The sequence below is a fragment of the Taudactylus pleione genome, unplaced genomic scaffold, assembly GCF_031769625.1.
Source record: "Taudactylus pleione unplaced genomic scaffold, aTauple2 ptg000352l, whole genome shotgun sequence".
In the NCBI taxonomy this organism is placed as follows: domain Eukaryota; kingdom Metazoa; phylum Chordata; class Amphibia; order Anura; family Myobatrachidae; genus Taudactylus; species Taudactylus pleione.
In genome coordinates, this window is record NW_028284753.1 from 11,234,609 (window position 1) to 11,306,697 (window position 72,089).

Genomic DNA, 72,089 nt, shown 5'->3' on the forward strand with positions numbered 1-72,089 from the left:
CAACTACTCCACTTCTAAAAACCCACACTTTAGTAAATATACCCCTAAAGGGCTCCATACACGGTGCGATGATAAGTTGGTAAGATGTGTAGTACGATTTCCCTTGAAGTTCTTCCCTTGAAATTCTTCATTCTTCATGGTCAAATGCTGTACGATTGATCGTTACAATCTTCCAATACTATGCATAGAAGTGTATAAAAATTGTACTCCAGATCATAGATCTTACTGTTTTGCAGTAAGATCTATGATCCAACTAGAAGAGTTCGGGGTTGCGCATCGGCATTAGGGGTGTGCACCGGCCACTTTTCGTGTTTTGGTTTTGGATCTGGATCTTTCTTCGTGTTTTGGATCTGGCTTGGTTTTGCCAAAACCACCCTTCCGTGTTTTGGGTTCTGGGTTTGTGTTTTGGATCTGTATTTTTTTGAAAAAAAGCATAAAAACAGCTAAAATCACAGAATTTGTGGGTTTTTCTGCTCCTATGCTATTATTAATCTCAATAACCTTAATTTCCACTCATTTCCAGTCTATTCTGAACACCTCACACCTCACAATAGTGTTTTTATGTCCAAAAGGTTGCACCGAGGTAGCTGGATGGCTATGCTAAGCGACACGAGTGGGCGGCACAAACACGTGGCCCATCTAGGAGTGACACTGCAGTGGCAGACAGGATGGCAGTTTGACTAGGTCCCAAACAGTACATAATGCAAAGAAAAAAAGAGGTGCAAGATGGAATTGTCCTTGGGCCCTCCCACCCACGCTTAGGTTATATAAACAGGACATGCACACTTTAACAAACCAATCATTTCAGCACCAGGGTTTGCCACACGACTGTGGCTGAAATGATTGGTTCGTTTGGGCCCCCACAAAACAAGCTGGCAAATTAATCTGTCCCTGCACAAACTGGCTCTACGGAGGCAAGATGTCGTCCTCATCCTCCTCATCCACCGATTCCTCACCCTCTTCAGTGTTGTGTACATCCTCATCCTCACAGAGTATTAATTCGTCCCCGATGGAATCCACCATCACAGGTCCCTCTGTACGTTCTGGAGGCTGGTCTCCTTGGAAGAGTTGATAATTCATTTTTATGAACATCATCTTCTCCACATTTTGTGGAAGCAACCTCCTACGCCTTTCGCTGACAAGGTTACCGGCTGCACTAAACACTCTTTCGGAGTACACACTGGAGGGGGGGTAACTCAGGTAAAATAGAGCCAGTTTGTACAAGGGCCTCCAAATTGCCGTTTTTTCTTGCCAGTACAGGTATGGACTGTCTGACATGCCTACTTGGATGCTGTCACCGATGTAATCCTCCATTCTGTCAATGGTGACAGTATCATATGCAGTGACAGTATACATGTCAGAAATTGTTGACAGGTCCTTCAGTCCGGACCATATGTCCAAACTTGGTCCTGCCTGCCCTGCATCACCACCAGCGGGTTGCTTAGGATACCTAAGTTGTTACCTGGCAGCCCCAGTTGCAGGAGAAAATGAAGGAGCTGTTGATGTGTCACGTTCCGCTTCAGCTGACAGTGTTTTCACCAGCAGGTCTATGCACCTCTGTAGGCTTGTGTCGGCCGGAAAGAGAGACACCTAGGATCGAGCACGGTGCCCAAAATGTAGTGGTCTGATTTCAACAGATTGACCACCCTGGAATCCTGGCAAAGCGAATGAAGGGCTTCATCCACAAGTCTCACATGCCGAGCGGAATCGCTCCGTCTTAGCTCCTCCTTCACTTTCTCCAGCTGCTTCTGCAAAAGCCTGATGAGGGGAATGACCTGACTTAAGCTGGCAGTGTCTGAACTGACTTCACGTGTGGCAAGTTCGAAGGGCTAGAGAATCTCGCACAACACAGAAATCATTCTCCACTGTGCTTGAGTCAGGTGCACACCCCCTCCTTTGCCTATGTCATAGGTGGATGTATAGGCTTGAATGGCCTTTTGCTGCTCCTCTATCCTCTTAAGCATATAGAGGGTTGAGTTCCACCACGTCACAACCTCTTGCTACAGGTGATGGCGGGGCAGGTTCAAGAGTCTTTGCTGGCACTCCAGTCTTCGGCACGCAGTCGCTAAATGGCGAAAGTGGCCTGAAATTTTTCGGCCCACTCAAAGCGTCTCCTGCACGCCCCTGTCGCTTTTCAGAAAATTCTGCACCACCAAATTTATTGTGTGAGCAAAACATGGGATGTGCTGGAATTTGCCTAGATGTAATGCTCACACAATATTGGTGGCGTTGTCAGATATCACAAATCCCCAGGAGAGTCTAAGTGGGGTAAGCCACTGAGTGATGATTTCCCTCAGTTTCTCTAAGAGGTTGTCGGTGGTGTGCCTCTTACTGAAACCGGTGATACACCTGCCTTTGAACGAGCTGGCTTTTCTGAGATGCTTCTACTGGTGACACTGCTGTTGTTGCTGCATAAGGTGATACATCTACCCAGTGGGCTGTCACAGTTATATAGTCCTTAGTCTGCCCTTTTCCACTTGTCCACATGTCCGTGGTTAAGTGGACAATGGGTACAACCGCATTTTTCAGGACACTAAGGACACTTTTTCTGACGTTTCTGTACAGTCTCGGTATCGCCTGCCTAGTGAAGTGGAATCTACACGGGATTTGGAACCAGGGACACACTACATCCATCAATTGTCTAAATCCCACTGCATGTCTAAATCCCACTGCACTAATGGCGGATACTGGACGCACGTCTAACACTAACATAGCAGTCAAGGCCTCAGTTATATGTTTTGCTTCAGGCTGACTGCTGTCGTACTTCATCCTCCTCGCTAAGAACTGTTGGAGGGTCAATTGTTTAGTAAAAGTAGTGGTGTTCCTACTTCCTCTCTGGGATGATGAACGACTCCCAGCAGCAACAGCAGCAGTGGCAGCAGTAGGCGTAGCAATGCAGGATCCTCTGGAGGAATCCCGGATAGGAGAGTCAGTCATGCCAGTGACATGGCCTGCAGGACTACTTCCGATCCTGACTAAGGAGGAAATTGACGAGGAGGGAGTTGACTGTGTGGTTTGCAGGCGCTTGGATACAACAGGACAAAGGAATTTAGGTGTCCCTGGACTGCTTACAGTCTTAGCCAAAGTTTCTGAACTTGACAGTAACTTTTTATAAATGCGCTGCAGGTGACGTATAAGGGAAGATGTTCCTAGGTGGTTAACGTCCCTACCCCTACTTATTTCACCTTTACATATGGTACATATGGCAAGACAGTTGTTGTCCGGATTTGGATAGAAATATTGCCAGACCAAAGAGGTGGAATGTTTGGTCTTCTGCCCAGGCATGACCGTGATGGGCTTTTTCATCCCACGGACAACAACTGTCTCCCCCGGAGCCTGATTTAAACAAACCACATTACCATTAGAATACTCCTCATCAACTTCCTCCTCAGCGCCAGCTACACCAGTATCATCATCCTGTTGTACTTCAACAGTGACATCTTCAATCTGCATATCAGCAAGTGGACTGTGGGTGCTCCTTTCATCACTTGCAGAGGGCGTGCAAATGGTGGAAAGAGGCACCTCTTCCTGTCCAGTGCTGGGAAGGTCAGGCATCGCAACCGTCACCACACTTGGACTCTCCTTGGGGATTTGTGATATCTACTTAGAACGCATAGAACACACAGTTCTTTGCTGTGCTTTTGCCAGCTTAACTCGTTTGATTTTTGTAGCGGGTGGAGGGCTTCCATCGTCATGTGAAGCTGAACCACTAGTCATGAACATAGGGAAAGACCTTAGCTGTTCCATGCCACTCCATGTCGTAAATGGCATATTGGCAAGTTTACATTTCTCCTCAGATGATTTAAATATTTTTTTTTAAGGTCATTTTCCTAAACTTTGTCATTTGGGATTTTATATGCCCTCTACTATGACATTGGGCATCGACCTTGGCAGATGACGTTGATGGCATTTTATCGTCTATGTCATGACTAGTGGCAGCAGCTTCAGCACTAGGAGGAAGTGGTTCTTGATCTTTCCCCATTTTATTTTTAGGGGACAAAGGGCCTGATTCAGACCTGGTCGCAAGCGCTGAGCGGTCGCAACCGGGTCCATGGTGGCCCAGAGCGCATGCGCACGACAAAGCCGGCTCCGTCGTGGTCATGCGCAAGACCCGGATAGCGACGGACAATCCGTCGCTCCGGGTCTCGTACCAAAGGGGGCGTGCTGTCGATGTTGAGTGACAGCACGTCCCCTTTGGTGGGAGGGCCGGGGGGGTGGCTGCCAGACGGAAGCGTTCCCATGAGAACGCCTACCGCCTGGGGGCGGCCCCACTGACATCACAAGTGATGTCAATGGGAGAGCTTTCGGCTCTGTTTGAGCCGAAAGCTCTCTGGGGCTTGCAGCAACAAGACCCTACCACAAGGGTCTCGTCGCAAGCCCGATGGTCATGATGGTCTTGACCATCGCGACCATCTTCCTGGCTGCTCGCTATAGCTGAGGGTGATCACCCACAGCTATGTGAGCAGCCAGGAAGCTGTTCTAGAAAAAAAAAGACTGACCCTGATTCAGAGCGAGCTCTCTGTCAGAGGGACCGGCTCTGAAACAGGGCCAAAGTTTGGTCCTCCATTTATGTTATATTGATTGATATATACGAGCGGCTAAGGCGCACACAAACACAGAAAAGAAGAATTAAAAAATTTTTTTGGAGTGCACTTTGGGGGTTACAGCACCCTTTAACGGTCAAGCCAGCCGGCCCTTGATTTATGACACAGGCACACACTTGGCGCTACCTTGTTTATGCACGTGCAGGCACAGTGCACACAATTCACAAACACAAAAAATAAGTTTTTATATTTGTTGGAGTGCACTTTGGGGGCTTACACCACCCTTTAAGAGGTGAACCAGCTGGCCCTTTACTTATGGGACACAGTCGGACGCTTGGCGCTGCTCCTTTGTTGATGCACGTGCAACCACAGTGCACACAATTCATAAACACAGAAAATAATTTTTTATTTTGTTTGGAGTGTACTTTGGGGGTTACATCACCCTTTAATGGTTAAGCCAGCCAGCCCTTTACTTATGACACAGGCGCACGCTTGCCGATACTTTGTTGATGCACGTGCGGCGACTGCGCACATAATTCACAATCAGAGAAAAAAAAAATTAAATTTTTTTGGAGTGCACTTTGGGGGTTACAGCACCCTTTAACGGACAAGCCAGCCGGCCCTTGATCTATGACACAGGCACACGCTTGGCGCTACTTTGTTGATGCACGTGCGGCTACTGCACACACAATTCACAAACAGAAAATAATTTTCTTATTTTGTTTGGAGTGCACTTTGGGGGTTACAGCACCCTTTAATGGTCAAGCCAGCTGGCCCTCTACTTATGACACAGGTGCCCGCTTGGCGCTGCTCCTTTGTTGATGCACATGCAGCCACAGTGCACACAATTCACAAACACAGAAAATATATATATATTTTTTTGGAGTACACTTTGGGGGTTACACCACCCTTTAAGAGATGAGCCAGCTGGCCCTTTACTTATGGGACACAGGCGCATGCTTGGCGCTGCTCCTTTGTTGATGCACGTGCAACCACAGTGCACACAATTCACAAACACAGAAAATAATTTTTTTTTGTTGGTGTGGACTTTGGGGGTTACACCACCCTTTAGGAGATGAGCCAGCCGGCCCTTTACTTATGGGACACAGGTGCACGCTTGGCGCTGCTCTTTTGTTGATGCACGTGCAGCCACAGTACACACAATTCACAAACACAGAAAATTGCACTTTGATGGTTACAGCACCCTTTAACGGTCAAGCCAGCCGGCCCTTTACTTATGACACAGGCGCACGCTTGGCACTACTTTGTTGATGTACGTGTGGCTACAGCGCACACAATTCACAAAACAAAAATTTATTTTTTATTTGTTTGGAGTGCACTTTGGGGGCTTACACCACCCTTTAAGAGATGAGCCAGCCGGCCCTTTACTTATGGGACACAGTCGGACGCTTGGCACTGCTCCTTTGTTGATGCACCTGCAACCACAGTGCACACAGGGCCTAATTCAGACCCGCTCGGAAGCGGGTCGATGTCGCCCAAGTGTGCATGCTCGAGACCCGAATAACGATGGGCAAGCCTTCATTATGGGTCTCGCACCAAAGGGGGCGTGCTGTCGATGGTGATTGACAGCACACCTCCTTTGGTGGGCGTGCCGGGGGCGTGGCTGCCCAGAAGGAGGCGTTCACATGGAAACGCCTACCATCTGGGGCCGGCCCCACTGACATCACTAGTGATGTCAGTGGGAGTGCTTTTGGCTCTGATAGAGCCAAAAGCACTCCATGCTTGCGGAAGCGAGACCCTACCGCAAGGGTCTCATCGCAAACCCGATGGTTGCGATGGTCTTGACCATCGCGACCTTCATTTTGGCCGCTCGCTATAGCTGTGGGTGGTCACCCATAGCTATGCGAGTGGCCAGGAGGCCGCTCCAAAAGGTAGGAGGGACTGACCTGATTCAGAGCGAGCGCTCTGTCAGAGCGTCCGGCTCTGAATCAGTGCCACAATTCACAAACACAGAAAATATTTTTTTATATTTGTTGGAGTGCACTTTGAGGGTTACACCACCCTTTAAGAGATGAGCCAGCCGGCCCTTTACTTATGGGACACAGGCGCACGCTTGGCGCTGCTCCTTTGTTGATGCACGTGCAGCCACAGTGCACACAATTCACAAACACAGAAAATAATTTTTTATTTTGTTTGGAGTGCACTTTGGGGGTTACAGCACCCTTTAACAGTCAAGCCAGCCAGCCCTTTACTTATGACACAGGCGCACGCTTGGCGATACTTTGTTTATGCACGTGCGGCTACTGCGCACACAATTCACAAACACAGAAAATAATTTTTTTATTTTTTTGGAGTGCACTTTGGGGGTTACAGCACTCTTTAATGGACAAGCCAGGCGGCCCTTGATTTAAGACACAGGCACACGCTTGGCGCTACTTTGTTGATGCACGTGCAGCCACAGTGCACACAATCCACAAACACAGAAAATAATTTTTTATTTTTGTTGGAGTGCACTTTGGGGGCTTACACCACCCTTTAAGAGATGAGCCAGCTGGCCCTTTACTTATGGGACACAGTCGCATGCTTGACGCTGCTCCTTTGTTGATGCACGTGCAACCACAGTGCTCACAATTCACAAACACAGAAAATATTTTTTTTTTGTTGGAGTGCACTTTGGGGGTTACACCACCCTTTAACAGATAAGCCAGCTGGCCCCTTTACTTATGACACAGGCGCACGCTTGGCGCTACTTTGTTGATGCACGTGCAGCTACTGCGCACACAATTCACAAACACAAAAAAATATATATATTTTTTTGTGAGTGCACTTTGGGGGTTACAGCACCATTTAACTGACAAGCCAGCCGGCCCTCTACTTATGACACAGGCGCACGCTTGGCGCTGCTCCTTTGTTGATGCACGTGCAGCCACAGTGCACACAATTCACAAAAAAATTTAAAAAAATTTTTTTTTTTGTTGGAGTGCACTTTGGGGGTTACACCACCCTTTAAGTGATGAGCCAGCTGGCATTTACTTATGGGACACAGGCGCACGCTTGGCACTGCTCCTTTGTTGATACACGTGCAGCCACAGTACACACAGGGCCTGATTCAGAGCTGAACGCTCTGACCAGAGCGCTCGCTCTGAATCAGGGCCCTCCTACCTGTTTTAGGAGCGTCCTCATGGACGCCGCCATAGCTGTGGGTTACCACCCACAGCTTATGCGAGTGTCCATGATGATGGTCGCGATACCATCGGGCTTGCGACGGAGACCCTGCGGTAGGGTCTCGCTGCCGCAAGCCCTGGAGTGATTTTGGCTCTATCAGAGCCAAAATCACTCCCACTGACATCACTAGTGATGTCAGTGGGGTCGGCTTCAGACGGTAGGCGTTCCCATGGGAACGCCTCCGTCTGGCAGCCACGCCCCCGGCACACCCACCAAAGGGGGCGTGCTGTCAATCAACATCGACAGCACGCCCCCTTTGGTGTGAGACCCGGAGCAACGGAGAGCCCGTCGCTCTCCAGGTCTCACGCATGCGCACGACGGAGCTCCCTCCATCGTGCGCATGCGCAGTGGGGCAACATCGACCCGTCTGCGAGCGTCTCTTGCTCGCGAACGGGTCTGAATGACCCCCACAATTCACAAACACAGAAAATTGCACTTTGGTGGTTACAGCACCCTTTAACGGTCAAGCCAGCCGGCCCTTTACTTATGACACAGGCGCACGCTTGGCGCTGCTTTGTTGATGCACGTGGGGCTACTGCGCACACAATTCACAAACACAAAAATGTATTTTTTTTCTTTTTTGTGAGTGCAGTTTGGGGGTTACAGCACCCTTTAACTGACTCTACTTATGACACAGGCGCACGCTTGGCGCTGCTCCTTTGTTGATGCATGTGCAGCCACAGTGCACACAGGGCCTGATTCAGAGCCGGACACTAGTGATGTCAGTGGGGCCGGACCCAGATGGAAGGCGTTCCCATTGGAACGCCTCCGTCTGGCAGTGGTGTCGATGGTGACTGACAGCACGCCCTCGGCACGCCCACCAAAGGGGGCGTGCTGTCAGTCACCATCGACAGCATGCCCCCTTTGGTGCGAGACCCATAACGACAGCTTGGCTGTCGCTATGCGGGTCTCGCGCATGCGCACGACGGAGCTCCCTCCGTCGTGCACATGCACATTAGGGCACCATCGACCCGCTTGCAAGCGTCCTATGCTCGCGAGCGGCCTGAATTAGGCCCACAATTCACAAACACAAAAAAAAATTTTTATTTTGTTTGGAGTGCGCTTTGGGGGTTACAGCACCCTTTAATGGTCAAGCCAGCCGGCCCTTTACTTATGACACAGGTGCACGCTTGGCGCTACTTTGTTGATACACGTGCAGCTACAGCGCACACAATTCACAAACACAGAAAAAAAAATTGGGGGGGGGGGGGAGTGCACTTTTGGGGTTACAGCACTCTTTAACAGACAAGCCAGCCAGCCCTTGATTTATGAAACAGGCGCACGCTTGGCACTACTTTGTTGATGCACGTGCGGGTACTGCGCAAAAAATTCACAAACACAGAAATAAAAATTTTAATTTTTTTTGGAGTGCACTTCGGGGGAGCAGCCCTGATGAACAGATCACCCCCTGGACAACACTACAGCACCCCTTTAGGACTACAGCCTTTATGGGACACTGCACAACACAGTCCAGCCAGCCCCTATAGACTTTGGAGTGGACACAGGGCCTGATTCAGACCCTCTCACGAGCACCAGTGCGCATGCACACGATGGATCCGGCTCCATCATGCGCATGCGCGAGACCCAGATAGCGACGGGCAAACCGTCGCTCCAGGTCTCGTACCAAAGGGGGCGTGCTGTCGATGTTGAGTGACAGCACGCCCCCTTTGGTGGGCAGGCCGGGGGTGTGGCTGCCGATGGAAGCGTTACCATGGGAACGCCTACCGTCTGGGGCCGGCTTTCGGCTCTGGTCTCGTCACAAGCCCGATGGTCGTGATGGTCTAGACCATCGCGACCATCTTCCTGGCCGCTCGCTATAGCTGTGGGTGGCCAAGAGGCCGCTCTAAAAACACAGAAAGCTGGTCCTGATTCAGAGCGAGCGCTCTGTCAGAGCGTCCGGCTCTGAATCAGGCCCACAGCCCCTATGGACAACTGACTGCACAACACAGCCCAGCCAGCCAGCCCCTATGACAGCAGCACTACACAGCCCAGCCAGCCCCTATGGACAGCAGCACTACACAGCCCAGTGAGCCCCTATGGACTGAGTGGACACAGCCCCTATGGACAACAGCAGCACAACACAGCCCAGCCAGCCCTAGCTCCCACCCTCCCTCTTCACTGTCCACAGCCAGAGTGAGAAATGGCGCAGACGCGGGTACCTTTTATAGAATCCAAAACCCGCGAGATCCGGAAGGCGGGATGATGACGTTTTGCCTCGATATCAGTGGAATCGGTGGATGAGGACGACATCTTGCCTCCGTAGAGCCAGTTTGTTCAGGGACAGATTAATTGCCAGCTTGTTTTGTGGGGGCGCAAACGAACCAATCATTTCAGCCCCAGTCGTGTGGCAGACACTGGCGCTGAAATGATTGGTTTGTTAAAGTCTGCATGTCCTGTTTATACAACATAAGGGTGGGTGGGAGGCCCCTGTCTGCCACTGCAGTGTCACTCCTAGATGGGCCACGTGTTTGTCCCGCCCACTCGTATCGCTTAGCATAGTCATCCAGCTACCTCGGTGCAACCTTTTGGTCATAAAAACACTATTGTGAGGTGTGAGGTGTTCAGAATAGACTGGAAATGAGTGGAAATTAAGGTTATTGAGGTTAATAATAGCATAGGAGCAGAAAAACCCACAAATTCTTTGATTTTAGCTGTTTTTATGCTTTTTTCCAGAAAAATACAGATCCAAAACACAAAACCCAGAACCCAAAACACGGAAGGGTGGTTTTGGCAAAACCAATCCAGATCCAAAACACGAAGAAAGATCCAGATCCATAACCAAAACACGAAAAGTGGAGGGTGCACACCCCTAGTTTTAACAAACAAGAAGAAATCAAGAAATATTTTTTCTAAAACTATTTAGCAATATTCCTTATAGAGCACATGTGTATGGGCTTAACCGACACTTTTGTGATTGCAGACCATCATTTCACTGCGGCTCTTTCTGACCAGTACTTACAGGGCACTACAGAGTGTAAAGTAGACATTCTCCTATTGTCTTTACATTTACCCCTGCAAGGAAGTTATACTAATTTGCTGGGAGTAATATAAACAGGTGTACGTGTTTCTTTATGCTGGGTACATATTGGCCGATCAATTGATCGGCCAATATATCATGTGTGCGTCAGCACCGGTAGTTTACACATCTTGCCTACTCTCCTGGGATGGTCGAGAGTCTCCCAAAAATCAGATGGCGATCCTGGCCCCCCGGAAGAGTGGGCAAGTCTCCCGGGCGGCGCCACCCACATGCACCACCTTGCCGTTTGCTTCCCCCCCTCCCCCACGCCGTTTGCTCTGCCCTGTGATTGGCCGTCCGGGGGAACAGATGATGCGATTTGTACTGAATCGCATCATCGTGGCGCCGCCCCAGGCTGCAAAATGCCCGGAATGTCTGCATTTTGTAGCGGGGGCTTGGCGACGATGACGTGATCGCACAGTCCCGCCCCCGTCCCCCACCCAAATTCATATCACGCCCCCCTGCTCTGACAATCTTGCTGCCTTCTCCCGAAAGAGGCAGCCAGATTGTTGGCAACCCTGAGTTTACACCATCTTCAGATGGTGTAAACTACTGTAAGCCTATAGGGGCTCCAGGGGCAGGAGAGAGATCTTTTTATCTCTCTTCCTCAGCCCCTGCTGACCAGTTGCGGAAGCTGACACTGTGCGCATGCGCAGTGTCGGCTTCTCCCAGAGAAGTCTTTCACTTCTGTGAAAGACTTCTCCTAATTGCCGGGGATATAACTGCAACCGCTGTCCCTGCGAGTTCCTGGTAGTTCATAGCCGGAATATTTTTATTAAAAATGAAAATATCTCCAGCGAGTTGGAATGTTAATAATCACGGCAGTACTGCGATTATTAATACATAGACCCCTTAAGCTGCATACACACACAACGATTTTGTTACCAACGAATTTATGAACAATGTTATGAACGATTTTCTGTCAGATTATCTGTCAGATTTTTAAAAGTGTAATGAACGATTTTTTGAACTACAAACGATTTTTGTAACTTCCCTTAATGAAAATCGTTCAGTTGGTCAGTCAGATTGAACTACAAACGGGAATGCGCATGAACGATAATCGTTCATCGTTATAACTCAGAGACTGAACGATTTTTTCAACGATTGAACGATAACGACGTCGTTATACTTAAATCGATCAAAAAATTGTTACGTGAGTATGCACCTATAGTCATGTAATGTGAACTGATATTTAAAGTATTAAGGTACATACACACATAACGATGTTAGTAACCAACGATTTTAGTTAACAATTTTCATTCAGATTTTCCCTTGAAAAAGTGAACGAAAATCATTTATAAAAAATCGTTGGTTACTAAATTAATGAACGATTTTGTGAGCGATTTTCATGAACCATGAACGATATTTTAATCATGCATACAGTGAATGGGCATCGTTCATTCTGTACAACATGAACGATTTTCTGAACGAAAATCATTTGTTGGACAGTCAGAATGGACGATGAACTACAAACTACAAACGGGAGCGTGCATGAACGATATTCGTTCATCGTTCACCTTAAAAAGATGAACAATTTTATAAACTATTTAACGATAACGATGTCATTATAGTTAAATCGTTAACAAAATCGTTATGTGTGTACACACCTTTATGGTTTGATGTTGATATTTGATGTTATCACCTAGACAATTATAGTCTACATTGTGTGGTATGTTTCCACATAAATTACATTTAGCTACATATTAATGTGTCCAAATTGGGTACCATGACTGCAGATGTTTTGAAACTACAACTCTCATTTATCTTTAGCTTGCTGGTAGTTGTAGTGCAACATGTTGCACAAGTTTGCTGCATGACATATATGTATAATATGGTTGACGCTTGATGGGATATGACAATGAGTCGCTCTGTTTAAAGAACTGCAATTTGTTTATATGTATAATAATTGTGTCTAAATGGCCTGTTCACGTTATATCTTCAAGAACACTTTTACTGCATTTTAGTTTCAACAATTTTAACAGAAAGGACTTTAAATAAATATATAATTGTCATGTGTGATTGTTCTGGTGCTGAAGGGGTTAAGCAGGTGGTTCCTTTTTAAATTCTCACCAGATGTCTGACTGATTCTATATAAGAGAGGACAAGGCGCTCTCCTTCCACCCTACATCTTTAGCCTCTGTATCCTGACATATAAATAGGGTTGACAGTAGGCAGCTTTCATTTCAGTTTTAAGATTACTGGAAGGATTTGATGTTATACTTGTAAACAAAACAGAGTATCTACAGCTCTTAATATATGTGAACATTGATTACTTGAAATACTCCTCCCATTTTTAAGTAATGGGTGCACCTGGGTGAGAAAATGTTGAAACCATCAAGGTTCAGCACTACCCTTTGTGCTTCTGCTAAGACCTGCTTACTACATGCCCATCCATGAAATGGTCTTCTAGGAGCCTTTGTCTTATGACACCACATGATAGTTTATTGCCATGATGCCTGGACCCTGCCAACATTTGTTGGTCCTCTGGCTACTAATTGTTGTCTTGCCCCCTGCTGTAGGAAGGAATGGGTTAAGTGCACTGATGAGGTCTCATTCTCTGCCACTGATTCAGACCTTGCTGGACCATGGACCTTTGAAGCCGGGCATGGTGGCAAAGCGTGATCTCAGTCTACAGCACCTACGCTTTATGCTAACATTGTACAAGAGGTCAGCAGATGGTGATGGAAGACCGAAGACCAACAGACCAGGGAGATCTGCAGTGAGGCTTGTGAGACCTGTCAATCCGGCATTCTTTATTGCAAGTGAGAACCTGAGAAGTGTTGTGATAGAACTATGTAGACTTTCTGTTTATACTTATGTAAATACAATTTAGCATGTTTTTCCTTCCTTTTTTTTTTTTTAGAATGTATTGAATTTAGAGTTGGCATACTAATAGTAATCTATGTACTTACTAACGTCCTGCTGAGATAATGGCCCTATGATCCTGGTTATGGAAACCTATGCAGCAGCAGCACCTAATCTGAAAGCCTATTATTATTTTGTTTCTTACTTTTAGAGAATTTCACTCTTTTGTACATTGCTTAGTGAAGCGTTTATTTGTAATTTAAATGCAACTCCATAAATAATACAACTTATTAAAGGATAGATGAGATCTAACTGCAACATTTGATGGGCTATTTATCAAGCCCATTTTACATTACATTATGCAGAAACTGGATTTTCTGCATAATTTTATGTATCCCGCAAATCACTAATTAGCGCTGCAAAATGCAGTCCCCATTATTATAATTATCGTTGGTTTATGCCATCGATAGCACAAACCACTTTATGCTTATGGGGGCATTATTGCAGGTGCGGGATCTTACAATCTCTCTCCTGCATGCTCCGCCTGGCTCTGGATACTGACACTGTGTGCATGCAATTAGTAATACATAGGCTGCTTGGTGTGAGAATTTGGTCGTGTATTGCCCTGACAATTCCTTTCCATCCTACCTGAGTTACGTGCATATAGGTATTTATGTGGTTTAGGTGTTCTCATGCATTTGATTTTGAATGCATTTGCCTGGACACCAATTTGTAATGTTTATAAAGGGCTTATTTATCAAAATTAAATCCCTATATGTGGTGAAATGTTTGTCAATAGATCTGGAGATTAGCTATATTTCAATGCCAGCTGGATCTGATGGCTATTCTCTGGTGTTGCTGGTGGTGGCCATCGCAGGGACTATGATGCTAGTTCCTGTATGTTTAAGAGGGACAGCGGTGTTCTCTTCATCGCTGATGGACGCACTCCTATGCTGTTGGCCTGTCGCCATCTCAGCATCATGATAGCAGATGCATTACAGAGAAAAAACAAATGCTTTAATTACATTTTTTTTTTTTTTTATGAATTCATTTCTGGAAAACTGAGACTTAGCTCCAGGTGCAGGGAGCAAACATTGCATTGTACTGTAAGGACCCCCAGTGGGCTGGCTGGTGATACAATAACTATCTATCTTGTGCCACCAGACAGTATTTGTGTTTTATTTTTATTTATTTTTTTTAAATATCCCTAAAAAAATTTTGGATCTAACTTACAAACTGACTACTGGGGGATATTAGTGTTCATTCTAGCACTCTGCACCTGTCACAACCTATTCAGTTCCTCTTTCTTGCATGGGGTGTCACTCTTTGCTCTGGTGCTTCTAGCACACTCTGGTCTGTAGCTCAGCAGTTTGTTGCAGCAGGTCACAGATGCAGGGTGCTAGAATGAACTATATATACATACACACTATCTAGCTATATATATATATCAATATCACACTTGCGCATTTTTTAGACAAAATCCATCATATTGGTCGGCACTTAGGGCACCCCTGTAACCATCTTCATAACCTCTCACAACATATGTGAACCGCTCCCACCAAAGTCATGTACCATATGTACATGACTTTGATGGGAGCGGTTCACATATGTTATGAGCAGTCTTGAAAATGGTCAGCGGTGACCAAAACATCGACCAATATGACTGTCATCTAAAAATTATATTGATGCTGCTTGGATAAGTAATTGACCTCTATGGACATGTATTTTCTGGGTGGTGAATAAATTAAGTATTTTTTCTATTCTACGTGATTACTTTTTGCTTATTGTTGGGGCCACAGTGCTCTGGTTGGGTATGACGCTTTCATGTAGCACCTCTGATAGCTGTTTTTTTTGTTAATTTTACGTGAGTGCATGCAGCTGTGTATATGTGTGTGTGTATGTATGTAGATATATATATATATATATATATATATATATATATATATATAATATTTTTGTGTGTGTGTGTGCACACAAAGATAGCAGCACTCCATGGGGGTTTGGTATGATAACCGGTTCAAATACAGACGGCGGAAGCCTGACTGTTGAAAATCTCAACTGTGGCTGGTAAATACCTTAACCCTCCCCCTATTCCCCTCCCTGGGGGGTGCCTAACCTCCCCCCGGGGGTGCCTAACCATAACCCTCTCGGTGTGGGGGGGGGGGGGTGCATAAACCTAATCTCCTTCCAAGGGTGCCTATAAACCTTACCCCCCCCCCCCCCAATCCCCGGGCTAGCACTAAAAGTAAGCCGGATACTTACCTTCGGGGTGCCGGCGGTCGGGATGCCGACGCCGGCATCTTCATCCTCTTCGGGATGCTGTCGTCTGGATCTTCGTCCTGTTCTTCGGGATTCCGGTGTTGGGATATCGGTGGCCGGTTATGCATTCGAACACTCCTGCACCAATTGGGATGAAACTATAGCAAAGTGTTCCAGTTGGAGCACCTAGGGGGGTTAGGGTCTTGGTCGGACCTCCTGTTGGTGTACGCTGGGCAGAACCTTGACCCAGGGAGCTTGTTCGGAGCCTTCCACTGGATGGATTTGGACGAAAACTTCAGAGTGGTAGCATTGGATCCCAGAAGACATACTAGGGGGTTGAGGTCCCAGTCGGACCTCCTATTGGTGTACACTGGACAGAACTTTGACCCATTGAGCCTCTTCTGGGACTTCCACTGGATGGATTTGGACGACATCACATAATAAAAAGTAATAACTTGAAGATTTAAACAATATATATATATATATATTAGTGTGTATGTTTAAATATTGGTCTTGAAAATATGCCTAAATAGCTGTTTACACATGATTAATATTAGTGTTGGGGCTATTTACCATTAGGGTAAACCAGAAGATATTGCATATATATCCAAGTTTAACCAAATTGCAGCTCAATACCGCAATCCCCCTCAATTTTATATGGGAATGGTGAACTGCAGTAATTTTTACCTAACTCTGAAAAATGTAACTATTCAGAGCCTGGTTCTAGTCGTTTAGCCATTGTATTCCATAGGCTATGTGTTCTGTCACTGAGGGGGAGTCAGCACTTTGGTGTCACCCCTCGGCGTGTGTATAGCCCCGAGAAGAAGCTCCCGGAGATATTCAGTTCATTGCACTGTTTGGTCCGACTAAAGGACTTCTTCTCTCACCCGAGGGTGCAAGGTGAAATCCGACAAATGTGCCGGCCGCGTGGCTGTTTTCCTGCTGAGCGTGGCACTAACAGCGGCGGCCGGCACTTTAGTTGGAGAATGCCAGTTCTCGCTACTAAACACCCATGTTAAGTCGCGAGAACCTGCATTCTCTGACTTAGGTGGCAACTGTCAGACCAAACAGCGTGGTGAATTGAATAGCTCTGGGAGCTTCCCCCCCGGAGCTATACACATGGCAAGGGGTGACGCCAAAGTGCTGACCCCCCCTCAGTGACAGGAGCCAGGTGCTGCACTGTAGCATTACATGCAGCACTCTGCTCCTGACACAGTGAGGGAGCCAGCAATGTACACAGGTTGGTGCCACAGGCAGTCCAGACCCCCAGAGTGACCAAAATGGGGATTTGGGGGCGCGAGGCCACGCCTCCTACCAACGAGACAACGCCCTTTTTATTGGCAGGCGGCAATCCGGCACTGCAAATACACTGGTCCCCTGGGCAGTCCACATCTCTGGGACCACTGGAGAGACTAAAATGGGCGTTTGGGTCACATGACCATGCCCACTACCCGCGAGGCTACACCTTCTTGTTGCGAGACCACACTCTTGCGATTCTCAGCGAAGCCGTGCGCTCTATACTAGTATAGTACTGAGCGCACCGGGTGATACCCAGTGGAGGGACGCCGCTGAGTCAGCCATGTGTAGGTATATTAATGCCATTTATCAGAAACAGTGTAGTTGAGCAAGAACTCGCCAGAATAATCTTTAACTTGCATGTATTACATTGATTGTTTATAGTTACACTGTCTTAGTGTCATTTACAAGTGATTGTTCTAATTGTTTTTATTCACTTCCCGATTTGCCCTTCTATATCTCGGTCTTGTCTGTGTTTTTAAATTAATTTTCAGAGTAACAATCTTCTTTTTTTTTTTTTTTTTTATAGATTTATACTAAAAGCTACATTGTAACATGCACTTACCTCATTGAGTGTGACTACCATACTGGTTACTTTCTCTTCTCCTCATAAGTGTTTCAATTGACCAAGTAGATGGCACCAACCTGGATTTATGGTTAATCGGTGATGACAGGTCCTATCCAATATGTAACTGAGTTATTGAGGTCCAATATTTATATGTATGCAAGGCTATTTTTTAAGTGAAGTAAATAGTGTAAGCTATCACTTTACTATTTACTCTTATCTGAGCCACTGTCTCTGCAAGAGTTTTTTCATAAAAAGCCCTGAAGGACATCACTTATGTCTGCAATATGCAGCGACAATCAATGCATGATGTTGATGTATTAAATTTCCTGAGGTTTCCATAATAAAAGTGATTTTCAAGGGATTGAGGCTGTGCAACACCACATACTGGCTCTATTTACTACAATCCGCATTGGTAATGCAGATTGTAGTGTGATATTACCGAGTGAATTCGCATTGCAAATTCAGGCAATATCACAGGGATTTACTACAATTCCCTTGCAGGGACAGAGCTTGCGATAAAGCTCTGTCCCTGCTAATCCCCTCCGGAGCCTTATCACGGTGATTAAGTGCCCGCGCATGCGCCGACCGGTCGCCGCTGCTACCCCCCTCCGGCGCTAAGCCCCGCCCCCAGCACTAAGCCCCGCCTCCGCGATCGCGGACCTCCCCCCCCCCCCGTGACCCCCCTCTCCCTTACTTACACTTGCCTGCATGCTCCGGGCCTCCGGTGGTGTTCTCCATTCCTCCGGTCAGGTGATCTCCCATACTGCACTGGTGCCCGATCACCTGATGACCGGGCAGCAGTGCACTGTGGGAGACCACCTGACCGGAGGGGAGACATCACCCAAGGCCCGATCACCGGTCCCTGGAGTCAGGTAAGTAATTTTTTTTTTTTTTTTTACTATTTTTTTTTTTTTTACAGTAATCAGCTTGTGGTCTGTTTAGACCACACAGCTGATTACTGGGACCGACTCCCGGCTCTGCTCTCCCCGTTAGAGCAGGGCAGGAGGCCGGTAACCGGGGGAGACCCTGGATAACGCCACCTCCAGGTGGCGTTATTATCACAGGGCTTTCCCCGGTATTTTTTTCACATTTATTTTTAGTAACTATGGTCAGATCACATTTCCCATTACAATTATGGGAAATGCGATCTGCTTTACTAAAAATAAGTGATACTAGGGGTTGGAGTAGAATTTTACGAATTCTACTCCAATTGCCCTGTAATAACTATAGGTGATACTAAAATAATGTGAAAAGGGTGTGAAAACACCCTTTTTCACATTATTTTAGTAAAAATAATGTTGATAAATAGAGCCCATTGTATAAGGTCTGTGTGGTAAACACAGTTAAGATTGGACATTTTGGAAGTACTTAGACTGTATATTGTGACATCGCTGATGTGAAACCATTTTATTATTTTCTTACAGAAGGGCAGTCACAGATGCAGAGCCTTCAGTTCAACCTTCATAATGTGAAAGTAGAAGAGCTGATGAGAGTAACTGTGATGCACCCCCGAGCACTGCGGTTTGGGGATAAATACTACTTTTGCAATGTGGAACTTTTGCCAAGTGCCGGTGACAACTTCAAGATGAGAGTTACCCCAGGAATTCGGATGTGGGCTGAGACAGATATCACACCTCACATCAAACCTCTAGTGAAGAATCCAAACCAAGCTTTACACATTCAACTGATATGTAGGAATATTGGGAAACAAATCAGAGTACCATTGGCTGTTTCAGCCTCTCACATCCCTTTCTTGCTCGTCTATTTCAACCATACTTTTCATAACTGTGCAAAAGAGAAACCAGTAACTGCAGTTCCAGAGAAGAGTGTGCCAGGCGTGCTGATAAGGAAACCACGTCAAGCAGGGACTATTGGCATTAAGCTTCCAAAGATTCCCAATCAAAGTGGACAGGCCAAGAATCATTGCTCTCTACGTCCGTTCTGGGTTAGCTTTCATCAGCTAGGATGGGATCACTGGATCATTGCTCCACATAGGTACAATCCTGGATACTGTAAGGGAGACTGCCCCAGACTGCTTCATTCAGGGTATAACTCTCCCAATCATGCCATTATTCAGAACTTCATTAATCAGGTGGTGGATGGGAATGTCCCACGTCCTTCTTGTGTCCCTTACTCCTACGGTCCAATCAGTGTTCTAATGATAGAACCAGGAGGAAGTATCCTCTATAAAGAATATGAAAATATGATGGCTGAGTCTTGCACATGTCGATAAAGGAAAGGGGATGTTTACCAGTCACCAAACCTGAAAAAAATCAAGCACTTTATAAAGCCACTTTAAATTAATTTAATCTACTTGGAGAAATGTATGTGTATATATGTGTGTTTGTGACATAAGCCAAGTTTATAGATGTGACTTATGAGCAGGTCTTCCATATGGTCATGTAAACTTATTCCTCTCCCACCCCAAACTGAAAATAAATTCTTTTTTCACTTTTTGTAATTCTATGTACAGATTTAAGTGTCTCCAATACACATACTGACCTATCAAGACCAGAGCACCTAATAACTATGTAAATGAGTTTACATAGGAAAAGTATAGTACATGCACTGAGCCTTTTGGTGGTACTCCCAGTAATGGAAGTATAATCACTTATCTAAAGCCTGTACTACTTCAGGATCCAGAGCTATATAGGGTGGGTCTAAAACGAAAAAAAAAAAAGGATTTATTGTAAGAACTATGAAAGTTTAAACTCTGCTTCCAAATCAAAGTAGAGGTAACCATTTGATGTGCTGGACAAGTATTCAGTAGGATCTAGTGCTATCACTCATGTCATGGCACTATTTAGTGAATTAACATGCTAGATTCTAATTACTATACTTCAACAAAATGGTGATCTCTGTGAGTAGTCTCCAAACACACTTTTTAAGTAAAAGATCATTATATTAGATCAGGGATTGGGCCTACACCTGTGCTACACTCCATTCTGTATGCAATCCTACAAATAGGCTATTTCTTGCTCTGATCCATCAGAGGGGCATCCTTAATCCCTAATGTCCTGTTATTCATGACAACTATGGCCATTTCCGGACTAGAAAGCTAAATGCAAAGTGATTCATTGGGAGGGACGAAAGTATGGTGTGTGTATAGGGAAAAGGTTTTCTACTAAATAAAGTGTTATTGAAAATATTTGATTTTCTTAATATGATAATAAATTGGCTAAAATGTAAATCGGATCGAAGTGTTTTACACTGCTCTTTTGAACAGAAGACACTTGTTTTTTCAGAGCATCTCCTTACAGGCAGGATGTACAGGGCAAATACTGACTAAAGTTCTATAACAAGCCAAGTAACCATTAGTTGCCTCAAGAGTCTCATGACAAATGACATAATTACAACAGTAAAACACCAAATTAATGTAAAGTAAGTTTGGTGTTGTCCGGTTAATCATGCCATTTTTTTGTAACTGTGCCAAACTGAGGCAAGGTTCTCAAAGAGGTCATCACCACACAAGCAGGCATCTATCTATACATTTGTGTTAATTCCTGCCTTATACACATACAATGTACTATATTAAAAGTGATATTGCTTATCTAGCTGTGCAGCTCTAATGCAAACTTTTAACCACAGCACTGATCAGTCTTATACAGAGTGTGAGAGTGGCAAATATAGGGCCCGATTCAGCAAGGATTGCAACTGCGATTACGCACACAATCGGCCAATTGTTGCGTACTGTGTATGCATAGCAGTGCGCAAACTTCACTGTGATCGCAGTGGCTACGCAGACCCATTGCAGAGTGATTGACAGGAAGTACCGTTTGGGGCTGGTGACGGGGGAAGTTGACTAAATGCAGGCGTGCTAGTGCGTTTCAACGGCGTACATAAATTATCCACTGCAATGCCATACGCAGCCTGAGCTCTCACTGTGTACCGGAAGGTTAGCAATTTCTGAGTAAGGTCAGAGCTTGTGCAATTGTGCCTGAGGCTACGATGGTACTCGATGTTACGGATGTGTGTAAGGTCAGGTTGGTGTCCTTATGTTGTGCTGCGAGGGCATAGCGATGACAGAGGATTAGCATAGCATCACAGTGAGACTGTGGGCCTGATTCAGACCTGGACGCAAGCGCTGAGCGCTCGCAACCGGGTCGATGATGGCCCAGTGCGCACCCACGAGCCCCGGAGCGAGCGCAAAAAGCACTCGCTCCGGGACTCACTACAAAAGGGGTGGCTGTCAATGTTGATCGACAGCTCGCCCCATTTTGTAGGCGTGGCGGGGGGGTGGCTTCACAAACGGAGGCGTTCCCATGCGAATGCCTGCCGTTTGTGGGTGGCCTCACTGACATCACCAGTGATGTCAGTGGGAGAGCTTCCGGCTCTATTTGAGCCAGAAGCTCTCTGGGGCTTGCGGCCACGAGACCCTACCACAAGGGTCTCGTCGCAAGCCCGATGGTCGCGATGATCTTGACCATCGCGACGATCATCATGGCCGCTCGCTATAGCTGTGAGTGGTCACCCACAGCTATGCGAGCGGCCAGGAGGCCGCTCCTAAAAAAACCCAGCGCCCGCCCTGATTCAGAGCGAGCACTCTTTTTGCGAGTGCCTCTGAATCAGCCCCACAGTGCATAATTGCTATCTGCGATCCTTGCTGAATCAGGCCCATAGTTCTTTACTAACTCTCCTGGGAACACTATTGCTACATGTGAGTCATGCTGTATATCTTCCTATACAACTGACTCAGATACTGTATTTGCAGGTTTGTCACATAATCAACTATAAATGGCACATCTTGGCTTATCCAATGAACTAAAATAATAATGAAGATTTACTGTATACCGTTCCAAACAAATCAAGACTGAACCATAGCCTAACAGTGTAGCCGGCAGCACGACACTGTGCTTGTACTAAGGCAACAAATTAAAATGCATCCATGATCCGTAAGGTCTCACTGCTGTGGGTGACATACCAATATTACAAACAAAACATACATACACTACACACACTTGCTGATATAGATATATATGTAGTAAATGCGGACTGGCACTCCTCTGACCTGCATAGAAACACCCAGGTGCCTTCTGTATAAGTTATTTGAACGACGAAAGAATGACATCGGCACTCAGGGTTTTGGAAAAATATCAAAGTGGTATTTTCAAAAAATTTCACAGCATATGTCCAATTTTTTGAATAGACAGGTTGAGTCTCCCATATCCAAAATGCTCGGGACCAAGGGCATTTTGGATATCGGAATATTCCGTATTTTGGAATAATTGCATACCATATTGAAATGTCTTAAGAATAGGACCCAAATCTAAACACAGGATGCATTTATGTATCATATACACCTTATACACACAGCCTGAAGGTAATTTTATACAATATTTTCAATAATTTTGTGGCTCAAACAAAGTTTGTGTACATACATGAAATTCATATTTGTTTCATATACATCCTATACACACAGCCTATAGGTCATTTTATACTATATTTTTTTATAATTTTGTGTCTTAAACAAAGTTTGTGTACATTAAACCATCAAAAATCAAAGGTTTCACTTTCTCAGTCATGCTAAAAATATTCCGTATTTCGGAATATTTGGATATGGGAGACTCAACCTGCACCACTTTGATATTTTTCTAAGACCCTGAGTGCCGCTGTCATTCTTTCGTCGTGTGTATGTGTGTGTGTGTATATATATATATATATATATATATATATAGAAAAAAAAACAGCCTTAGTATAAATAGATGATGGATCTAGATCAGAGGTTCCCAAACGCATTCCTCAAGGCTCCCCAACAGTTCAGGTTTTAGAAATATCCATGGTTGAGCACAGATGGTTAAATCAAATTGATCAAGGTTCTAATTAAGGAGTCTATTTACTAAGCAGTGTTAGGAGACAGAGTGAAAGGTGATAAGAAAGTGATAAGGTGCCAGCCAATCAGCTCCCAACTGTCATTTTTCAAACCCAGCCTGTGAGATGACAGTTGGGAGCTGATTGGCCGTCACCTTATCACTTTCTTATCACTTTTCACTCTGTCTCCTAACACTGCTTAGTAAATAGACCCCTACGTCACCTGTGCTCAACCATGGATATCTAAAATACCTGATCTGTTGGAGAGCCTTGAGGACCGCGTTTGGGAACCTCTGATCTAGATAAACAGGCCAGTATTCTAGGTGGACGGGCAATAAGCGATCATTGCAAATAGCATCCATAAGTGTAAACAACAATTTTTTTTGTAAGAAAAGAAACCTGTACTATAATAATAATAATGGTATGTGGTTAATATCCCGGGGGTTGGGGTACGGCTCTCAGAATGCCGACAGCAGTCAGAATCCCGGCATCCTGACAGTAAGTATTAGGGTTAGGATGTAGGTTAGGGGACTTACTTGCAGACATCGGGATTCTGTTGGGATGCCGCTGTCAGTATTGTGAAAACAAATACATCTCAATATCACTGTTGGAAATCAAATGCTGTACATAGCAGTCTCACACACACTTGCACAAGCTCTGACCTTACTCAGGAATTGCTAACTTCATCGCATGATATGAGTGCCCAGGCTGCGTAAGCAGGGGCACAGAGAGGGGGTGGGAGCGGGTACAGATTACCGGGGCCCGGGCTTCCTGAGGGGCCCGGCACCGCTCCCCCTCCCTCACAGCAGCAAAGCACACAGCGTGTGCTGAGCTGCAGTGGAGACTGCTCGTGGCTGCTGAGCAGCAGCCACAGCAGTCTCCTAAGCCTGTGGGGGGGAGCGATCACACTGATCGCACCCCCCCCTGGCTTTGAGCAGGGCTGAGGGGGCCCAGAGCGCCCCCCTCCCCAGCGCGCAACGCCACTTCACGGCCGGCGCTGCAAATCTTTTTTTTGTGTGGGGGGAAGGGTGTGTGGCCACGCCTCCCGCAATTAGGCCACGCCCCTATTACCCGGGCTCGCCGCGGCTCTCAGCGGGCCTGTGTGTATGGCATCACAGTGGATAATTTATGCACACCCTTGCAACGGCGTTCAAACACCCTGGCATGCCTGTGTTTTGCCGACACCCCCCCCATCACCACCCACAAATGGCACTCCCTGTCAATCACTCTGCGATGGGTCTGCGTAGTCACTGCGATTGCAGTGGCCTGTTTGATGCATGCGCACTCTGATGCATGCGCAGAACGCAACATTCGACTGATTGAGTGCATAATCGCAGTTCCGAACGTTAATAAATCAGGCCAAGAGTCTACTGCGCTCCTGAAGAGTATGAACCCCGCACGGATTACTGTACATGAGCCTTCTCCTCTCTTAAACAGCCCCTGTTCAGAGGGTTCCCTGGTCATTTTTCAGAGCAGTGGTTTACAGCCAGTGAAGAGGGCATGAACGTGGTGTGTGTGATTACCATGGCATGGGGGTCAAGGCCTACTCTATTGTCCATGTGCATCTTAGCTTCTTCCTAACCTGCCTGGCGCATGTTATGTTACATGGATGGTACAGTGGATTGTACATGGTGAGCTACAGGACAGAGCTGACATGCACTCTAATGTCAATTGTGCTACTGTGTCCTACTATAGTCATAGACAGCAAAGTGTCATACGGAACTTCAGGGCCGTAGCTAGGGTAGTGCGGCCAGTGCCATCGCACAGGGCACCACAGGTCAGGGGGCGCTGTTTGGGCCTGTCAAATTTCTGTTTATTATAATTCTTGCTTGTAGCTTCCTTTTATTTCACCCCAAGCATCTCCTGGCCTCCCCTATCTCTTCCCTGGCCCTTCCCCATGAAGCCATGGCCCTTTTTTTGGCTGCATTATGTCCCTTTGAAAAATGAGGGGGGCGCCAATGCTCTTTCGGGCAAGGGCACCAAAAAGTCTAGTTACGGCTCTGCAGAACTTCATCAAAAACATGTTCGTAAAATAAAAAATAAAGGTCACACACTGTTTCCACTAAGTGTGCAGCAGATCCTCCATACACTCTTTACAGTGCATTTCCTTATAAATGAAAGATGTCCATCTTCATAACTTATTTTTTTTTTTTACTTGTGCATGGTCTCTCGAAAGTTATTTTTTTCTTATTTCTTCATTTTATCCTCTCTGACTTACAGTACTTTTGAGCTTTCCAACAAGTTATTGGCATAATTCATGAAGAGTTGTGTGAGGAGGGCTGTTTGGCATGTGGGGAGTACTGAGTAGATTTACAACACACACTTCACATATAGCTTGATCTATTCCAGAATGTATGCGTTGTGTTTTAAAAGAAGAAAAAAAAATAAACTCCCCCCTCCAAATTCTTCCAGCACTAATGGTCAAGGCTTAGGCTGGCAGTGGCAAAATTAAGGGGACAGTGTGGTGCCCTCCTCCCCCCCAAAAAAGCCTCTACCAGCACTAGGCTTTGAAAAGGGTGGACTGGGGATGCTATAGCAAGCAAACACACAGTATGGGGCCCCTAGGCATAATGTCCTTGCGGATATCCTGCCCTGGTTTCATCACTCAGGGAGCGTGCCCAGCACTCCCGGAAATGCTGCGTTGCCAACAGAGGCTCTCACCACACTGCCAGCTGCTCCTCAGTGATCTGGAGCCGGGCCGTGCAAACTAACATCACAGTTGCAGCGCCCGGTTCCCGGTCATTGAGGAGCCGGCGTTTTGGTGTCACCACCTTAAAGGTTGTCCGCACACCCCTAGTGACTCTGGGGTCTATGTACTAAGCAGTGATAAGTGACAGAGTGAAAAGTGATGTCTGTGATAAGTACCAGCCAATCTGCTTCCAACTGTCATCTCACAGGCTGTGTTTGAAAAATGACAGTTGGGAGCTGATTGGCTGGCACTTATCACAGACTTATCACTTTTCACTCTGTCACTTATCACTGCTTAGTACATAGACCCCTCTGTTCTCTAATCATGCACAAGTGAGTTAATCGATTTTGCTGGGTCAGAAAATATCCCACCTGTTTCCACAGACAAAAATCCTCAAAATAAAACCTGTGGGTGTAAATTTGTGGATTGGGATTAGGAACAACAGCTCTAGGGTAATCGGGCCGTAATATAAAATGCAGGTAACCCCCTGGGAAAAACCAGCCAATGCTGACAGCATTAATTGGGCTTATTCTACACCCTTGAATGGTGACTGTTGAATAATAACAGTGTTAAAAAATAGAAAAAAGGTTTTGGCAGCAAACTTCAGGTCCAAGTAAACACTGTCATGTCATGTATGGCATGCTGACACTGGGTTGGGTATGAAATACCAATAGTCGGGGTGCCTGCTATCAAAATGCTGACAGCGGCATCCCAATGCTCGGTATCTGACAGGGGTCGGGTTAGTATGTTAATTCTTCCTCCTTCTCCCCTTAATCTTTCTTGCACCTTAACCCTCCCCACCCTGCACCCTCCCCGTTAGTGCCTAAACCTAACCGCCCCCCCCCCTTAATGTCTAACCCTACCCCACTGTGGTGCCTAAATCTAACCGTCCCCCTCCCTCGGCTAACAGCATCCAGCCCGCTGGCTTACTCACTACAACCCCTGACACCAACATGCTAATGGCTGCCAAGGCACCATAAAAAAACAAAAAAATACACACCGGCAAAACATTTTATTTAAATAAAAACTCCCACACATTCCCCATTGCTCACCTATGTCCAAATGAGGATACTCTTCAGTCCCTGTAGCAGTCCACTTGAGAACCCTGTGAGATGCCTTCTAGGCTTTTCCCTAAGGCACTTTGATGAACAGAGCCGGGATGTGTGCCGACCCCCGTGTTTTGGATCTGGATTTGGTTTTGCCAAAACCGCCCCTTGCGTGTTTTGGATTTGGATCTGTATTTTTTTTCTCAAAATTGATAAAATCACAATTTTTTTTTCTTTTGTTCCTACAGTATTATTAACCTCAATAACATTAATTCCACACATTTCCAGTCAATTTTGACCACCTCACAGCTCACAATATTGTTTTCATCCAGTTTAGGCCCAAAATTTGCACCAAGCTAGCTGGCTGACTAAGCTAAGCGGCAGCAGTAAGCAGCACACACAAGTGGCAGTTCAACTTCCAACATGGCACATCAGGAAACAAATGTTTTTATTATTCAAGAGGCCCGAGGGAGTTGGAGGGAAAGAAAAATTTAATTAGTAGTAAATTTAATTAAATTTTTTGATTCCAAAGAAAATTTATGAGGGAGGAGGGGAGGCACTGTCAAAGTCAGATAATTGGATGGGATTGTTTATTTACAATTATCTGTCGACACTAATCATCCCTTGTCTAATAGCATGTGACTGGCACGCTACTGGTGCGCTTTTAACACAATTACATGCGAATGCACACACATATAAGCACCCTCACAAACGCACTAATAAAATGGTTACCACACATTATAGTTAATAACCAGAGTTATTTATAGTTATTAATAATGACGATGTAAGATGTATTTAAAACAGTTCTAAGGCTCAGGATACAGTGGACATGTCATGTTTGGTACCAAACTAAATCCCTATTTATTTGCAGAAATCCATTTCTATCGGCAAAGAGATCGCACCGTGTGTACCCAAGTTATAGATGATAGGGAGTTATTGATTAAAATGTTATTTTCTGTATGTAGTGTTGTAGCCAGTTTGAACTCGTTCTTCGGTGGGAGGATACACAATTAAACTGCTGGAGAACTGACCCATACCTCTGATGACATCTTATGAACTGACCAATGACCTGTATCGTACCAGACTGACTTGAAGCCGGAACCAATGAAAACCTGCCAACTTGTCTTCTTTGTTATCTATGTAACCTGAACCGTATATATGCCTGGGTTCTGGCTCCAGCATACAGTCATCTTCTTTGTGATGACAGACTTCAGGACTGAATGACTGTATGCTGGATCCAGTGCGCTTGTGTATGTATCGGCTGTACTTATTGTATATTTTATGCTTTTTACTCTAAATTGTTAAACTTCTATCGTGTTACTTTTTTTTACATAAAATCACTTTTTGTGCTTTGGAACCACATGATAAGATTGGAAAGCAATTATTTTTCATAGCGACTAGACGGCATTAATAGATGGGGGCTCGCAATGGATATCACGATACTGGGAATTACACAAAGCGTACGGATTTCGGTTCCTCAACAAAGGGTGGAAGACGCGTCATATACAGGTAAGAACGCAATGTGTTCAAAGCCTGTTTTTCACTCTATGTTGTGAAACCGAATGTCCGTTTTTGTGTGATTTAAGGAGCGCTGATTAGGACCTAGGGACAAGAGAGAAAATCTGCTTCTTTTATTGTCATTTTGCGATTAAATGTGATTTATTTTGCATAGCGTATGCGTGTTTCCTGTATTTGTTGCCACATGTTTAAGCAATCATTTTGATAGATAGTCTTGTTGTATTTATAGTATGATCACTTGTTAAAACCTCTGTATAGTTATTGTCGAAAGCCGGATAATTGGCTGAGACAAGGATCAGTTTAAAATTAGATCGGAGCGACGCCATCTTGCGAATGGCCACAAGACTCCATCTTGAAAATGAGATCGGCACGACGCCAATTTGCGAATGGCCGCCCAGCGCCATTTTAGCTAAACTCACACTTAAGTACATACGGCGATGCTATTATTAGCATCGTGCGAACGCATATCTCATCAAACCTCATATAAACATTAGCGACTGCATAATACTCCGCGTACGAACGCTGTTTATTAGTTTCATGCATACGCATCTTCCCCAGGTTAAAAGTCCTTACTACATAAATACAGATAGTCACTTACCATGGTGAACTCTAACTAGCGTCCTTTCCCAAACCCCTAACACTTACACACTGCACACTTACATAAAAGGTTCCATAGCTTCAAAGTTTATTCATTTATTACTAATGTTGTGAAATAAAGACTATTTGGTATCTAAGGTTTAGTACATGATAAGCTGACCATGTTTGGTGTTGTACTGATCTACTCTGTCTCAACAGCTTTCCAGTGCCATCGGTGAGAAGATTGCAACATGTATCCGCAACTTATGGATTGTAGAGAGTTAAAACACTAAAATGTACTATGTAATATTAGCACCTTAGATTTGCATGCAGCGGGAAAAAGGAGACAAAAGGCTGTTGGAGGCTGACCTGTGTCCATTTGAATTAACCTGTTAAATGTGCTATAACAGAAGCACCGTGACGGAGAACCAATGGAATCATGCCAAACTTGCCTACTGTATTGCCTATCCCTGTAAAAGTATAAATGTGCAATCTCTGACCTCAATTGGGAGTCTTCTTGCTGATGTTGTTGACGGAGGTTTCTTGTTGATGCCGGTATCTGGTCCCAGAGCGTATGCGTATGTAACAACTGTACCTTGGGTCTGTATGATTTATTTGTGCTAAATTTTCTTTAGATCACAGCATGTAACCTACTGTTTTTATGTTGAATAATAACATTTTGTGCTTTGGAAACACATTTCAAAGTCTGAAGGCATTTATTTACTGTATGACTGCGTATGCAAATAGCGACAATTCTAGAAGGTATAGGCAGGATTTAGGAGGTATAGGCAGGATCGTATAGAGGTTTAAACCCAGTATTGATAGTTGGAGGCTCGCAGTGTTAATCACGCAACCGGTCTGTAACACTCGGTATCGAACTCTCAGCAAAAGGGTGGAGGCGCATGGCAGGAGAACACATTGTGCATTCGGAATCTGTTACTACCGTTGTTGCTGAGAATGCGCTACCTGTTACTGTGACTTTAGGAGTGCTGATTGAGAATCCAGGGACGGGGGAGGAAAAAGTTTGTTTTCCTTCGTCGATAGTTTTTTTTCCGTTTTTGTTTTCTGTTAAAAAAAGGGGAAGTCGCATGATTGCGTTCGCAGCTAAGTTGTAATATAGCATAAGAGTCATAATACGGCTGTGTAGTAGTCGCATTATTGTGTATGCAACTAGTCGCACAATAGCAAATACAGTCAGGTCCATAAATATTGGGACATTGACAGAATTTTCAGATTTTGGCCTCTATTCACCACCACAATGCCTTTGAAATGAAACAAACAAGATGTGATTTAACTGCAGACTTTCAGATTTAATTTGAGGGTAATTACATCCAAATCAGGTGAACGGTGTAGGAATTTCAACGGTTTCTATATGTGCCTCCCACTTTTTAAGGGGCCAAAAGTAATGGGACAAACTAAACAATCCTAAATCTAACTTTCACTTTTTAATACTTTGTTGCAAATCCTTTGCAGGCAATTACAGCCTGAAGTCTGGAACGCATAGACATCACCAGACGCTGGGTTTCATCCCTGGTGATGCTCTGCCAGGCCTCTACTGCAAATGTCTTCAGTTCCTGCTTGTTCTTGGGGCATTTTCCCTTCAGTTTTGTCTTCATCAAGTGAAATGCATGCTCAATCGGATTCAGGTCATGGGATTGACTTGGCCATTGCATAACATTCCACTTTTTAGCCTTAAAAAACTCTTTGGTTGCTTTTGCAGTATGCTTCGGGTCATTGTCCATCTGCACTGTGAAGCGCCGTCCAATGAGTTCTGAAGCATTTGACTGAATATGAGCATATAATATTGCCCGAAACACTTCAGAATTCATTCTGCTGCTTTTGTCAGCAGTCACATCATCAATAAATACAAGGGAACCAGTTCCATTGGCAGCCATACATGCCCACGCCATGACACTACCACCACCATGCTTCACTGATGAGGTGGTATGTTTTGGATCATGAGCAGTTCCTTTCCTTCTCTTCCCATCACTCTGTTATAAGTTGATCTTTGTCTCATCTGTCCATAGGATGTTGTTCCAGAACTGTAATGGCTTTTTTAGATGTTTGGCAAACTCTAATATGGTCTTCCTGTTTTTGTGGCTCACCAATGGTTTGCATCTTGTGGTGAACCCTCTATATTCACTCTTGTGAAGTCTTCTTTTGATTGTTGACTTTGACACATATACATCTACCTCCTGGAGAGTGTTCTTGATTTGGCCAACTGTTGTGAAGGGGTTTTTCTTCACCAGGGAAATAATTATTTTGTCATCCACCACAGTTGTTTTCCGGGTCTTTTGGTGTTGCTGAGCTCTCTGGTGCATTCTTTCTTTTTAAGAATGTTCCAAACAGTTGATTTGGCCACACCTAATGTTTTTGCTAACTCTCTGATGGGTTTGTTTTGATTTTTCAGCCTAATGATGGCTTGCTTCACTGATAGTGACAGCTCTTTGGATCTCATATTGAGAGTTGACAGCAACTGATTCCAAATGCAAATGTCACACCTAGAATCAACTCCAAACCTTTTACCTGCTTAATTGATAATGAAATAACGAGGGAATAGTCCACACCTGTCCAAGAAATAGCTTTTGAGTTGATAGTCCCATTACTTTTGGCCCCTTAAAAAGTGGGAGGCACATATAGAAACCGTTGTAATTCCTACATCGTTCACCCGATTTGGATGTAATTACCCTCAAATTAAATCTGAAAGTCTGCAGTTAAAGCAGATCTTGTTTGTTTCATTTCAAAACCATTGTGGTGGTGAATAGAGGCCAAAATCTGAAAATTCTGTCAATGTCCCAATATTTATGGACCTGACTGTACGTATTTCCGGTCTTGCTGCCACATGTTTTAAACAAAGCCGTTGAGATTACATTATCAATTGCTGCCAATAACTGGGTTAACGTGTATTTTCCTGCGCAGGAAAAAAGTGTGTAACTGTATTTGTTTAGGATGTAACACGGGTCCTAAATGTTAAGGGTATCGCAGGACCCTTAAGTGCTAGGCATAACGAGCGGCCTAGTAACTCGGTAGCAGCTTACCGTTTACTTTATACAAGACAGGTGTATGGGTTGTTATTTTTGTTAGGGTTCGGCTCCCAGTGTGATTACAGTATTCAGTAATCGGTTAGGCTTATTTGAGCACTGTAATTGAACCGCATAGTTTTGGGCAAAACTGTTATTGTGAACTGGTGAGAAGGTGGACGAAATCAACTGGAAAATAAAGGGTATTTATTGCCCCCTAGCGGTTGAAAGTAGTCAAAAAGGGATTTCTGCGTGGGAGCAGCTTTTCTTCCATAGGTGAGTGGAGGTGTCTAGAGGTCTTCCATAGGGTTTGTGGATACACCCTTTTTCAAAGACGTCCACAGGTAAGTGAAAGTATCTTGACGGTCTTTCACTAGTTTAAATTTTTATTGAAAAACGTAGGGGTTGTCCCAGGATGGGAGCCACGCAAACAATAGAGATGTTAGACAATGATGTGCTGCTAATGGAAGCGCTGCTTGGATCAGCACGCCGTATTATGCATACTAAGTACGGTGCTTATGCAATTAGGTACTGTGATGTATGGTTTAAGATGACGATAAAGAGTGTTAGACCGTTTCCCAGAATTGGTATCTTTGATAAGGATGTATTGAACAATGTCCGAGATCACATCAGTCTGGTGCATTCTCGAGTGAAAAAGGTAAAATATAATGAATGCTTAAAATTATGGCAGTATGAAGGGGCTGTGTGGCTTAAAGGTGTGCAAGCGACACAAACTAGCGTTGTGAACACGTTACCAGAAAGTACACCCGCAGCGCTAAATTGCAGTGCGTGCGAGCCGCGAAATGGTGCACACGTGCGGCAAGGTAGCATTGTGGAAGGTATTACCAGTGGTGCACGTGAACCGCCGCCGCCCTATGTTGATGGTGGTGTAGGTACAGTTGTTGGAAAAACCCATAAAAATGTAACAAGTAATTTGTACTCTCTCTTAAGTAACCATAAGGAAAATGTTTATGATGTGGAAGATGAGCCTATTGTTATGTCTGCCATTTCCCATGCTGTACACATGTTAGATGCTCCACCACGACAAACACAAGTGGTGCCGCCACCTCCATCAGTGATAGTACAGGAAGTGTTAACATCCACTGCACCCGTAGAGGAAGTTGTTAACCCTATACGTTGCAGTAACAGACTGGGAATAAGATCAAAAGTAGCAGCGCGGCCGGTCTGCATCCCATAAGGACAATAACTGTTCCGAATGGGAATGCGGATGCGAACGGTGTAGTGCCCACAAGGGAAGTAGCAATGCATTGTCCTTGGACAAGAGCGGAGCTAAATTCCATCATAAATGATTTCCCCGATCCCAAAAAGGAATTAGCCAAATGTCAAAGATTTAAAAAAAAAATTTGGTAAGTTCTCACGAGCCAACCAATAAAGATTGGCGAGTGGTGTTAAGGGCTTGTCTTCCACACAATACCGTTGTGACAAAATTTATCACGGATTGTGTATTGGATGGAGATGTTCCCTTAACAGATTAAATTAACCAAGGTAACATTTCCCGCATTGTAACTCAATTAGGTGTATATTTTCCAGTAGTAGTTAACTGGAGCAAAATTTTCACCATAAAACGAAAAGAGAGTGAATCTGCAGAAGATTATTGTAACCGGGCTCTGCAGGCTATCACCCAGTACACTGGGTTTGAAGATATTCAAGATAGCACTCACCATAGGGGAATGATTGTCACTGTACTCATGGATGGCCTTAAAGAGAACCTAAAGACCCGGGTTCAGACCTCACAGCCTGGCTGGAGGGGAGTCACTGTAGACAGTCCCATAGAATCCACAATTGAACATGACAAAAACATCTCTAAAAAGAGAGAGACCCAGAGCGAGAAACTAATGGCTGTTAGTATCCAAGCTCTAGAAGGAATGACTGTAACATCACAGCCAGCAGACACACCTGCACCTGAACAGTTACACGTCCTCACTAATCCTACACCATCACAAACACAGCCCTACCGCACTTATCACACACAACCACAATTCCCGTACTATCTACAAACCCAATATCTCCCACAATATCCTCTCCCTCAATATCCTTACCCATACCCACCACCTTCCTTCCTGCTCAACCCACACAACAATCCTTTCATCCATCCCACCCACGAAAGTGTTTTAAGTGCAACCAGCCAGGACATGTAAGAACTGTACAGCAAAGAGGTAGGACCCCCGAACCAAGGAGTACCTGGATATCCCAAAAAGGAATATGCACAGAGACCAGCAAATGTCCAACAGGCACCAGCTCCAATTGTGGCCGTTAATGCTTTATTGGAGAGTGGGAGCCAACGCTAGAGGTCAGATCATACCTGTAGTCTACAGATAGTCAGGTTAACGGGAAGTACTAGGGAAGAACCGGTAATGATGGTTGATGTAGCTGGTACTAAATATCCTTTTCTTGTAGATACAGAGGCGACCAGGCAGCAGCAGACCCTACTAACCTACTGGGAAGGGATTTGTTATGTAAAATGGGATGTGTCATATACTGTACCCCTGATGGTGTATTTTTAGATATCCCAGAGAGAGTTGCGCACGAGGTGAGGGATATGTTGGACACTCCCCAAAGGATAATGGGCTTCATTCAGAGGCGGCCGTGCGGTCTACGACCGCACGGCCGCCTCGATGTTTATCCAGTGCGCATGCGCACGAGGGAGCCGGATCCTTCGTGCGCATGCGTGAGACCCCGCTACTACCGACAGCGCCAGTCATAGCGGATCTCTTTCCAAAGGGGGCGAGCTGTCGATGTTGATTGACAGCTCGCCCCGTTTGGAAGGCGGGCCGGGGGGGATGCAGTACGTTAAACCCAGCAACATATTTACCATATGTGCAACATGATGCACAAAGGGTGGAGGGAGACGGGTTGCTGGCGGGAAGTGAGTTCAGCGGACATAGTGATGCACATGATTGTATGGAATATCTGAACCAGGCCTTTACTGCAAGACCTGACATACGTGACACACCTTTAGAGAATGTGGATGTGACATTTTACACGGACAGGAGTTGTCATAGACAAACAGACACAGGGGAGTTGTGTACAGGTTATGCTGTTGTAAATGATGAAGACATCATAGAAGCCAAACCTTTAGGACCACCACACTCGGCACAAGTGGCAGTAATTAAATGTAAATCCCATACATGTGAGGATGATCCGGTGTCACTGGGCAACAACAGGGCAGACGAAGCTACAAAATGGGCAGCAGGATTAAAAATGAATGTACCAATGGAACAAATTATGTCTTTTCAAACAATTGATATGCTGAAATTAATTGAGATGCAAAATTTGTGTTCTATCCAGGAAAAGTCAGTCTGGAAGTCCAAGGGATGTGAGCAAGAGTCCTCTGGGATCTGGAGGGACAGACAAGGTAAGCCAGTAGCTCCCAAAGCATATTACCCCAGCCTGGCTGAGGCAGCACATGGTCTGACTCAACTGGGAAAGCAAGGTATGTGCAAATTGGTGAGAGCATACTGGTTTCTCTTCTCAAGCAGAAAAGAGAGCAATGTCCTGTCTGACCTGCTTGAGGAAAAACATTGGGAAAACAATCCCTACCGAACCATCCCACCGACTGACGGACCTTTCCAGGTGATACAAATTGATTTCATCCAATTACCACCCTGCAGGAATCTCAAGTATGTATTAGTGTGCGCTGCCGTGTTTTCCAGTTGGGTTGAGGCATACCCAGCTGCCACTAATACTGCCGAGTTTACTGCCAAGATAATTGTACAGGAGTTTGTATGCAGATACGGTATCCCTAAAATTATCGAGAGTGATTTGGGTACTCATTTCACAGGTGATGTTTTCCAAAATATGTGTAAGCTGATGGGTATTAATAGTCGACTTCACACCCCCTATCGACCGCAAGCCAGTGCCAAGGTGGAGAGGATGAACGGAACTATTAAAAACAAACTAAGTAAAATCATGGCAGAGACTGGTCCTTGCTACGGCGATGGACTGGTCTGCTGTGTTCATTTTTATATTCTTTTCCAGAGTTTCCATCATCCTGGTTTGTTCGGGGATATCTGGTTTCTGTGACGGGGGACCGATAGAGTTGGGAGATGATGGCAATGCTGATGGAGTGGAGGCAAGAGGAGGAGTACTATGCCAATCAGGGTAGTGTCTGACCAATCTTAGTACTGTAATTGTTAAGAGATCTGCTATTTTGGATACTCGGGGACAGTGTGAAGGTCTATCGTCTGAAGATTATTGTATGTGTGAGTTCTGTGGGTCCGTAATTGATGAGAGATGCATCCAATGTTGTCAACCTAAGTATAATCAGTATTTGTGTGGGTATCCTTTAGAGGATAATCACACCATGGTGGACAAAATTCTGAACCAAACTGACTGTTGGGTGTGCTCTCACGTGCCCCAAGGACAGCATAGTGTAGGATTGGTGCCATTCCCATTAAATATCTCTGAAATTTTAGAATTGCCAAAAGGGAAGACACTGGACGGAAAATTTCTTAATACCAAACCACCTCATTTTAAACTCCACCAGTACCAAGTAGATAAAACACTTTTATGTTTAAACATCACCAACTCCAATGTCCCAGGAAGTTTGGAGGTGACTGGTAATAATCAGACAATGACCTTCTCACAAAGAGCTGACCGTTAGCCTATGAATTATGAACTATTACACAAAATTAGATCAGGAGGAACACACTTCCGGTATAAATATACACTGAGCAACACCAAAGAAATGGTTGGTAGAATACCAGAAGGGTACTGTGCTAAGGTTATACAACCAGAAACATGTATTAGCCAGATGGGAGAACCTGAGATAGGATTATTTGCGTGGGAAATGTGTTTAATGATAATGATGCATACTATTCCTTATGTTCTCCCTGATGATGTATATTTTATATGTGGAAGGAAAGCGTATAAGTGGCTCTCTCCGAGTTCCGAAGGTTTGTGTTACCTGGGAAGAGTAATCCCAGAGGTTATGACCCTCACACATGTTGAAATGCTTGGTATTCACAAAAACACACCATCACCATATCTTCACATGCAGTATGAACACAGAGGCAAAATAAATATACCTGGTGATGTGCATAAAGTCACACAGCTAATTAGTGAGACAACTGGCTTTCAAGTTTTAGTAGCACTGGATCCCACCAGGATCGCTCGGGGTACATTAAATTTTAGATATATCCAAGACCTTGCTAAATTGATTGATAATATCACCGAGATGTATGATGACACATTCAGGTATACAGGTAGGGAGTTGCAAGCGTACAAGAAAGAATTGGTGCAACACAGACTAGTGTTAAATTATTTAACAGCTGTCACTGGAGGGTATTGTGTAACTTTGGCCACCCAATTTGGAATAAAGTGTTGCACTTATGTCACAAATGATACCAGCGACCCCAAGGAGGTGATAGACCGGAAGATGGATTAAATTCTGCAGCTAAAATGGGAATTTCGAAAGAACCATAATGCTTCAGTGGCTGAAGTAGAGGAGAAGGTAGAGGAATGGGTTTCATGGTTGAACCCAGTGAAATGGTTCTCAGGTCTAGGAGACTTGGTCCAGGAAATGATCGTAAACATAGGTAAACTCCTGATCCTCATACTGGTTGTCATCATAGTAATTGGCATATGTGTCAAGTGTGTTCCTACTGTGTTGAAGTGTGGAAAATGTTAAAATAAGGTAAACCAGAAGAACGAAATTATGATGATGGTCAGTAGTGACAATATGAATACTGAGGTGAATGTAGATCTGCATTACAACCCTGAACTAGGAAATACCATCGTATAATGTATTATGTTTAGACATGCATAAAATGTATTTTTACAATTTTATTTTAAAACACCTCAAATAATGTAAATCCCTATCTCCCCCTCAAGACTTCCTTGATAGGATAGGTGCATCCCCACATCTTTCCCATGATCCTCCAGGATCCGCGGTGTGTGTATAAGGGTAGTTTTATGTCACCTCCTAGAGACATATTATTGATGGATTAAGAACCACCTTGTGCCATCCCATAATATAACATTAAAATGATATGTCATAATGTAAGTCTAAATTAATTTTAAGACCAGTGTATGATAGCATGTTGGTTGCAATCAAAGGGTGGACTGTCGAAGCCGGATAATTGGCTGAGACAAGGATCAGTTTAAAATTAGATCGGAGCGACGCCATCTTGCGAATGGCCACAAGACTCCATCTTGAAAATGAGATCTGCACAATGCCATTTTGCAAATGGCTGCCCAGTGCCATTTTAGCTAAACTCACACTTAAGTACATACGACGATGCTATTATTAGCATCGTGCGAACGCATATCTCATCAAACCTCATATAAACATTAGTGACTGCATAATACCCCGCGTACAAACGCTGTTTATTAGTTTCATGCGTACGCATCTTCCCCAGGTTAAAAGTCCTTACTACATAAATACAGATAGTCACTTACCATGGTGAACTCTAACTAGCGTCCTTTCCCAAACCCCTAACACTTACACGATAATTGGCTGAGACAAGATCAGCTTAAAATTAGAAAGAAAAGACGCCATCTTGCGACTGGCTGCAAGACGCCATTTTATAAAATGAGATCGCAAGACGCCATTTTGCGAATGGCCGCCCAAGCGCCATTTTAGGTAAACTTACTCTTAAGTACATATGGCAATATTACTATTAGCATCATGCGATTGCATCTTACACCATTTCTCATACACAAATAAATACGCACAATTGCGCTGTTAACTAGTCGCATATTAGCGAATGCATAAGATCTTGTATGAAAATGCTGTTTATTAGCCTCATGCGCACGCATCTGCCCTAAGTTAACTAGCGTCTTTCTATCAAACCCCACATACTTATACATTAGATATTTACATACAAGGTTCCATAAGCTTTAAAGTATAAGATTCAAGTTTGTTCATTTATTATAATTGCTGTGAAATTAAGGTTATTTAGTAGCTCAGGTTTAATACATGAGAAGTATGCCGTGCTTGGTATTATACTGATCTGCACCCTCTCCACAGCTTCCCGGTATCATCGGTGGGAAGATCCCAACATGCATTTTCCACTTATGGACCGCAGAGACTTAAAGCACCGAAATGTACATTATATGACCAACTGTTAGGATGTGCATGAGGCAGGAAACCAGAGATAACCAGTTGTTCGAGGCTGGACTGTGTCTATTTGAATCAACCTGTTAAATGCTCTGCAACAGATGCATCCTCCTTGGGAACCAATGGCATCAGCAACAAGCCTCTCTATTGTGTTGTCTATTTCTGGGGGGGTATAAATATGCATGCTCTGACCCTGGGTGTCTGAGTCTTCTTGCTGATTGACGGGGGTTTCTTGCTGATGCCTACATCTGGTCCAGAGCACTGCATATGTATAACTGTACTTGGGTCTGTATAATTCTTTGCGCTAAATTGTACTTAGATCATAGCATGTAACTGACTGTACTTTTACTTGAAATATCACTTTGTGCTTTGGAACCACAGGTTCAAGGTCTGGAGTCTTTATTTACTATATGACTGCGTACGCAAAATAGCGTCATCCTTAAAGGTTTATAGGCAGAATATTAGAAGGTATAGACAGGATATTAGAAGGTATAGGCAGGAGTGTATAGAGGTTCTAAGTCAATATCGTTAGTATTTATTACTAATGTTGTGAAATAAAGACTATTTGGTATCTAACGTTTAGTACATGATAAGCGGACCATGTTTGGTGTTGTACTGATCTACTCTGTCTCAACAGCTTTCCGATGCCATCGGTGAGAAGATCGCAACATGCGTCCGCAACTTATGGATTGTAGAGAGTTAAAACACTAAAATGTACTATGTAATATTAGCAGCTTAGATTTGCATGCAGCAGGAAAAAGGAGACAAAAGGCTGTTGGAGGCTGACCTGTGTCCATTTGAATTGACCTATTAAATGACCTATAACAGAAGCATCGCGACGGAGAACCAATGGAATCATGCCAAACTTGCCTATTGTATTGCCTATCCCTGTAAAAGTATAAATGTGCGATCTCTGTCCCCAATTGGGAGTCTTCTTGCTGATGATGTTGAACGGAGGTTTCTTGTTGATGCCAGTATCTGGTCCCAGAGCGCGTGCGTATGTAACAACTGTACCTTGGGTCTGTATGATTTATTTGTGCTAAATTGTCTTTAGATCACAGCGTGTAACCTACTGTTTTTATGTTGAATAATAACCTTTTGTGCATTGGAAACACATTTCAAAGTCTGAAGACATTTCTTACAGTATTATTATCCTTTATTTATATGGCGCCACAACACACCTTACAAAGTAAATAAACAAATAATTTGACAACTGACTTACAGTAAAAAATAGGACAAGGACATGGATAATATACATTGATACATAAGTGACCATAACACCTAGATATGCAACAGAGCGTAAGCAACCAAGTGTTAGGTGCCCTGGTGGGGGGTAAGAAGTAGGTGAAAGTAAAGTAAGGAGAAGCACAAGAGGGTAGAGGCCCTGCTCGTAAGAGCTTACATTCTAAAGGGGAGGGGCAGACAAACAGGTGTGACACAGATGGGGTAAACGGAGGAAGGAGCATGTTGCAGCAAGTTAGGATGGGAGCTGGAAGGCTTTGATGAAGTAGTGGGTCTTGAGAGCCCGTTTGAAGGATTGTAAAGAAGAGGAAAGTCTGATAGGGATACGGAGAGAGTTCCAAAGGTCGGGAGCAGCACGGGCAAAATCTTGGAGGCGGGAGTGGGAGGAAGTAATCAGTTGGCATGAGAGGCGGCGTGCATTGGTTGAGCGAAGGGGGCGGCCAGGAGAGTGGAGGGAGATGAGGTCAGAGATGTAAATGGGAGAGGAATGGGTGAGGGCTTTGTAAGCAAGTGTGAGAACCTTGAATTGGGTTCTAAAAGGGAAGGGGAGGCAGATGTAGAGCGTTTGGAGAGGAAGATGAGTCGAGCAGCAGCATTGAGGACAGACTGGTGAGGAGAGAGATGGGAGTTGGGGAGGCCAGATAGGAGAAGGTTACAGTAGTCCAATCTGGATATGACCAGTGAGTGTATGAGGGTTTTGGTGGCATCCTGGGTGAGAAAGGGTCTGTACTGTATGACTGCGTACGCAAATAGCGACAACTCTAGAAGGTATAGGCAGGATTTAGGAGGTATAGGCAGGATCGTATAGAGGTTTAAATCCAGTATTGATATTATTACAATCATTTGGGAAAGCATTTTACTGCGCAGAAAACAAAGGTGTATATGAATGTGTATGTGTGCTTGTGAAGTGGAAAATTTTATACTATTGAAAACATACAGAGGACCCTGGTTAGGTGTCTGACAAGGCAGGTAGGACTGTCGGGGCAGTATACACAGCAGGTATACTGGGGATGAAAAACGGAGGATTGTTTTTCGTTGCACCCCCAATAGTAATCGCAAAGTTCACTCATAGTATCTCTGGTCTATGTGATCGGACCGCATGGTTGCATAAACCGTGATTGTTACTTTACGGAGTTGTGGGAGGAAATCGCTGGCAAGGTTAAGTGTTAATGGAATGCTTAAATGCTACCAGTTAGAATATACTCAAAGTAGGGAAAGGAAGGCAGAATAATTGCATAGGCGATATTTCTGCTCCTCGTTGCGTATGCTGACAATCACGATTAGCGGTCAGTTGTGCACAGTGGGAGGAAGCGAGTGGACGCAGCTTGTGAATTCGTCCACAGTCGAAATCTCTAGTGTTTGTGGTGTGCTGCGAAGCATGGGAAGAGTCCATTTCCAGATGGGTGCTAAGCAAACATTAGAGGTGGTCGACGATGTGCTGCTTAAGGAAGGGCCGACTGGTTCTGCAAGGTATATAATGTATGCAAAGTATGGTGCGTACGCTACGGCATACTGCGACATATGGGTCAAGATGACCAAAGGATGCATGAGACCATTTCCCAAGATTGGCAGTTTCGATTCAGAGATATTAAGTAATGTTAGAGATAACATATGTTTAATCAAATCGCTGCAAAAGAGGGTTAAGCACAATGACTGTTTAAAACTGTGGCAACACAAGGGGAACACGTGGCACGGTAGCGTATGCACACCAGAAGGTAGCCTTACTACGCAAAAAAAAAGCGCAAGTGCGCGTCCGCCGCCCTATGCGGTTGGGGGTGAATGTACAGCCGATACCAAAAATTTAAAAAAATGAGTAAAGTAATGCATATCCTGTGTTAAGGCATTTTAAAGGTAATGTTTCTGAAGAAGAAAATGAACCAACTGTAATTTCAGCCATTGCCCATACTATTAACATGCAAGAAGTACCATGCAGGCAAGAAAGAGGAGTGGCAGCAGGGGCAGAGTCTGAAATTGGTGAGATTAGTGTAGAATGTAATGGTTTGAAGAAATATTTCAAAATGTATTGAGAACAATTCCGTGAGTTTAATGTGTTGTCAATCAAAATAATTTATCATGGCCATAAAGGGGCAATTGTTAACATTTTAGATATTTAGGTAATTAGTCATAATTTTGGAATGTTAGGATTAAAGGTGATTTTGACTATAGTGGATGTTTTACATACATAATACTTCATAGATAAGAAATAGAGTAAACAGTTTTTAATGTACTGTATGTTAAATGTATGCAGCTTTAGTCATTGTGCTTTTCAGGAAAATCAGGTGTCTTTGTTTATAGTAAGTATTGAGATTGGAAACTCAAGTCAGAATAGTAACTATATGTAATGGGGGCATCCACTAGACGATTTTATCCCTGTCCAACCTCTTAACGATTTTCCCTTGAAGTTTCCCTTGAAATATGATCTTCCACTCTGAACAATATGCAAAAAATTTGCAAAAGATTTGCAAAAGATCTAACAATAAACTATGTTGTTTTAATCTGTGATTGAGAGCTTTCAGCTATAGTGGGCAGACAGTGGTTCATCGTTTGATCGTTCAGCGTGAACGATGTGTAAACGATTTGTAAGCAATCAAGTGAAATTGACCTGCATGTTCAGTCGATGGAGGAGACGATCAAACGACCAGCGGGAGCGCGCATCGTACATCGTTAGAAACAATTACTGCACGATTTGCAAATGATGTTCAAACGATGTTTGAACGATTATCAAACGATTTTATCATTATCGTTCAACTTTATCGTCTAGTGGATACCCCCCTTTAATAAGAACAGGTTTTTCTTTGGTCTACTTGGAGGTTTAGACAATAGATTAATTTGTTGTTTACAAGAGGTTCACTTTGATCAAGTATTGACCAAAATTAGGATTCTAGATTACCATAGATGGTTATAAGGTGGTGTCTCAATAGAATGGCAAATCCAGCAATGAATTCTCACAGTACTAGTTAAAAAACTTGCTTGTGTTCATTTTTGAATGGTTGCACAAGATATTTAAGTTTTCTTTCCAAAAAGATTATTTTTACAGGACTGAAGTCACACTGAACAGTAGGCTCTATTGTTGAAGAAATTGTGGCTCCTGGTTATTCAAGGTACCCTGTATTAACCCTTTCTGTGCTGCCTATATCATATCTGCAATAACACACTACATAACCATAAAAAAAATAAAAATAAAACACACTCACACTTGGTAAAATAGATCTCTTTATACCGTCATGGCTGCATTGCCATGAGGCCCACCATCCCATTCAAAACAACACAAAATCACACAACCCACACATGCACATACATACACAAATAATTATTTTCTTTGATAGATTGCTTTCCACATTTTATCTCTAGACTAGTAGTCGGGCCAGAGGTGCAGGTGAAAAATTAACATTTCCTTAAAGATACATACAGTATATCATATATCCCCCCATGCACACACACATGTACACTTCTCACACATATATTCACAGTATATCACTCCATTTATTCTGTTTAATTCACCCTGCAGCATATCTGCAGTGAAACTTGTGCATTAAGGTTACATATTACACATTGGCACCTGTACAGTGCATGTTTTAAAGTACTAGAGAATTCATAATCGCAGCAGACCCAAATATGAATCATGAATTGCAATTATTACCTTCTGTTGTTCTCAATGTCTGATTGTGAGCAAAAGGGGGGGGCTTACACACAATCTCGGAAAACAGGGATCTGTGTCATATAGACACATGGCTGCAATACAGGAGTATTGAGGTTCATTTGTGCTATACACATGATCTTGGTTTTCTGTGTGGAGTTTGTATGTGCCACATATGAGTTTTCTGTGTATAGTTTGTATGTACGCATCTGTGTGCAGTTTGTAAAATGTTCTGTGTGGAGTTTGTATGTGCTAATTTGTGTGCAGTTTGTATGTGCTTCATATGAACATTTTATCTGTATAGTTTTTATGTACTCATCTGTGTGCAGTTTATATGAACATTTTCTGTGTGTAGTTTGTATGTACTTCTGAAAAATCCTTGCAATACAGCAGTTAAGAAATTCAATTCTGAGTAAGTTATAACATGTGGTGTTATACTGTATTATCTGTGTATTGGATCGCATGTAAACCACATATAATATTGCAGTTATAACTGAGTATGATTTGAAGGTTTGCGTGATATGCATAATACATTGTTTAAGATAATCAGGGACTTGATGTGTTTTGTCAAGGAATATTAGGGCAATATTAGCCCTGCGAAAGCTGGCATGTTTAGCTCACATGAAGCTTCGGTCGCTATACATATATAGAATAGCGATGATGACCCGGTGTCTGGGGTCTGTAGTGATACAGACCAGAAAAAGTAATACACCAGCAGTGCCAGAATGGAACAGTGGGGAAAACCGGAGGTTTCTTGTACCTCTATGGCTCAGTCTGACCCTGTATATTAGTCATAACTCAGATAGATATGGATTTCCATAAATAGATTAAGGAACTCGAAAAGGGAGGTATGCATTTAACCCATTTATTACAATTCTGTAACAGTTATATAGGTAACACTGGGGTGAAGCTTAGAATCAGGTGATGTATTGCTAAGCAGGGTTTGATTAATTGGATCATATAGCAGGTTCGCAATGAGTAGTGCAATAATACTGGTAAGCAGAATGGTTGAAAAAGACTGAATTGCAGATTGGTGAAGTCTGTAATAAATGTAAAAATGGATCATTTCATTTAAGATGCCACAGATGGTAGGATGTCTGAATAATTGTTTTCCTTTAGGTAAACAGGTCATGTGTTAAGTATATATGACTGCAGGAAATATGATCTTTAGACAGCGATATACATTACATTATAGATATTAAGAACAATGTGATATGTGTAATACTCAGAACGTTGGTCATGAGATATTCCTTAGAAGTAGGGATATCATATGATATGAAACCTATATCAGTTTCCCAAGCCAACTCATGGGGCTCCTTTAAAGGCTGATTGTGTGATAGAAGAATTTGAAAGAAAGTACAGATTAGGCCTTTGGTGGTGTGGTGATGTTGGCATAACGATTCTAAAGGAGTTTTACTAATAGGGGAAGCTGATTTTTTGAGTGATTGGCAAAAGTGGCGGATTTGTAAAGATTGATAGAATACTTTGTGTAGGAGGGAGTAGCGGGTTTGTATATCAGAAAATTCGGGAAAATAGCATAAGGGAGCTATATCAAATGGTTTCGTCCAATGCTGAAATGGTTGATGATTTAAACCTGGGGCGAAGTCTGGATTATTCCATAATGGAATTATTCCATCAGATTAAGAATATTAGTCTGATAAATGTATTTATATTCAAGAAGATCTATGAAGAACCACTCTTGGCCCATAGGATTAAAACACACCTAATATATTGTAGTATGATATTTGAACTCTGTCACGGTCAAACAAACTCGTGAATCATCATAGGATATTTAAGATATTTTTTCTCTATACACCACAACATCCATTATAATCCGCTAATTTTAGAACGCACTTGAAGGAAGATTAAGACATCTCCCTTTATTATATTTATTATATGGATTTTTTTGATTTAATCATGCCACTCGATGGATGATTATTGCATCAGCGGGTGTTTTTCTAATCTAGACACCTGTGTATGAGGTGATTTAGCTACGGAATTATTAGGAGTAAACCTATGGATGTTTAAATAGTGGAAGTCTATAACTACCATATACATGATCATTCAAATGCTGAGGGATTCACGATAACCATGATTATGAAGGTATATGATATTCATGGACCCATGAGACATTATCTTATTTGTCATGAAGAGTAGTGAATAATGGTTATGTCCCCGTAAGTTACAGACACCTAGATATACGACCATTTAGAGGTAATACAATAAGTATAAATACGCAATACAATTTGGTTACAACACAATTTTATTTATTTTGTTTGTGTATATAATATTTCGCGAACTACTTTTTATTTATTAATAATACAAATAAAAGTTGTTTTAATAATTACATGACAATTCCACAATTCAACTAATGTTATTTATATAGATTGATATAACTTTTGAGTCCGTGAGTGCCCCACAAAGGAATTATCTTTATATCTCTTTTTCCTTGGTATAGCTAGTTTATTCCATAATGGGACCAGAAACGGATGGAAGGAGCAAAGTTGGTATAGACGTGCACACAGTTCCCATATAGAGAGTGTAAACCCGGACTGTGGGGTGGAATGAGACAGTGTTCGGGTGATTAGAAGGAGTGCACCATAAGAGGAAATAAGGGAATAAATCCGAAGGACATGGGCTTCAATACCTGTCCAAATTTTTCGGTCAGGGGTGCATGCCATAAATACATGTCGATAGTTGAGTCACTCTAAAATATTTTATCAAATCAGGAACACCTAAGCCTCCTTGCGAACCAATAACAGTATCGTGAATCACCAGTGGAAGATCCCGGTGGATCATAATGGCCATAACCCTACGTTTGGTTGACATATTGGAGTAATAAATTTGGTGATAAAGTTTACATGTAACAGGGGGATCGGGGTCACGGAAGTGGGTTTCTGGTAGCATGATAATTGCAGGTTTGAGGCGATTATAATATTGAATGGCCATAGCACGTTTGGTGTGGGAATTGAGCCCACTGACATTAAGTGTGAGGATTTTTAGCGTCATGGTGGATAAATATGAAAACTTCGTTGCAAAAATGATGAATACATTAGCTGGCAATCAGAAAGGGGCAAGAGTAGAGAAAAAGAAGTACAAAGAAGAAGGGGAAAACTACAGAAGTAGTAGTGGAAAGTGGACCTTGTCCTATATATATTATGTGTGCGCTATATAAATAACTGGTAATAAATAATATAAGGAGAAGGGCTACATGGAAAAGGAGAGGTATCATAGAGAGCCTCCTTTTGGTGGTGGTGGTGGACGATCCATAAAAGATAAAACACAGAGAATAGGAACGTTGGATACATTGGTAGAAAAACAAATGTAAATGTGACCATGTGGTCGGAGATCATGAGAAAACAAGTGGTTTGATAATAACATATATAAGGTTAAACATTTAAATGTTAACAGGTTATACACTATAACATAGCTAAGCGACACCATATGTCAGTGAGAATAGTAAATAAAAATAAACAGAAAGACTCTTGAATGTAGTTATTAAAGGGGACTGTAAACTACACATACCAATTAATCTAAGGAGATGGACTTAGAAATAGTATTTGACTGGTAAATAATTAATATGTAAAGACATCTTGAATATGATGTCAATATCCCTTAAACCTTAAATCTATCTAGGGTGAACAATAACGAAAATGTATTTAAGGTAATAGTCTTTAGAAAGAAAACATATGGAAAATGGCTATCAGTTAACTAAACAGCATATTCACGTGTATGATGTCGCTGGATGAAAGGGAGAAGCAGATAAGCAGTAGATCACTCGGGGGTTGGAGCTACTGGGCTCTGCTGTGGTGAAGGGAGTTGGTTACGAATTGACTCAGGAAGGTCGTCAATGAGACCAAAGGTTTGGAGGAGTTCATAGCCTTGTGCAGGTATCTTGACTATATAGGAACCTCCATTTCTGGTGACTTGAAGCTGAAAGGGAATCCCCATTTATACTTGATAGAATGATTGTGCAGGGTCTTAGTGACATGAAGTAGGTCACGTTGTTTCTTTAGTGTGGAAGGAGCTAGATCCTGAAACAATTGTAGTTGCAGTCCGGAAAAAGAGATCGTGGGGACCCCACGGACTGCCAGCATTATCTGTTCTTTTGTTTTAGAATAGTGAAAGCGAATGATTACATCTCTCGGTGGTTGTGAGGATGGTTTGGGGCACAGAGCCCCATGGTCTCTGTCGAGATGTAGTTGGTCTTTGGGTGTATTCGGAATCTGGTGGAGAAACAGACCTTCAAGGAAGTCAGGAAGGGACTCTGTTGTTATGTTCTCGTATATAATGCGGATACAGATATTGTATCGTCGGCTCCGGTTTTCTAGGTCTTCAAGATGGTCTCTATAGGAGTCCAGCTCTGTCTGGGACCTCTTGCTCCATTACATTATGATATTGACAGACCTCGTCCATTTTTTGTTAAAGGGTGTCTGTGCGAGAGCCAAGGTCTGCTAGCTCTGACCTGAATTCCGTTAACCTAGACCTCATTTCGGACTGTATGGTCTTAGTGACAATTGCAACAATATCCTTGGATGAGAGGGCAGCCTCCGGCTGCGGGTTAACATCTTGATCGGAGATAGGATCAGATATTGGTGATTGGCGTGCAAGGGAGACAGTTTTCTCCCATGTCCGTAAAATATTAGTTTTAGGAGTAGCAGAGTTCTTGCGATGTCTTTGGGTCATGGCGTGTCAGAAGGTTAGGAATGAAATACAAATTATTTAGATCAGCAGCTTCAGATGGTAGTAACAAAGGTGGAGAACACTGAGAGGATTATGATAGTAGAACCCAGTATTAAGGCAGAATCTCCGAGTCACATGTAGGTCACAATATTTAGAATGTGTAGGACATTTTAATAAGGGTAGATATTATAGTGCAACACTTTGGTGTAGGACAGCTGAGTACAGTTGAGGTTTGCTATAAGCAGTACCACAAACAGCCACAAGATGGATATCTAAGTCAGGTATTTGAAATCACAAGACTTTAGAATATACTATATGCCTTTTCCAGATTGATTTTTAATAAACTGTGAGTTGAGTTATGCCAGGTAACGATAGGCTATACTACCGAACTGGGACTGGTGAGTCAAAATAGCTCAACGAGGCTGAGTGAGGTTATTATCTCAGGATGAAGGGGTGTAAATAGCGTCAGCGGGCATCACTCACTGTGCTCCCATATGTGCTCCTGTCAACTGGCTGGGATTACAAGGAGGTAGGCAGAGGTAACACAGCCCAAAGTTCGCCCAGTTGCAGGGGTTTAATGAGGTTCCCAAGTAGTGAGGGGCGCAGTCATGTGTGGGAGCGCATCGTCAAATGCTGGGACATCAGTGGAGTGAGACCGGGCTTGCGGCTGCGGCGTCTTCACAGGTAGGGGGGCCTCCAGGGTATCATGTGCCCTCCGGTTGGAAAGCGCTGTGTAGCGAGGAGCTCTCAAAGCCTTTTGGGGGCTGTGAGGTCAGCAGAGGGAGCACCACAGAGACTCACGGCGGCATGGAGGTTTCGGCGGCTGGCACCCAAAATCGAGGCCATGGCTTTTGGCACGAGTAAGGCCCGGGGGATTATGAAGCTCAGTGTGGTCTTCTGGAGCTATAACCAGCCCAGTAAAATGTTCTATGGTGCTCAGTGGGCTGTAGACTGTATGGCCGGGGTTGTTGGCGACCCCAGCAGAGGTGAAAAGGGGGATTTAGTAGCTGAAGGAGCCGGAGCTTGTATCCAACAAAACTACTCAGCTCAGCCGTCAGGCCACGCCCCTACAGCACCCGTTTTTTATGGACAACAAAGCACCCCTGCCGAGTGCGGACAGACCACCTGCAGAGTCACAAATATGTGGACGATAAACTGCGACAGTGTCACCGTACAATAATAGCGCAGCTAATTTGCTAAAGCACACACACACACAAAAAATAAGAGATATGGTAAAACCTTACTTTTGTTATCTCTATTTCTACGAAGTCCATAGGGATCCACAGGAGACCTTGGGGTATAGGTTGATGACGTCAGTCGTCGAGCACCTCAATAGTTAAATTTGTGCTCCCAGGATGCACCGGACTCCTCTCCTATACCCCGCCCCCAGGCCAAGGAACCTCAGTTTCATAACAAGCCAATGGCCGGAGGAGAAGAGAGAAGGAAGAAATTCTGGAACACTCAAGTATCACATTCTCACATACAGAAGGAGACGGAAAACCGGTGACCAGAACACAGCCCATCTGCAGCACAGGTGCGACAGGGCAGGAATCCTGTGGATCCCTATGGACTTCGTAGAAATAGAGAGATAACAAAGGTAAGGTCTTACCATATCTCTTATTTTCTACTGCAGGGTCCATAGGGCTCCACAGGAGACATTGGGGATGTCCCAAAGCAGTCTCCTTAAGGGTGGGGACGCTCCTGTGCAGAAAGGAGAATCCGCCGCCCAAAGGAAGCATCCTGAGAGTCAAAAGGTATCAAATGCATAATACCTTAAGAATGTATGGACAGTAGACCACTTGGCAGCCTTGAACAGCTGAACAGCAGAGGTGCCGTGATGAGCTGCCCACGAAGGACCCATAGACCGTGTAGAATGAGCCTTAACAGAGGACGGTACAGGAAGGCCCTCATGAAGGTAAGCATCTGAAATTGCCAGGCAAATCCAGCCTGCCAAAGTCTGCTTAGTGGCAGGCCAAAAAGGACAAACAACGAGTCCGACTTCCGAAAGTAGTTGGTACGGTCCACATAAGTTTGTAGAGCACGTACCACATCCAAAGAGGCCTCACCAGCTGAAAGGTCTGGGGAGTTAAAAGCTGGTACTACAATTTCCTCATTAATGTGAAAGCTGGATACCACTTTAGGTAGGAAACCAGGGCAAGTACGTAGAACCGCCATGTCCCTATGAAAAATCAGAGGGCGACATGAAATAGCCCGTAATAGCCCGTAAAATAGCCCGTAAATCTGATACCCTTCTGGCCGAAGCAATGGCTAGAAGGAACACAGTTTTAATTGTGAGCCATTTTAAATCTACTGAGCCCAGTGGTTCAAATGGCGGTCCTTGTAGAGCCCTAAGAACCTTAGTCAAATCCCAAGGAGCCACCGGTGGGATAAAGGGAGGTTGAATGCGAAGCACACCTTGCATAAAGGTGTGTACATTCTGAAGAGTAGCAATCCTACGGTGAAACAGTACTGACGGCAGAAACCTGCACCTTCAAAGCAAGGCAAAAACCGTGATCTAAGCCCGCCTGTAGGAATGCCAAAATCCTGTATAATCCAAATGTCTGAGGATTATAACCTCTGGGGCGACACCATTCAAAGAAGGTGTGCCACACTCTGTGATAAATTCTTGCAGAAGCAGGCTTGCGAGCTCTGAGCATGGTGTTCACCACCGAGCTGGAAAAACCCCTGGAACTCAAGAGGGCAGTCTCAAGAGCCACGCCGTCAAAGACAGACGACAGGTCCGGGTAGAGGCAAGGACCTTGGGACAATAGGACCGGATGTTGAGGTAACAGCGGAGTGTCTAGGGATTGACTCAGAAGATCTGCGTACCAGTGACATCTGAGCCACGCTGGAGCTACCAGCAGTAGCATACCTCCTTCTTCCTTGAACTTCCGAATCACCCGAGGCAGAAGGGAGAATGGAGGAAACAGGTACGCGAACTGGAAGGTCCATTTGACTGACAGAGCGTCTACCAGCAGAGCCCCCACATCTCTTGTTCTTGAGCCGTACCTTGTCAACTTGTGGTTGTGCCGAGATGCCATTAGATCTACTTCGGGAAGTCCCCACTTGTTCACCAGAAGCTGAAATACTTCCTGTTGAAGTGACCATTCCCCTGGATGTACGTCGTGAGATCCGTCCCATCTGGAAAGGATCAGTGTCTGTAGAGGCCGGGAATGGAACTGGCCATACTCCACCATGTCGAAGGTCGACACCATGGAGCCCAGTAACTGCATTGCCGAGTGAATCGACACCTGGCGACTGTGCAGGCAGCTGTGAACCCGCTGCTGCAGCATGGTTATCTTGTCCCTGGCCAAGAAAATCCTCTGTTGGTGAGAATCCAACAATGCCCCAAGATGTAGCATCCTCTGTGAGGGCGTCAGTGAGGACTTCTTTCAGTTGATCAACCAACCGTGGCTTTGTAGCACTGTTATTGTCAGCTGTAGATGCTGAAGAAGTAATTCCGGAGATCTGGCTAGCAATAGTAGGTCGTCCAGGTAAGGCAACAGACAGACCCCATGCAGCCACAGTTGGGCCGCCATCACTGCCATAAGCTTGGTGAACACCCTAGGTGCCGTGGACAGTCCAAACGGCAGGGCCTGAAACTGGAAGTGTTGTTGCAACACTGCGAACCTGAGGTACCTCTGGTGAGCCAAAGCTAACGGGACATGCAGGTAGGCATCCTGAATGTCCAGAGACACCATAAAATCCCCAGGTTCCATAGCTAGTATAATTGACCGCAGGGTTTCCATTTTGAGGCACTCAGAGAAACTTGTTTAGGGACTTGAGGTTTAGGATAGGCCTGTATGCACCATTCGGTTTTGGAACCAAAAAGAGAGTGGAATAATAGCCCGTTCCCCTCTGGGGAGTAGGTACCGGAACTATAACTCCCTGTAGGAGCATAGATCGTATAACTTTCTGCAGTTCCAATGCCTTTTCCTGATCAATCTGAAGTCCCGTAGGGAAGAATTGATGAGAAGGTCTGTAATGGAAGGAAAGGGCGTACCCTTCATAGACCACTTCACTTACCCAAGTGTCTGTTGTAGTATGCCACCAACACTGGGCGAATTAAAGAAGTTGGCCTCCCACCTTGGGGTCCCCCAAGGAGAGGCCCGCCCCATCAGGCTGAGGGTTTAGCGTCGGACTTGGCAACTGAACGCCTGGTACTCCAAGCCTGCTTCTTGGGTTTTGTGACCTTCTTAGCTCCTGACGGTCTGGGAAAGGACTGAACCTTGGCCTTACCCTGAGGACGGAAAGTCCGAAAGTACTGAGTTCAAGATCCTGATGGCATTGGGGCCGAAGGTAAACAGGCAGACTTGGCAGCAGCCAAAGTGTCCACGATTTTGTCCAAATCTGGCCCAAATAAGACCTGGCCATTAAAGGGTAAACCTTCTAACCCTTTCTTGGAATCAGCATCCGCTCTCCAAGATCTGCCATCAGAAGAAAGAAATGTACAGCAATGATGAAATTCATCTTATCACCGTTCTCTGACAAAGTATATTTTGAGGTAAATTTTCTTTCTATTACAGATGCTGTAAAGAACCTAATTATGTCAGCCCCATTCATATTTACACCATTGTTGAATTTCATTATTGTCCAGTATGAAAATACATTGCAACACCTTATAAAGCAGGTTATAGGACTCATCCTTATATATATATATATACAGTCAGGTCCATAAATATTGGGACATTGACAGAATTTTCATATTTTGGCCTCTATTCTCCACCACAATGGCTTTGAAATGAAACAAACAAGATGTGCTTTAACTGCAGACTTTCAGATTTAATTTGAGGGTAATTACATCCAAATCAGGTGAACGGTGTAGGAATTACAACGGTTTCTATATGTGCCTCCCACTTTTTAAGGGGCCAACAGTAATGGGACAAACTAAACAATCCTAAATCTAACTTTCACTTTTTAATACTTTGTTGCAAAACCTTTGCAGGCAATTACAGCCTGAAGTCTGGAACGCATAGACATCACCAGACGCTGGGTTTCATCCTTGGTGTTGCTCTGCCAGGCCTCTACTGCAAATGTCTTCAGTTCCTGCTTGTTCTTGGGGCATTTTCCCTTCAGTTTTGTCTTCATCAAGTGAAATGCATGCTCAATTGGATTCAGGTCAGGGGATTGACTTGGCCATTGCATAACATTCCACTTTTTAGCCTTAAAAAACTCTTTGGTTGCTTTTGCAGTATGCTTCGGGTCATTGTCCATCTGCACTGTGAAGCGCCGTCCAACGAGTTCTGAAGCATTTGACTGAATATGAGCATATAATATTGCCCAAAACACTTCAGAAGTCATTCTGCTGCTCTTGTCAGCAGTCACATCATCAATAAATACAAGGGGACCAGTTCCATTGGCAGCCATACATGCCCACGCCATGACACTACCACCACCATGCTTCACTGATGAGGTGGTATGTTTTGGATCATGAGCAGTTCCTTTCCTTCTCCATACTCTTCTCTTCCCATCACTCTGGTACAAGTTGATCTTTGTCCCATCTGTCCATAGGATGTTGTTCCAGAACTGTAATGGCTTTTTTAGATGGTCTTCCTGTTTTTGTGGCTCACCAATGGTTTACATCTTGTGGTGAACCCTCTATATTCACTCTTGTGAAGTCTTCTCTTGATTGTTGACTTTGACACATATACACCTACCTCCTGGAGAGTGTTCTTGATTTGGCCAACTGTTGTGAAGGGGTTTTTCTTCACCAGGGAAATAATTCTTCTGTCATCCACCACAGTTGTTTTCCGTGGTCTTTCGGTGTTGCTGAGCTCTCCGGTGCGTTCTTTCTTTTTAAGAATGTTCCAAACAGTTGATTTGGTCACACCTAATGTTTTTGCTATCTCTCTGATGGGTTTGTTATGATTTTTCAGCCTAATGATGGCTTGCTTCACTGATAGTGACAGCTCTTTGGATCTCATATTGAGAGTCAACAGCAACTGATTCCAAATGCAAATGTCACACCTAGAATCAACTCCAGACCTTTTACCTGCTTAATTGATAATGAAATAACGAGGGAATAGCCCACATCTGTCCATGAAATAGCTTTTGAGTTGATAGTCCCATAACTTTTGGCCCCTTAAAAAGTGGGAGGCACATATAGAAACCGTTGTAATTCCTACACCGTTCACCTGATTTGGATGTAATTACCCTCAAATTAAATCTGAAAGTCTGCAGTTAAAGCACATCTTGTTTGTTTCATTTCAAAGCCATTGTGGTGGTGAATAGAGGCCAAAATATGAAAATTCTGTCAATGTCCCAATATTTATGGACCTGACTGTATATATATATATATATATATATATATATATATATATATATGGCATTTAGAGATATACATGTTCTGTGCAATATTTACACATGGCTACTTGGCCATCAAATTTTTTTACATTAAATTCCATTGCTAAAAAAGATTGACCTTTAAAATGGCTTCTGAAGCGCCTGCACCAGAAGAGTAAATGACAGACACCCATATTTATAAATGTGATGACATGCCTTCCTGTCAAATAGAGAATTATATCGCTTGCAGCAAGAACATGACCCCAGATTTCTAGATTTGTAGGACAGGGCAAAGTATTGTGATCAAATATATCCCCCCCCCCTACATATTTTACAAATGTGATCTTTGAATAATTATTTATCAGTAAGGTGTATATGGCTATATGTGTATATGGCTATATGTGTATATGGCTATATGTGTATATGGCTATGTACTATGCAATTGCCCTGGACTTAGAGCCATCTGAAAGTTACAATTTGAACCTTTAATTTCCTTCTGAGTTTTTTTAATATATTCTATGGTGACTCACATCTCAAAAGCAGTTTCATGTAGGTCTCAAATTAAATGTGATTTCAGCTTCATCCCAAGGTGTTGCAGAACTAATAACTTTCCAGCAATGCAAACCTCCGGCGTGATGATTATTCCTCCTCAAATATTTGCAGGGTTTAGCAAGTTACATTTGTGTGGTTTATGATTGTGACGTAGGCTTAGGATATAGAAAAGAGAGGATCCACTGAACATGGAACATAACTCCAGCTTGCTTCCAGAAAAGAAGGTACTCACTGTAAGCTGTATCTTACAGAACAAGTCATGGTCTCCATAGCTGGCTCTTTGTGCATCATTATACTTCTGTGCAACACGCAGGTAAGCCATAGCCAACATGATCATTCATCCATGTACACGCAAGCATTTTATAGAATAAATTACATTTCGCAATAAATTGGATGCTAGGGCTCAGAAATTATAATAAAATAGATTAATTTACTGAAATGAAAATGCATGGAACAAATAGCAAATGTAACTAAAAAAACACCTTGGGGAACTATAGGTTTATCCTCAGAATGTAAATGGCTGACTAGATGGGCCAGCATCCTTTACCTGTAATCACTAGTCCATGTTTCCGATTTCCTCTGTTTAAACTCCTTTCACAACCTGTGTATAGTGGAATACATATTTTACAGTGACATAAGATACCAGTCACATTCTCTTTGTTGCTTTGTTTGGAGCAACATTTTATAGTTGATAATTATGTACATTAAGTTCCGACTAACTAGTTTCTATCAGCATTATTAGGCGTTAGTCATTAAAATATAATATTTCTACACAAACTCTCTCACAATTTAAAGCTAGTTTTTATTATTTTAAATGTATAACGTAAAGGTTATACAAGTGCTTTTTGTAGGTGAACATGTGACAGGATAAGCACCTGTCTGTCATTAACAGATCTCTTAGTTGGGAAACTTCAGATATTTTATAAGAATTATGCAGCGGGGATATGGTCCAATATACTGCATATCTGTTCCCTCAACCAGGGGCCAAAATTAACTCTGCTCCGTGGTTGACCTCCCCCAGCATGTGCTGTGCAGGGCAGGCACATCTCCTCTTCTGGCCAGTCTCTCCTCCTGATTGATGCTGGGAGGAGGCGTTGCCATGCTGAGCCTGATGGGACATCTCCAGATCCCGGCCACGCCTCCTCCCAGTATCAGTCAGTGAGGATATAGGGAGGCGGAGCTGACCGGGATGGCAAATGTACCTGCACTGCGCAGCACACTGCCTGAAGGAGGACGCAACCACAGCTTGCCTGGCAGCATAGGTGCAGGGGGTGCGGATGCTATGGAGCCCGGCCATCCTTCTGTACCTACGCTGCTAGGCAAGCATTTGTTGCGCCAGTGCCCTCCACATCTCCAGAGGTCTGGAGGAAACAGATTAGATGCAATGTGTGTACCTTAGAATACGAACAATCATCCACAGACTAATGTCAATTATGTTTCCTAAAATTGCCCATTAGAGTATGTTTATCTCTCTGTTCGTATGCGTGTCTCTCTGTCTATTTCCTTAACATGCAGTAATGCGCTTTTAGGTCACTGATTCTTATATGTAATTTACAAAGTAGAGGGCAATAATGGACACAATCTGATTGGTTGCTATGGGCAACACCTCCACTTTTAGAAGCTTTGGTAAATATACCCCATGGTGTCATCACTTAAAATTGTTGTAATGTTATTACTACAGGACTCATAAGGAAATTCTGTATTATAACAAAATAATACTTTAAAACTGTGTATATAATGTATTAATATTTAATGTCCTTCTGGGACGAATCAAAACTATTTTCCAGTTATTTGAATGTTGGTCAAAATGGCTGTTTCTTTCTTTCTTTTTTTTTTTTTTTTAATAAACATATTTTATTAGAGATGAGAGACAAAACAGCGATGATCTACGCAGAGGTCTAGCAGTATAAACATACCATATCGCAGAAATAAGTAAATATATAAAGCGTCTATACTGTAGCATAAAAAAAATCAATACACAATGGTAAAAACGCATCAAATATACAAGAAAACAGTCTCATCTATTTTTCCTTATAGTAAAAGAAAGGAGAGGGAGAAACCCGACTGAATAGTGCCATAGTAGAGCGGCTCTACAGTCTGGAGACAGGGACTATATTTCAAATAACCACACCAAAAGGTGGTCAGTTAAATGCAGGGGGAACCCGGAAATAGGAGGTCCAGGGCTCCCAAACCTTGACAAATTTCTTAGAGGAGCCCTTCAGTATGCTATTAATGAATTCCATAGAGTGAATATGCCATATTTTAGCTATAATCAGACCCATAGTAGGAGCCTCAGATGTCTTCCATGCTGAAGCAATGATGCACATGGCCACCAGAACCATGTGAGTAAATAATATATTCTGATGAGGAGATGCCTCAGTGATACATATAGGGAGTAGAAAATATTTAGGGTTAAAAGGAATCTGAATACCTAAGATGGAGCTGGTCATGGTACACAATTCCCTCCATAGGGGGGACTCAGGGCCTGATTCAGAGCCGCTCGTAAGCGGCCGCTCGTTCGCTCCAAGCGATGTTCGCACAACTGCGCATGCGTATGGGTTGTAATACGCATGCGCGAACCAGTCATTGCGGTCGGAAATTGTGTGCTCGCAAAATAGCGAATGCCTGCTAATTTGAGTGACAGAATGAGGCGTTTGTGGGTGGTAACAGGGGAAGGTGCTTGAAAACGGAGAGTGGAGATCCGAACGCAGGCGTGCCAAAACGGGCGTTTTAAGGTTGTGCATAATTAACAAAGCAGCATCATCGACCACGTCACTTGGTTGTTTCTTAGCCTGAACTGCTCGCATGATTGCGGTAGGAAAATCCAACCACAAGCACTGCGAGCAGTTCAGATGCCTTTCTATGTACTCGATTAATCAAATAAATAGCGGAGATGACGTAGGATGCGAGCGGCCAGGGGGCGCCTTTACAAAATAGCAAGCGCATATTTCGTTCGCTCGCTCGCTCAGAGGCGTCAACAGACCGCAAAGAGCAAGCGCTCAATTTAAATAGACGGCCCCTTTTTCTAAACGAGCGAGCGCAAATAGCGTCCGGCTCTGAATCAGGCCCTCATTTCGAACAACTCCACCACATATATAGGAACGTTCCATCGGTCTTGTTACATCGCCAACACAAAGGAGAAAATCTCAGGGTGCATTTTGTTAAGGCTGGTAGGAATGTAATACCATCTAAAGAATAACTTATATGCATTTTCTTTTATGCAAACACATATTGAGCTTTTGACCAAGTTAGGGTAGATGTCAGACCAGTCGTCGTTTCCCCCATGTCAGTCTCCCAGGCCCGCCCATGGGAATCTCTGTCGTCCTGTGGTGAGGGCAAAAGCAAGTTGTCTAATGTGGAAATAAGTCCTTTAGTAGAGGATGCCTCATGAAGGGCTAAGCCCTCCAATGTGGTGAAAGAACTGTGTTTAATGTGCAATGCTATCGTTGAATGATAGTGCCATATTTGTAATTATTGGAAAAATAATTTATGAGGAATTGAGAATTTGGTCTGGAGGTCCGAAAATGTGGGGAAGGACGAGTTCTGCACAATATCATTTAACAATTTAATTTCCAGTGCGTTAAGGCAGATGCGTGACAGCCCGGACGAAAGAGAGGGTTATCAAACAGTGGAAATTGAAACAATGAGAAATTGCAGGGTGGAAACAATGAGAAATTGCAGGGTGATGCAGGACAGCCCCAGGACGGGCCCTACTAGGAAGCCATAATAAGGGATGAAGTACAACATAAAATCGTTAGTTTCTCTCATGACCCACGCCCTCTCAGATTAGGGTCCATTCCATAATACACATTGTGCTACTCTAGCAGCATAATAATAAGATTTAAAATTTGGGACCTATTCTATAGCCAGAGAGTGCACCGAATTCCTCTATCTCCCAGAATAGATGTGTTAAGGAGTGAACCGGGTCTGATATTATGAGTAGAATGTCGTCCGCGTAAAGTGCTATCTTATGTTCAGTGGGTCCAATCTTAATACCCTTTATACATGGATTGGCATGTATTCACGCTGCAAGGGGCTCTATCATCAAGGCAAAAATAAGGGGGGACAGTGGGCAGCCCTGTCGTGTGCCGTTGGAGATCAGGAATGGGGAAGACGCTATCCCGTGTGCCAGCACAGTTGCTTGGGGGGAACTGTATAGAGCGGTCACACCTCGGAAGAAACGACCAATAGAGACCTATAGACTGGAGGGTGCGATACATAAGAGGCCATTGAATCCGGTCAAACGTCGTTTAAGTGTCCAACCCTAGTACCAAGGCCGGTATTTTTTGTTTATGAATTGCGTGGATCAGATCAATTGTCAGTCGAGTATTATCAAGCGCATGTAACTCAGGTATAAAACCAACCTGGTTGGGATGAACCTCCTTGGGTAGTAAAGAGCCTAGCTTGTTTGCCAAAAGTTTGGCATATATCTTGATATCTACATTGAGTAGAGATATGGGTCTGTAATTAGTAACTAATTCCAAGTCACGATCAGGTATCGGTATCACAACTATGCTGTCCAAGGAGGTTAATGGGTCTAAAGATGCGCCATCTAACAGTTCGTTGAAAAATGTTTTTAAAAAGGGTGAGAAACAGAGGCGAATTTCTTATAGTATTGAGGCGTGAACTCATCTGGGCCAGGTGCCGCAGATGTTTTGAGTCCTTTAACAGCCACAAGGATCTCCTCCTCCGTAATATCCACATTGTACTCCAACAGCTGTTGCTCATTAAGAGAGGGTAGCAAGTTATTAGAAAAGAAAGCAAAGAGGGGACATCTCGGGATTCCCGATAGGGCCAAGAAGTGGACAAAATATACAAATTCCTATAGTAGGTTTGAAACTCAGATACTATTCTCTCGGGATCGTAAGTGGTCGTCCCTGACTGTCGCAGTCTAATTTTATTAACTAGACCGGACGCCCGTTTTTGTCTCAGCTTAGTTGCTAGAACAGTCTGATTTGTCAGCTTTATCATAATATTTCTGTTGAAGCTTTCTCAATCTGTGTTTCTTTCTTATAGATTCTTACACAGCCTACATCCATCTATGGGGGATTATCACCGAGCAGATACATTCACATGGAAAAGAGGATAGATTGGCCTTTGGCATCACAACTACGGAGTCCCAGAATGACCCCATTTTGGAGGATCGTTGGGAGCAAGCCTATAGGGGCATACTGTCAGCAGGGATTAGAATGTACCACAAAAGTCTGCAGGTAAGATGAAATATACAATAATCAGTGAAAATACTACTAATAGACAGACTTGGATAAGTCGACGATATTAATGTCGACATGAGAATCTCAACATGGTCATAATGTCAATGTTGACATTAGTCATGTAGACACTGATGAAAGGTTGACATGTTAGAATGTCAACATATGGTCCCTGGTGGCCCAGCTGTGAATTACATGCTCCCGACAACTGCAGCGGTTCCAGCAGTGTCTTCAGGGTCCTGGTGTTCATGTGTCTGTGAACACCAGGTCAGACCTCCAACTTTCCACCACTCGGGTTGGTATTTCTTCCCTAAACCTAATCCCCATCACTAACCCTCCCTCCAGTGCCTAACCCTAAAATTATAGAGAACAACAGTTTGCACTGAGCCAGCATGGATCGCAATTGCAACCGCGTACGCAGATCAGTCGATGCTGCGTACTGCAGCTCAGTCCAAAATTCAAATAGGGAAACCACAAAAACTGCCACCCCAAATTCTGACAAACATCGCCAGCTGGTACTCACTGGCAGTTGGCGTGGCTCCCCTATTTGAATTTTGGACTGCGCTGCAGCCCCACCTCTGGAACTGCCACTGCTCCTAGGGGTATATTTACTAAAGTGAGGGTTTTTAAGTAGAGTTGTTGCTCATAGCAACCTATCAGATTCTAGCTATTATCTTCTAGAACAGTGGTTCTCAAACTTGGTCCTCGGGACCCCAAATAGTTCACGTTTTCCAGGTCACCTAGCAGGTGCACAGGTGTATTCATTACTTACTGGCACATTTTAAAAGATCCACAGGTGGAACTAATTATTTCACTTGTGATTATGTGATGAGACCTGGAAAAAAAAATCTGAGGTTCTGAGGACCGAGTTTGAGAACCTGTGTTCTAGAAGGTGCTAGATAAATGAAATGTAGAATCTGATTGGTTGTTATGGGCAACAACTCCACTTCTAAAAACCAGCACTTCAGTAAAAATACCCTCTACACTCCGTTGCACCGTTGTGCACAATTGGATATCTGAGATTAGTATTTTACATGTTCCTGCAATCGCTATTGCGAACTCATATGCATTACAACCCATCACTGAATCAGGCCCACAGAACTTCCTACTGGTAAATGAACTAACAGATTGCTTGTCTGAAAGGTGTTAGTGTCCACAACAGTATGGGTCTTTCACATTAGCTAACTCCATATTGCTTAAAGCTGCATACACACGTAAAGATTTTCTGTCCAACCATCCTACTAGTTGATTGGTTGGAATGAAAATCTGGTAAGGTATGAAATCAAATGACAATCAGCAATTTGCTCCCAAACGCCAGAAAATGGACAAAAACTGTTGTTTGAACAAATTGTTTAGATCAAACATTTAATAAACTTGTCTGACGACCATTTTCATCTGTTTTCTAGCATTTAGGAGCAAATTGCTGATCATCAGTTACTCCCATACATTACCAGATTTTCATTCCAACCAATCAACTAGTTGGATGGTTGGACAGAAAATCTTTACGTGTGTACCCAGCTTTAGGAAAGTTTTGCCATTTGTGCAGTAAGTTTTCTGAATGAATTATTCAACTACTTTTGATAACTATTTATATTTTTTTTTATCACACAGACAAAAAAAAAAAAAAGTACAACTCTCCATTCAAATTGATGTACTTGTGGCCAGATTAGCTTATTATTACAATTATATTTTATTTACCAAACACAGAAGTGTCCTGCACCACCATACACAGTACAAAGTATATATTCATATGCTTAATAAAAATCCATATACGTCATTAAATCCATAGATTAAGTAATTATGTAGTGAAAAAAAGGAGGCGAGGGCCATGCTTGTAAGACATTACATTCTAGAGGGACTGTGGGGGAGATGTATCAAATCTTGAAGAGATAAAGTGGAGAGATAAAGTACCAACCAATCAGCTCCTGTCATTTTACAGACTGTCTGAATAATGACAGTTAGGGGCTGATTAGTTGGTACTTTATCTTTTTTCACTTTATCTCTCTCCACGCCTTGATACATGTCCCCCTGTGTGTGGACACAAATGGGGAGTGGGTAGCAGAGCTGGGCATAATAGAGCCCAGAGAGTTAGGAGGAGGAGTGGTTGACTTGACTAAAGAAATAAGTTTTGAGGGCACATTTGAAGGCTGGGAGATTGGGCAGAGAAGGGCATTCCAGAGAATAGGAGCATGAGAGGTGATCAGGGAGGTATCATTAGAAGAGCAGAAAGGGCGGGAGTATGAGAGTGTCTTTCGCCCTAATAAGTTGGTGTAGAAGATAATCATCAGGTGTGTAGCTCTTTTGAAGTCAGGTCTTCAAGAGACCAGTCCCAGGCCTGAAGAGAGAGGGGGCCCAGGTGGCAGTGGTGCTCCATGCTCCATGTGGCAGACAGGAGAAAGAGCATTGGCTGCGTTTGAAATATTGAGATGGCCGCAAGCCAATCACAGCTCATGGAATGGCAGCCAATCAGGAGAGGCTGCAGCAGCCTCGCCTGATTGGCTGCAGTTCCGTGAACTGTTATTGGCTTAAGGCCGGCCCCATATTTCAAATGCCGCGGCGTCACTGCTCTTTCTCTCTGCCAGCTGCATTGTGCAGCGCTGCCAATTGGACCCCCTCTCTCTCTCTCTCATGAAAAAGGAGGTATGCTAAAAACAAAGTCACCTGCTAAGCCTGCCCTGCGCCCACCCCAGTCAGCATTCCCTGCGCCCCCCCCAGCCACCCTTCCCTGCCTGCACCCCCCCCTCCCCAGCCCAGCCATCCTTCTAGTCCGGCCAGCCTGCCATCCCTGCGTCCAACCAGCCATCCTGTCTTCCCTGCCCAAGTCCAGCCAGCCAGCCTTCCCTGCACCCCACCGCCAGCCCAGCCAGCCTTCCAGTCTAGCCAGCCTGCCTTCCCTGTGCTTCCCCAGTACAGCCAACCAGCCGCCCTGTCTTCCCTGCCTCAGTCCAGCCAGCCTCCCCTTCGCCCCCCCCCCCCTAGTGGTCCCTGTGCCCAGGGCCGCCAAGTGCCGCGCTAGACCTAGGTGAAGGGGGCGTGGTCTAATCGCGGGAGGCGTGACCACGTCCCCTTAAGAAAAAAAAGGAAAAACCATTGTTGCAGCGCCGCTGTGTGCAGAGGAGGGGGCGCTGTGAGCCCCATAGCCCAGTTCATATCCCCCCCCACAAGCAGAGGAGACTGCTGCTGCTCTGCAGCAGCAAGCAGTCTCCCTTTGCAGCTCAGCACACAGCAGCGTGTGCTGGGCTGCTCAGCTGACAGGCAGGAGGGGGGTGGCATCGGACCCGGGCCCCTCCAGCAAGCCCCTGCCAGTGCCCTCTCCTTCTCCAGACAGCGAGGCTGCCTTCCCTGCCCATCCCCCCCCAGTCCAGCCAGCCTTCTAGGCCAGAGAGCCTGCCTTCCCTGTGCCCTCCCCCAGTCCAGCCAGCCAGTCTTCCCTGCCCTGCCCCATTCCAGCCAGCCTTTCCTGCGCCCTCCAGTTATCATAGCAACTGCCCCCGCAGCCCAAATGTTGAGAAATTTTAAACTGGTTTACACACCAATTGATGCCCCCTCCCCTAAAGTAGGGCCACTCACATTGTCTACAGCTCCGCCCACCCAAGCACATAACAAAAAAAACACACCCACATCACAAGTAGCTGCACATTAGAAAAGCCTACATAGCACCACTAGGTGGTGCCAAATGCATAAGAGTAACATTACACTAACATCTGCCCCATACCCTGGGGGGCCCTGCCTATTTTCTCAGTACCGGGGCCCACAATTTCTGATGGCAGCCCTGGACCTGATGCATAAGATATGTTTGAATAAATGTACAGTATGTAAAGCAACCACTGAACATATTATGTAAGAGCATATTATCAATATGTTAAATTATTAATTCACCGAACAGAAGGTCAAAACATAATCAGCTTTTTTAACTGTATATGCGCAGGGGTTGTTTATTCTTGTGGCCTGAGCAATTTGAAGCTCAGTGATTTTGGATTATTAAAAACAAATAAATTAAAAAATTATTTTGACGATTTAATTCTCCCTGATATTACAGAATGTAAAAATATGAGATATGGTAAGAACTTACCCTTGTTATCTCTATTTCTACGAAGTCCATAGGGTTCCACAGGATACCTTGGGGTATAGGTGTGACGTCAGTCGCAGGGCACCAAAGAGTTAAGCTTTCAGCCTCCCAGGATGCACTAGGTCCCCCTCCTATACCCCGCCCCCGGGCCAAGGCACCTCAGTTAGTTACCAAGCCATAGGCCGGAGGAGGAGAAGGAAGAGAGAGAACAAAGATCTGGACACATACAAGAATCACATTCTCACCAGAGGGAGACGGAAAACCGGTGACCAGAGCAAAGCCCATCTGCAGCACAGGTGCGACAGGGCGGGAGTCCTGTGGAACCCTATGGACTTCGTAGAAATAGAGATAACAAGGGTAAGTTCTTACCATATCTCATATTTTCTACTTCAGGGTCCATAGGGTATCCACAGGATACCTTGGGGATGTCCCAAAGCAGTATCCTTTAAGGGTGGGGACGCTCCTGTGCAGAAAGGAGAATCCGCCGCCCGAAGGAAGCATCCTGAGAGGCGAAGGTGTCAAACCTGTAATACCTCACGAAGGTATGGACAGAAGACCACGTAGCAGCCTTGCAGATCTGAACTGCCGAGGCACCACGTCGAGCTGCCCACGAAGGACCCACAGACCTAGTGGAATGAGCCTTCAGAGAAGGAGGGACCGGTAGGCCTTCATGAAGATAAGCTTCAGAAATAGCCATACGGATCCAGGCTGCCAAAGTTTGCTTTGAAGCAGGCCAACCCTTTTTACGGAAGCCAAAGAGGACAAACAAAGCGTCCGACTTCCTAAACGAAGAAGTGCGGTCAACATAAGTCCTTAAGGCCCGCACAACATCCAAAGAGGCCTCACCCACGGAAAGACCCGGTGAGTTAAAGGCCGGAACAACTATTTCCTCGTTAATATGAAACTGGGAAACAACTTTGGGAAGAAACTCGGGCCGAGTGCGGAGCACTGCCCTGTTCCCATAAAAAACCAAGAAAGGGGGTCTACAAGAAAGAGCCCCTAACTCAGAAACACGTCTGGCCGAAGCAATGGCCAGAAGGAAAACAGTCTTAGCTGTTAGCCATTTAAGATCCACTGAGCCCAGTGGTTCAAACGGCGGTCCTTGGAGAGCCCTCAGGACCACAGCCAAATCCCAAGGCGCCACAGGTGGAACAAAGGGCGGCTGAATGCGGAGAACACCCTGCATAAAGGTGCGCACATCCGGGATTGTAGCAATCCTACGGTGAAACCAGACAGATAGGGCCGAAACCTGTACCTTCAAAGAAGCAAGGCGAAGCCCATGATCTAGTCCCGCTTGCAGGAAGGCGAGAATCCGAGACAGACGAAACTCCCGCGGTGCATAACCTCTCGGTCGACACCACTGGAAGAACGTATGCCACACACGATGGTATATCCTCGCGGAAGACGGTTTCCGAGCTCGCAACATGGTACGCACCACAGAGCTGGAAAACCCCCGGGACCTCAGCATGGCCGTCTCAACAGCCACGCCGTCAAAGACAGCCGAGTCAGGTCCGGGTGAAGGCAAGGACCCTGAGACAGAAGGTCCGGTCGTAGCGGCAACCGCAGAGGAATGTCCACGGACAGACCCTGAAGGTCTGAGAACCAGTGCCGTCTGGGCCACGCGGGAGCTATCAACAGGAGCGTCCCTCCTTCCTGTTTGAATTTCCGGATTACCCGTGGAAGAAGGGAGACCGGAGGGAACAGGTATGCGAACCGGAACGTCCACCGGACGGACAGAGCATCCACCAGAGACGCCCCTTCGTCTCTTGTGCGAGACCCGTACACCGGCAACTTGTTGTTGTGCCGGGACGCCATGAGGTCGATTTCTGGAAGACCCCACCTGTCCACCAGTAGTTGAAAAACGTCCGGGTGCAGGGACCATTCCCCCGGATGAACGTCCTGGCGACTTAGAAAGTCCGCCTCCCAATTGAGCACTCCCGGGATGAAGACCGCTGATATGGCCGGAAGATTGCGCTCCGCCCAAACCAGGATCCGAGAGACCTCTACGAGAGCCGCCCGACTGCGAGTTCCTCCTTGCCTGTTTATGTAGGCCACGGTGGTAGCGTTGTCCGACTGGACCTGCACCGGGCGACCCTGGAGAAACCGCTGTGCCTGCTGGAGAGCATTGAAGACCGCACGGAGTTCCAAGATATTTATTGGAAGCTCCGCTTCTGTCGGCGTCCACCTGCCCTGGAACAAGTGTGGACCCGAAACTGCTCCCCAGCCCCGAAGACTGGCGTCCGTTGTCAACAGGACCCAATTTGGAACCCAGAACGGACGTCCCTTGTTGAGGTGGGTCGTCTGTAACCACCACGTAAGGGACAGGCGAACCTCCTGGGTGAGCACAATCGTCTGGGACTTCAGAGACTGAGTCAGCCCGTTCCACTTGGACAGGATCAGGTGCTGCAGAGGTCTGGAGTGAAACTGGGCGTATTCTACCATGTCGAACACCGACACCATGGAGCCCAGTAACCTCATCGCCGAGTGTAAGAACACCCGGCGGCTGTGCAGACAACTGCGCACCCTTGACTGTAAAGCAGAGATCTTGTCCTCCGTCACGAAGATCCTTTGCTGTCCCGAGTCCAATAAGGCTCCAAGATGCAGAATCCTCCGAGACGGGATTAGAGTGGACTTCTGCCAGTTGATTAGCCAGCCGTGCCGTTGCAGCAGTGCAATGGTCAGGTCCAAGTGGCGTAACAGGAGCTCTGGAGATCCTGCCACCAATAACAGGTCGTCCAAATACGGCAACATGCGGACTCCCTGCAGCCGCAGAGAAGCCGCCATGACCGCCATCACCTTGGTGAAAACACGTGGTGCTGTTGCCAGGCCAAAAGGTATCGCCCGAAACTGGAAGTGGTCGCTGCTGATTGCGAACCTGAGGAACTGTTGATGGCGCCAAAGAATAGGGACATGCAGGTAAGCGTCCTGTATGTCCAATGACACCAAGTAGTCCCCAGGTTCCAGCGCCAGAATGATGGACCGTAGGGTCTCCATCCGAAACTTCGGGACCCGCAAAGACTTGTTGAGTGCTTTGAGGTTGAGAATCGGACGATATGACCCATTGGGTTTCTGTACCAAAAATAGATTTGAATAGAAACCCTGGCCCCTCTGGGAGAATGGAACCGCCACTATAACTCCAGCCTGGAGCATAGTGTGCAATACCTTCCGCAGCTCCGTAGCCTTGTTCCGGTCTGATGGGAGACCCGTGGTGAAGAAGCGAGCCGGGGGTCTGTGCCGGAAGGAGAGGGCGTATCCGTGAGAAACCACCTCCAGAACCCAAGTGTCTGTCGTAGTGGTCGACCAACACTGGGCGAACTGTAGCAGGCGGCCTCCCACCCTGGGATCCCCCAAAGGGAGGCCCGGACCGTCAGGCCGCAGGCTTGTCATCTGGCTTGGGGGCCGGACGTCTGGTACTCCATGCCTGCTTCCGGGGCTTGACCGATTTCTTAGGGCCAGCCTGTCGAGGAAACGACTGTGGTTTGGGCCTGCCCTGGGCCCTAGATGACCGAAAGGACGATGGTCCCGAACCAGAAGGAGCAGCGGCCGACGGGAGACAGGCAGATTTGGCTGCCGCCAGCGTGGCCACAAACTTATCCAGATCCGGACCGAAGAGAACTTCTCCGGTAAACGGCAACGCTTCCAGACCTTTCTTGGAATCTGCGTCCGCCTTCCAGGATCGCAGCCACAAGGTGCGACGAGCAGCTACCGCTGCTGAAGAAATTCTAGACACCAGAGTACTAATGTCTAGAGCCGCCTCGTTGATGTAGGTGGCCGAATCACGGAGATTGCCAATCAACTCCGCCTGATCGGCCGGACAGTCGGATTCAAAAGAAGCCTCTAATGAATCCGCCCAGCGCTCCATCGCTCTGGCAACCCAGCAAATGGCCATAGCCGGCCGTGCTGCCCCCCCTGCAAGGGAATAAGCGGACTTCAGGCAGATTTCTACCTTGCGGTCCGTAGCATCCTTAAGGGAGGACATGGATGGCATCGGCAATGTGGCACTACGGACAAGACGGGTCACGTGAGAATCCACCTGTGGAGGGGATTCCCACTTCGCAAAATAATTATCCGCGAACGGATAAGCCACCGCCAGGCGTCTCTGCGGCTGGTATCTTTTGCCAGGTTGTTTCCACGCCTCCTCTAAATGGTCCACCAACTGACCCGAAAGAGGAAAGACTGTGGCATCGCCCTTCACATCTTTGAAAAAGGCATACTTAGATTTAGCCGCTGGGGGAACTTCGTCCTCAATCACCAAGGCTGTGCGGACCGCCCGAATAAGTCCAGGAATATATACTTTGGACTTAGCATCAGCGTCCTTAGTATGGAGAGGTTCCTGATCGTAAGGATCTAGAATCTCCCCATCATCAGACGTCCCTTCGTCATCCTCATAAGGAGCGGACAGAGACGCCACCGGCCTTTTATGAGACCGCATCACAGACTCCCCTTGCAACACATCCGACAAGTGCTGTACAGAACTCGTCAGGGAGTTAACCCACGCTGGCTCCTGAGAACCCGGGAGCGGGGAAATAGGGAGACTGTGGGGTACCACCAATTGTCGTGGGAACCCCTGCATGGGTGACGACACCACAGACTGCTGGGACAAACCCATCGGAGTAAACGCGGGCTGCGGAGCTAACTGGCCCACTAAAGCTGTTAACGCCTGAGCGAAACAAGCCCAGGGCGGCTCCTGTACCGGTGCTGTAACCGTAATAGGCCGCGCCATGGACAAACACTGCCGGCAAAGGCCCTCCGCGCTACCCTCCCCCTCCGCTAACGGTACTTTGCACGTGGTACACTGTAGCCGGAGGGGAAAATCACTTTCAGACATGATGGCACCACGTATGTGACCTCTCTCACCAATTAAGTATCAAATAGGCGAGAGACCACCCTGCAGCACCGCACCGCAAGGGCTTTAGCAGAAAGAACAGGGACAGTAATAAAGCTGACAGTTTAGATGAAGAAAAGATTACAGGCAGCAGCGCTAGCACAGTCACATACAATGCAGAGAAATAACAATTCCTGCACTAACAGCGCTGATCACTCAACTACACAGACACAGGGCCTGGTAGGACACAGCGCTGCATACACAGACCTGACCACAGCGGAGGAGAGGTATGCGGGGGGACCCAGACCACGATGCTTCCGTCCAGCGCTTCCAGCAGCGTTCACCATGCGTTCTGGAGAAGATGGCCGCCGAGGAGCAGAGAGGAGGCTGGCCTGGGGGAGGAGCGCTGCCACAGGACCAGTCGGCAGCATGCAGAGAGGGCTGTGTGCAGCGGGGGAGGCGCCGGCTGTGAGACAGGGAAGGCGCGCTCCCCTGGCATGCATTTAACCCCTGGGACGCCGCAGCGCTACCGCTCTGCTGCGGTCCGCTGTCCCAGGGGGTAGTGGAAGCGCAGGTTGGTCGCCTGGCTCCACGCTGCAGCCAGTCCCCAGGGAGCCCCCTGCCTGGGGACTTAGGACCATGTGATCAGCGGGGACCCACCGCGGGACCCCGCTGCTTACCTCTGTCCCCCTTGAATCCGGCCATGGTCCGGAGCATCTGGGGTCACCGCTAGCTGTGACCCCAGACGCCCACCAGCATCCCCGGATCAGTACCGGCGTTCTGGTACCGGCGGGGTGTAGGGAAGACAGCATGGACGTCAGGACTGACTGTCCATGCTGTACATCCAGTTGTGCAGCCACAGCTGCATGAAGAATAAGCTTCAGGGGCTCTTCTAGCCCCCACTCCAACAGGTGCACCCGACTCCGGCCGGGCACCAAACTAAACTGAGGTGCCTTGGCCCGGGGGCGGGGTATAGGAGGGGGACCTAGTGCATCCTGGGAGGCTGAAAGCTTAACTCTTTGGTGCCCTGCGACTGACGTCACACCTATACCCCAAGGTATCCTGTGGATACCCTATGGACCCTGAAGTAGAAATATGGCTGTTTTGGTGCAACCCAACATTACATATTTTCCTGCAAAAGCAGTGCAAGACAAAATACTCTATATGATGATATCACTACAACATTGTGTAGAATTGAACTGGTCTAAATATTTAAAAAATAATTGGTCTGAAAATTTCTAAATATTCCAAAATCCTGGGTCTTTAATTTAAAGGAATAACCAATGACCTGGATTCCCAACAGTATGTATTGAATCTATAACAACAGCGGAACAACATAACCAGATTCTGGAAACCATACTAAGGTTGGGTAGCTCTGTTGTACTGTATAGACAAGTATATTTCATGACAATAAGTAATACAATTTCCAATATCTTGTAGGCAATTTAATAAACTTGTTACTCATTGCCATGTCTATATCTTTCAGAAAAGGACACTGTTCTTATCTCCTGCACAACTGGTCTTGACAAGTAATAATAATAATAGAGCTCAAACATTCCTGTTGAATGGACCATAACATGATGTTGTCTGAAAATACTTCTGGTGGGCTCTGGATTCAAGTATTGTGTCAGTAATTCTCTATGTGACTGTACATCAAACATACAAAAATAAAATATTTAAAATTATTTTGATTGGAAATTCAGTTCAGTTCACATATAGACAAGGAGAAAGCTGTAGGTTTAATGCACTACCACCTGCTTGATCAGTTTTGATAACCATTTTCCCTAGATGGAGCCACAAGGGTCTACATGCAGTGTTTTTTTTCCTGTGGCTCTGCTGATCCTGTAGTAGACTCGTAGACTCAGAAAAGTTGCATCACTATAAAATTGTGTGTCTGTGTGTGTGTCAGGGGGTTGGTTTTGATGGTCTTTCCCCAGTACTGAGGGAAAGTACAGCGCCTATAGTGGCATTAGGTTACATTTTAACCAGATCCTTGCAGTTTTCACAGTATAGCTCCTGCTCCTCTTCCATTATCAGTACAGCATGTTCTGTAAGGGGTTGGGTGCGGGATGTCGCGCTCGGGATCCCGGTGGTCAGAATCCCCACACCGGCATCCCGACAGGGTTAGGATACTGACATCTGTCGGTTAGTATCCTAACCTCCCCTTTGTGGTGCCT

The 72,089-nt window shown here is 44.9% G+C and overlaps 1 protein-coding gene across 1 annotated transcript; it reads left to right on the plus strand.

Annotated features, from left to right (window-relative positions):
• The first annotated feature begins 12,854 nt into the window (after nt 1-12,854).
• On the plus strand, nt 12,855-20,130 carry BMP15 (bone morphogenetic protein 15). The gene is made up of 2 exons (XM_088444218.1): nt 12,855-13,508; nt 19,099-20,130. The coding sequence occupies exons 1-2, from the start codon at nt 13,196-13,198 to the stop codon at nt 19,905-19,907; spliced, it is 1,122 nt and encodes a 373-aa protein (XP_088300344.1). The 5' UTR covers nt 12,855-13,195; the 3' UTR covers nt 19,908-20,130.
• The last annotated feature ends 51,959 nt before the right edge of the window (nt 20,131-72,089 follow it).

What these genes read in the sequence shown, in the direction of transcription:
- BMP15 (XM_088444218.1), top strand. Translation starts at nt 13,196, where the DNA reads ATGATGCCTGGACCCTGCCAACATTTGTTGGTCCTCTGGCTACTAATT. An exon ending in TCCGGCATTCTTTATTGCAA is followed by an intron (nt 13,509 to 19,098) that starts GTGAGAACCTGA and finishes ATTTTCTTACAG; the next exon opens with AAGGGCAGTCACAGATGCAG.